Source organism: Gopherus evgoodei, chromosome 2 (assembly GCF_007399415.2).
Source record: "Gopherus evgoodei ecotype Sinaloan lineage chromosome 2, rGopEvg1_v1.p, whole genome shotgun sequence".
NCBI lineage: Eukaryota > Metazoa > Chordata > Testudines > Testudinidae > Gopherus > Gopherus evgoodei.
The window spans coordinates 8,932,079-8,993,026 of NC_044323.1; the positions used below are offsets into that span (position 1 = coordinate 8,932,079).

At 42.2% G+C, this 60,948-nt stretch overlaps 1 protein-coding gene across 6 annotated transcripts; it reads right to left on the reverse strand.

Annotated features, from left to right (window-relative positions):
• Positions 1 to 6,548: 6,548 nt before the first annotated feature.
• Positions 6,549 to 60,472, reverse strand: GHRHR (growth hormone releasing hormone receptor). Of its 6 annotated transcripts, none has more exons than XM_030549968.1 (14): positions 60,187 to 60,472; positions 45,320 to 45,389; positions 35,723 to 35,825; positions 35,019 to 35,126; positions 25,506 to 25,603; positions 21,796 to 21,893; positions 20,884 to 21,016; positions 20,568 to 20,721; positions 19,506 to 19,566; positions 17,689 to 17,758; positions 16,133 to 16,224; positions 15,540 to 15,669; positions 13,904 to 13,945; positions 6,549 to 7,501 (listed from the first exon to the last, which is right to left on the reverse strand). In XM_030549968.1, the coding sequence occupies exons 2-14, from the start codon at positions 45,344 to 45,346 to the stop codon at positions 7,376 to 7,378; spliced, it is 1,242 nt and encodes a 413-aa protein (XP_030405828.1). In that variant the 5' UTR covers positions 45,347 to 45,389; positions 60,187 to 60,472; the 3' UTR covers positions 6,549 to 7,375. The 6 variants fall into 6 exon arrangements, 5 of the variants coding, with proteins under 5 accessions (XP_030405828.1, XP_030405829.1, XP_030405826.1 ...); XM_030549969.1 differs by lacking the exon at positions 60,187 to 60,472 and adding an exon at positions 45,566 to 45,635; XR_003998720.1 differs by lacking the exons at positions 45,320 to 45,389; positions 60,187 to 60,472 and adding exons at positions 10,511 to 10,713; positions 43,094 to 43,277 and having other exon boundaries at positions 7,415 to 7,501.
• Between the last annotated feature and the right edge of the window lie 476 nt (positions 60,473 to 60,948).

Below are 60,948 nucleotides of genomic sequence, written 5' to 3' on the forward strand. Positions count from 1 at the left end.
AGGTACTGGGGGTTGCAGAGGGCAGCCCTGGGGTAGGCAAAGGCAGCAGGTCCAAACTTCTTTGCCTATGATGAGGGCTGGTACTGCAGTCTGCCCCAGTGAACGGGGGCTAGATAGATACTGGGCAGTAGCCATATACTGAGGCAAAGTGGGGATAGAGGGTGGGGGTCCCCCAGGAAGGGGAAACCCTCAGAGAAAGGGGTGACTGCTTGGGGGCAGCTCTCTACATAAAAGGTCACCGGGTCCAGGGAGGGACATGGAGCCAGAGGACAGGTGGGTCACTGGCCTTCAGAGGGTGCTCTGGGCTGGAACCAAGCTAATTCCCAGAAGTAACCAGCAGGAGGTGCCGCAGGGGTGAGTCTGCACGTCTAAAATACACTTTAAATAAAAATGAGAACAAGGCCCAATATTTCTGTCAAACAAATAACATTTCAAACATAGTGGAAGAGGAGGTAAATCAGTGTCACTTATAAAGGCAATGCGATAAGTAAAAGGAACAGAGATCCATTCTATATTATGTTATACATATACATACATACATTGACTATATATATTCTAATAATTGTTGACAATTTAGGAGACACTAATATACATACATATGGTTCTTAGCCATTAAGATATATAGCATTTAAAATGCTTGCCAAATCCTATTGCGCTTAAAATAAAAATCTCTCTTTCTACTTCCTTTTTTTCACATTAATCAATAACTATAATTTTTCAAAAAGCAAAGAATCCTGTGGCACCTTATAGACTAACAGACATTTTGGAGCATGAGCTTTCGTGGGTGAATACCCACTTCGTCGGTTGCATCCAAAACGTCTGTTAGTCTATGAAGTTCTGCTTTTAGAGATCCAGACTAACACGGCTACTCCTCTGATACTATAATTTTTCAGAAGCTTTTATGAGATCATATTCATCAAACAAACAGGACTGGGACTTTGGGGACAGCTCATTTATATTGGTTTATAGTTTTGATTAAAAGCATTATGCACGTGCAGTAATTATGCAGTCATTGATCTTGAGGACATCATATTAGCCTCTTAGTCTGACACGCTGTGAGCACAGCTCGGGATGGGTATGCCGTATGAAGATAAAATTGACTCAGTCAAAGCAGATGTAGATTCTGCTTGCCCGATCTCTTTCAGTTTCCATTTTCAGAAAACTCTCTGATAACCAGGGAACAGTGTCTTCAGAGTTAAATATCAGAGGGGAAGCCATGTTAGTCTGGATCTGTAAAAAGCAACAGAGAGTTCTGTGGCACCTTACAGACTAACAGATGTATTGGAGCATGAGCTTTCGTGGTTGAATACCCACTTCATCAGATGCATGTGTCTGGCTACTGTGTTTGGCTGAGGTGGTCCTTTGTTGTAATCTACCTAATTTAGAAACGCAGGAGTTTCTGGGTGTTGTTGTTGTTGTTTTTAAAATAGACATCGCTACAAACAACATCCAGTGACCCAGACACTCAAACACTGGGGGAGTCTAAAGTCTGAACCCAGTGTCACATCCAAATTTTACTAATGGACTCATAAGAGAATAAACCAAAAATTCCTTAAGTACTTGTGATGTGGGCCCATCTCTATTTTATTTGAAGGGGATGTAAAGAGTGGAATGCCTGTTCTTTTGCCTATTGTAGGGAGAGTGTCCAAACCAATATACTTCTCACCCCACAGAAGTATATCAGAGGAAACTCCGTGTATTTGTTGCACGATAGTCATGGAAGAGAGGTGGCTGTTAAGGGTAGAGGCAGAACCACTGAAAAGCTATACTCTGTGGCAACCATCCCCTACAAGCATATGGGGGTTTCACTAGGTAAGATAGTGCTGACCCTGTCTATATGTTGGATAAAACCATAGGAGGCTGCACCTTTACTCACATGATTATAATCAAATTCCATGCTTTAGAGTTTTAACCGGTCACCTGCAGGGATCAGGAAAGATTCCCCATTCTCCCCCCCCCGTCCCCCCAATGCTCAATTGATCAGATGTACTTTGAGCCCTCATATATTTTTCACCTTCCTCTGAAGCATCAGAGGTTAGCCACAGCTGGAGATGGGACACTGGATGGGGTGGACCAATGCATTGAGGTGGTATAAAGAATCCCCTTTCTTAGATGCCTGGCTGGTGTCTTGCTCACATGCTCAGGGTCAAACTGACTGCCAGATTTGGGGTTAGGAAGGGATTTTCCCCCAGCTGAGAGCAGCAGGGATTGGGGAGAGGGAGCAGGAGGCTCACATTGCTCTGCACCATGGAGTACCGTTCACCTGCTAGGATCATCTGGGCATATTTCACTAATTAGTTCCATGCCATTGCAGGGGCCTTGGCCATTGGTGGCACCTTAGTTTCTCCTGTTCCCTACCTCTGGCTCACAGCACTTTAGTGTCCTGAAGACAGCAACAGTTTAGTCTAACCCAAGTTATTGGCTCTATGTAGCAGGTAACAGAGTAAAATTTAATGGCCTGTGATAAGCAGAAGGTCAGACTAGATGATATAATGAAATTCTGGCCTTAAATTCTACAAAACAGTGTAATGCTGTTTTAACTCACCTACCTCCTGGGTGTGGTGCTCTGTCCCGTCTAGTGGCACCAAGACCACTTAGAGAGATTAATAAGTCTGCTACAGATTTAGTTAAGGGGCTTGTGGCTTTTAGCGAAAGCAGTAGTGGCTAATGCATTTAGCTCCAGAGGTTCCCCAGTTTGATCTCGCCTGCCAACGACTATCATCTGTCAGTGTTGCAAGTGGGGGCTCGTCTGGGATTTCAACTGGGAAGTCTCTGAAGCTCCAGACATGCTTCCTCAGCTAGGGGAAATATGTAACCCACACACCTCCTGGGTGTGGTGTTCTGTCCCTGCTAGTAGCATGGCGATCACAGAGAGAGAGATAAAGGAGTCGGCTCTACAGCCTTAGCTAACCGCCAGTTGGCTTTTAGCTCATGCGGTAGAGACTCATGCGCTAAGCTCCAAAGGCCCTGGTTCAATTCCGACAACCAGGGTCTGTCAGCGTTACACTGTAACCTCCCTTTTTTGTTGGTTTGAATTTGTTACCTTTGCCTCTCTGTGCTGGTTCTGCCACGTTCATAATAAAATAAATAAGCTCAGCACTAGGGACTTTGCAATTGCTCTGACAAGGAAGGTGCTCACATACTGTGGTGTTGGGCAGCAATAGAAACCCGAATACGGATAGATAGCAAAACCAGTGGTGCTGCCTAAATGACCAAAGAGGACACAAAAGTCTGAGGGCAGAATAATAGACAAGAGAACAAGAGAAAGTGCTGCCTGGATGAATAATTTAATGCATTGAACACAGATTCAACGTGCTACAATAGGACATTTAGTCTCAGCTATTAATTTGACGATGGGGTCTTCAGCTATGCAGTGCTCCCAAAGCTGCTATTTATTATTAATTATTCGTATTGTTATTTATCTATATAGCTAGGAACATGACAGAAAGCTATGACGATAAGAAAATAAAGTCTTTGACCCAAGAGCTTACAATTTCAATAGATCTCCCATAACCAGTGAGTGTCACGGAAAGTCGCTAGGTTGTTGATATTGTACTGACTGAGAGAGATGTGTGTAACCGACAGTATCACAACACCATTTCTTACAGAAGCCTTGAAAAGCAGAAAAAAGCTTGTGAGATTTCATTGGATCACAGCCCCAGGTGCTCTGGCTGTAGAAAGTTAGAATATGTCTTTTAAGAGGTCTCCCCCCCCCACCCATGAGAAACACAAATAAGAGTGTAAAAGGTTAGACTTACTGGGTCTGATTTGCCACTGCTCTACTCCAATTTTATATTGGTCTAGCTCCATTTTGAGCCACAATGAGTAAACAGTTGTGGTTGGTATAATTGCCTGAAGGAGTTCCAGCTCCTTTCACTTTTCATTCAATTTTTGACTGCATATCAAAGTCAAGAACCTGGAAGAACATAACTGGGTAGTGTAGTAAGCATACATATGTTGGAAAGCTCTTAATGTAAGGCCAGCTCAGGACTATCTGAATTCACTGTAAATCTCACTCCCTTTCCAAAAAAGTAAAAATGTAAAAAACTAGTTTAATTTCTTATTCTAGGTAACACCTTTTAATCAAGATTATATTGACTAACCTTGTGATATGTCATGATTGTCTGTGTTATAACAGATACTAAATTTACAATTAAAGCATATTGGATTAGTAGCACAGCTCTTTTGTTAAGCAAGTACAGACTCAGGGAATTTCTGCTAGTTTATTAACAAATTACCTCAAAGAGATGGAGAAAATTCATGCCACAAAATCCAAAGAAACAGTTCAATTACTGACATTTAAAGGAGGAAACTGCAGCAAGAAAATATCTGCTTCTCTTGAGCAAGTTCATTCTCTTTTGTGCCTGCTAACAGTTGTGTGCCAAAATGAGACTCACAGAGAAATTCTTGAAATGAGAGAAAAAAATGGCACTTTTATTTGCAGGTTTTTTTGTGGCGCAGATATATTACATTTCATTAGTTCTCATGAAATGGTTGGTGTTACATGCAAAGCATTGAACATTCAGTTTCTCACCTGTGAGTGTTTTTGTCTGAAAATAAAGCCATTTGGAGAGAAAACACAAACACAGGAACTCCCACACCAGATCAACCTAGTGATCAATCCAGTCCAGTACTGTAGCTTCAACAGTGGTCAGCGCTAGATGCTTCAGAGGAAAATACAAGAAGCTCTGCAGAAGTCGGTGATAAGATAAACTGACCTGAGGGAAAGTTTCTTCCTACCCACCCACAGAGGTTGGCCTGTGGTCTGAAGCTTTTCCACGTTTACTCAAAAAAAGTGAATTTGGACGTTTATCCTGGTACCACAGTCATGCACTGCATCACAGAGAAAATACAGTGGACTGAAAAGTGAGGGCAGTCTAGAATATGGAAGAGCCTTGCTCAAACCAAAGAACCATCATTGGGGCAGAGGTGAGGAGAATGATACCCTCCTTTTCTGAAAATAATGATTCCTTCACCACCTGCTTGTGTTAGCCTTCATTATGTTGATTCTTATCAGGCTGCTTTAGCACAGCCAAACCTTAGTGGCATAAGGCTTGAGCCAAAGGCCATTGAAGTCATTTGGAAAAGTGCCATTGACGTCACTTGCCTTTGGATTCAGGCCACAATGCAGGCTGGTACACAAACACAAATACTTGGACTCATTAAGACCATGTATTAATGTGCCGTGTCATAAATCTGCCATGTCCTTTTCAGATAAGGTCCAATAGCTCTGTATAAGAAATATTGCAGAGCACCAACGTGTTATATTTTCCTAGGAGTCACATTGCAGCTGGGAATTGTGCATCTCCATTCTCCATCCCCATCCCTAGTGCAGAAGGCCGGCCTGTGGGTTACAGGAAGGGTTGTGGGGACCAGTGGCAAAGAGGCTGACCCCTACTTCCACAAGGGAAGGGGAAGATCTGTGCATGGATGATCAACCCATCCCATTTAATTACCTGTATCGGGCTACCACACAAGAAAAGGGGAGGCCACTCCATAATTTTTGTTGTTTAAACTGCTGAGGCTAAAGCCCAGCGGAATGCCCAAAGGTACTGGCTGGATGCTGAATGACCTCTCGGACCTCATTTTTCTCTAAAATGTATCCGCCCCACTTTCTGGAACTCGCTGTTCCTATTAGAAAAGTTCACTGATAACAATCTCTCTCTCCCCAGACTCCAGCACCCATATGGGAAAGCTCAATGAAAAGGACAAAGATAGGGAATGCACTTTGATTCCCAAGTCCTAAATGAGCATGACGACAATGGCGAGCAAAACCAGCCAAAGCTCTTTAAGAGAGCACTTGAGTCACCTGGCCCTTTTATAGTTGATACTGAGCCCCACAATTCCTATGTCCCTGCTGTTTTGAGGGCTCAAGGACACTAGAACAGACACATAGCCCAGATCCTGAAAGGTATTTAAGCTCCTAGCTTCCACTGGGAGCCTAAGTACCTTTGAGGATCTGGCCCACAGTCTTTAAGGCAATATGGTCCTCTCAGAGCAGACACTATTGTGGAGAAATCTGCATTCATGCTATTATTTGCATGTACTAATTGGGGAGAGCCAACTCTTGTGTCATGCATTACTCTACTCTCTTCTAGAAGTAGGTGAACATTTTCCATTGAAATCTTTTTTGTTTTTGCTTTTGATGGAGAATGGTTTTCCCAAAAAATCAGAAATATTTGCAAAAGAGATTCACATTTTTGTTTGACAGCCTGAAAAATCAAGAATAAAATTTTTGGCAAGTGAACATTTATTTTATTTTTGTCAAAAATTTTCACACGGAAAAACAATAATTTCCTGACCTTCTCTAGTCTCTTCCCATTCATTTCCTCCTTTTCTCTGTCTCAAACATCTCCCACTTTCTTACTCCCTGTTTTTTTCTATTATTCTCATTGCCTTTCCTTCTCAAGTTAAAATTTATTAATACATTGCCGATCCTATTCTCATTCTTCATTGGTTTCCCGGCTTGTTTCAGAGGGGTAGCTGTGTTGGTCTGTATCAGCAAAAACAAAGAGACCTTGTGGCACATTGGAGACTAACACATTTATTTGGGCATAAGTTTTAGCCCATGAAAGCTCATGCCCAAATTAATATGTTAGTCTCTAAGGTGCCACAAGGACTTCTCGATATTTCTGCTCATTTTAGTTACTTAGCCCAATTTTTCATAAAACACCACCCTCTGGAATCATCTTCCTCCAACCACTCAGTTTCTTACTCCTTAATTCTCAGAAAGTTTCACCTATAGGCTACCAAGATATACTCTCTACATTACTGGTGGTCCAGGGACCATAATTTGAGAAGCAGCTTTTGCACAATATCAAGAGTTCAGGCTATAGCTGGGTTTTGCCTTAACTTTGAATCTCCTTGCTTAGGAGGGGATTGATAACATTGTGCTGTAGGTTCAAAAGGTATTCTGTTACTTGTTTGCTAATCTAGTGATTCAAAACCAGCAGTCTGAATCCAGTTCCCACAATTTGAAGAGGGTGGTAGTGCATTCCAGATCTGACACTTCCATAGCGTTACTTTAGGATACTTTTGGTGACCTCTCAGTTGATGTGCTTTAATGTGTAGTCCATGAAAAATAGTCCAGAAACTGGATAAAAGAAGAGGAAGTTGTTGCTGTTATGTGTTGCTGTGCTGCATATGATATACATGAAAAGGATTATATAAGCCAATCGGTGTTTGATCTGATGCTGTAATGCTTGTAACTTCTGTAGAGGTCTGGTGGGAGGAATTTCTATGGAACTAGACAGAACTGGATTAGTCTTCTATAATTCACTCAGGCATTTTAAGTTACAGTCAGATGATTTAAATTCAGTTTCCTCGATCACATTTGGGTTCTTAAACACCATTGCTCCCAATCCAGCAGCTGTCCCTAACACACAGAGGTAGTCATTTTTATCCCAGAACTAGATGGCATGGTCCACCTAGTCCTCTTCCTCCACACTGGCATAAGTCCATAGCTCTTCCCATGCCATCTTCGGCCAATTTCCGCTTGCACCTGAAAAGGGAAAGAAGATATTAGTGGACAGTTAGGTTGATTTCATCTCTGTGCCAAATAAGCCCGGCGAGAGGAGGCTTGGACAGGTACGTCATGGTACCCAATTCGAGTACATACATTATAGACCCACTAGGGAATGTTTGTCATGAGAACTAGTCAACATTTTTCAAATGTGACAAATTTTAATGACATTTCAAAATAAAAAATGGGAAAAACCTCAGTGTGATTTTTCTGCATATTTTCCAACCAACTACAGAGCTAGAAAACATTTTTTTAAATGTCGAAATGTCAACATTTCTAATTTTAAAAACTGAAGAATTTTTTTTAAATGTGTGACTTTTTTAACATTTTCTGATTTTAAGAAAAAAAGAAAATGTAATTTTTAAATGTTTGAAGCCGCTCTGAATTTTCGTAACTGCATTGCTAAAATAAATGTCTTCTCATAATGCAATTAAAGTATTACCGAAAATTTGGTCTTGCAGTTGGAACTATAAAAACAGATCATCGCAACCAGTAGTTATACAATAAGTGATAACCTAATTCATAATAATACCTTTTGCAGCATCAGACCTTTTGTAGCATGCATAATACCATCTAAGCATCATACAAAGTTAAAAAATTAACAGCATTCCTAGGAGGGAGAGAGTTAGATAAGTTAAATATTATTATCCCTTTGCTCCAAAGAGATAAAGGCCCAGGTCTTTAAAATATTTAGGTGACTAACTCTGATTTTTTATTTTAATGGTAGTTAGGTGCGTAAATACCTCTGAGAAGATGGCCAAAGTGACTTGCCCTAGGTCACACAGTAGATCAGTGTGAAAAATGTCAGCCACACATTTCAAAGCCTTTGTGACAGGGACCACATCTATAGTGTTTGTACAAGAGCTAGAAACCAGCTTTAGGGCTTGCAGGAACGGCTATGAAATAATACATAATAATAAACACCTAGATGGACAGAGATGAGATTAAAACTCAGGCATCATGGCTCCCAGTTCCATTTTTGGACCACTAGCTCATGTTGCTTCTAATAAATTGATAGCATACCCATTTGAGTGTGACAATTGCTTTTGATTCTGTGTACAGTATCTAACCAGTGAATAAAAGGCACATCTGTTCCATTTAAAATGAGCACCTAGTTCAAGCCTACTGCATGACCCGGGTCTGTTAACTCAAAGCTAGTATCAGACTTATAAAGGTCACCCACTAGAGGGCGACAGACAATCATACTATAATATGAATTGCACACAACACATATAGCTGTGTTTACACTAGACTGGCTAGATGTCCTGATTTTATAGGGAAAGGCTTGATTTTTGAGTCTTTTTCATATGTAGGCTCCTATTACGTCCTACCCCCTGTCCTGATTTTTCACACTTGCTATCTGGTCACCCTAGTCTACACTAATATTTTCCTTAAATTTTCCAGACCTACCTCCAGCTCTGATGCTAGGAACAGTAGAATGCTAATATAGATGGACTGCTGACATTTCAACCAGTGAGTCATGCAATAAAAATAATCTCTAGTACTTACATAGTGCTTTTTTATGAGTAGATCTTAAGAAACTTATTACGGGAAGTCAGTATCATTAATCCCATTCTACAGATAGGGAAACTGAGGCACCAAGCAGTGATGTGACTTGCCCAAGGTCACCTAGCAGGCCAAGCTGGGAACAGAACCCAGCTCTCCAATATCCCAGCCTAGGGTGCTATCTATTGGCTCTCATTGCCTCTCTCATAATACTAAGAACAGTGCTAGGGGAAACCCTGGTTAAAAATGACAGCAGTCTAAGGTGGTTTAACACAAACGCTCTCACCATTACTACCTCTTTTGGAGCTCAGTCGGTGGTAGAAATCTAGTATTAAAAATCTAATATCGACAAGGCTTATGTGAGAACTGATATCCGCTGGTACATAGTCACTGGCGTGCCATTCTTTTTTGACTTCTGACTCCTCTGTCATGTTTGCGGAACTAGTTGCTTTTACTGCCAGACCATTTTAATTAAAATATTTTAAAACTATCCGTGAAATAACTGCCTATGTCTCCCAACATGGTGTGTTCCTCTGAGCTTCTGATGACCAGGATAGTGGCTTAACACACAACTCTTTCCACGGGGGTGTGCCACTTAACAAGCTCCTACTGTGCAATTTTCAGAGCTTGTGCTGGGGATGAGGGGCACGTCTTGGTGTGCGTGTGTAAATTGCTCTTGCTTGTTTCTCTTTCTCATCTTCAGCTCCCACAGAGCAGGCACCCTTCTCTGCCTCATAGGAGCTAGGAAGATTCCATCATTGGAATCCTGTGTCCTGTTCTGGTGCCTACATTTCAAAAAGGATGTTGAAATATTGGAAAGGGTTCAGAAAAGAGCTACGAGAATGATCTGAGATCGGGGAAATATGGCTTACAGCAGTGGCGGGCAACCTGCGGCCTGTGGGCCGAATGAGGCTCATCAGGGTAATCTGATTGCGGGCTCTGAGACATTTTGCTGACATTGACCATTCACAGGCATTCACAGACCATCCCCTCACCGCCTGCAACTGCAGTTCACCATCCCTGGCCAATGGGAGCTGCAGAAAGCAGGGGCATGCACATCCCTGCAGCCCACGCTGTTTCCCGCAGCTTCCATTGGCCAGGAACAGCGAACCACAGCCACTGGGAGCTGCAAGAAGCCATGCCTGCGGACGGTCAACATCAGCAAAATGTCTCACGGCCCACAATCAGATTACCTTGATGGGCTGCATGCAACCTACAGGCTGCAGGTTGCCCACCGCTGGCTTAGAGTGAGAGATTTAAGGAGCTCAATCTATTTTGTTTATTCAAGATATGATTAAGAAGTGGCTTGATCACAGTCTCCATGTACCTACATGGGGAAGAGCTCTTTAATAGTGGAGTTTAATCTAGCAGAAAAAACAATGAGATGAAATAGCTGGAAGCTGAAGCTAGATAAATTAAGCCTAGAAGTGAGACACAATTTTTTTTTAACAATGAGGGTAATTAACCTTTGGAGCAACTTACCTAGAGATGTGCTGGATTCTCCATGTCGTAGCAGTATCAAAGCCACTAAGTTTAGACTCTGATCCAAACTTTCCCAGTGTTGTAAGGAATTCAAGGTCAGAGTTCTAGACTGGATCCACTACTGCTTTCTGGGCTTCTTGTCAGTCAGCCAGGAGCAGACATAGAAGCAGCCTTAGCAGATGCTGCAGCAGGGACTGGCAGACCTGGATGATGTCATCTGGCTGTTATCTGTCATTTTCTTCCCTATAGTGGTTATCTGTGTGCACTCACCTACCCATTCCCTAACAATCTCTTCACTCCTCCCATCCACCATTCTCTATGCCTTCCTTCTCTCCACCCCTCCCCTCCCATCTATTCCCCCATCCTTCCCTTTATTTTTCCATATTTAGCTTATCCCCCAATAGCTAAAGCCCCACACAAAGAATGTTTGGAAAACAATTTTGGCATTAATGTGCCATTTGCTGACCACCCACCCTGATCTTTTTGTTTGTACATTATACTCCAGGGTCCTGCCCTATGTCTGTCATGTCTATTTCAATTATGAGCTCTTTGGAGAGTGACTGTCTTTTACTCTATATTTATAGCACAATTGGGGTCTAATCTTTATTGGCACTAAATAACTATACAACTAATAACTAATAGTAGTAATCAGTAATGATCTGGAAAAAAACTGATATGATAGTGATCTATAAAATCACGAATGGTGTGGAGATGGTGAATGACGAAGTGTTATTTATCCCTTCAAATAACACATGAACCAGGAGTCACCCAATGAACTTATCAGGCAACAGGTTTAAACAAACAAAATGAAGTATTACTGCACACGCTGTATAGTCAGCCTGTGAAACTAGTTGCCATGAGATGTTGTGAAGGCCAAAACTATAGCTGGGTTTGAAAAAGAATTAGATACATTCATGGAGGATAGGGTCCATTAAAGGCTATTAGCCAAGGTGATCAGAGATGCAAGCACATGCCCTGGATGTCCTAAGCATCTAAGTGATAGAAGCTGAGACTGGACAACAGAGGCTGCATCACTCAATAATTGCCCTGTTCTGTTCATTCCCTCCGAAGCATCTGGCATTGGTCACTGTCGGAAGACAGGATACTGGGCTAGATGGACCATTGGTCTAACCCAGTATGGCCGTTCTTAGTAGATTCAGTTGGTTTTGACCCTTGTTATGTGACAGGGTATAATCTTTGTAACATTAACTCATGTCATGTGACTGAAGCCAGGACATAAATATCAGATTCTTTTAGCACCTGTATTACACTCCTATATTGGGGGAAGGGATAGCTCAGTGGTTTGAGCGCTGCTCTGCTAAATCCAGGGATGAGAGGTCTATTCTTGAGGAAGCCATTTAGGGATCTGGGGCAAAAATCTGTCTGGGGACTGGTCCTACTTTAAGTAGGGGTTGGACTAGATGGCCTTCTGAAGTTCCTTCCAACCCTGGTACTCTATGATTCAATTACACACTTGTATTACAATGCATGTCTGAGTAACAGTAAAATGTAGTGCTTCATATGAAGAATGGAAATAGATATATCACACTAAATAAATGTTGTCAAGGTTAGAGAACATAGTGAAAGCTACCTGTACCAGACATTATGTATATTTGACAATCATAGACTCATAGACTTTAAGGTCATAAGGGATCATCATTATCACTTAGTCTGACCTCCTGCACATGGCAGGCCACAGAACTTGTACCCACCTGCTCCTGCAATAGACCAATAGCCTCTGGCTGAGTTACTGAAGTCCTCAAAGATTTCAAGTTACAGACTCCACCATATACACTAGTTTAAATCTGCAAGTGACCCATATCCCACACTACAGAAGAATGCAACCCTCCCCCCAGGGTCTCTGTCAATCTGATCTGGGGGGAAATTCCTTCCTGACCCCAAATCTGGAAATCAGTTAGACCCTGGGCATGGAGGCAAGACCTGCCAGCCAGACACCTGGGAAAGAATTCTCTGCAATAACTCAGAGCCCTCTCCTCTTATGTCCGATCTCCAGCGGATGGACATATTGGCTAGTAGCAGTTGGGGATGGCTGTATGTCATTGTGGGCAACCTCATCTGACCACGTCTTCCATTAATGTATCAAGCTGAGTCTTGAAGCCAGTTAGGTCTTTTACCCCCACTGTTCCCCTTGGAAGGCTGTTCCAGAATTTCATGCCTCTGATTGTTAGGTTTGAAATTAGATGAAAATTTCTAACATTGTTGATGGCCAGTTTATATCCCATTTGTTCTTGTGCCAACATTAGCCCTTTCTTAAACATGAGAGACCAGAATTGTGCACAATATTCCAGATGGGATCTCACCATTGCCTTGTGCAATGGTAAGGACACTTCCCTAGCTCTATTGTAAATACTTCACCTGATGTATTTTAGGATTGCAATAGCCTTTTCCTGGGTTGCATCACACTGATGGCTCAGAGTCACCCTGTGATTAACCAATACACCCAGATCTCTCTCCTCTGTCACTTCCAATTGATGCATCCCCAGCTTACAGCAAAAATTCTTGTTAGTCCCTAATTGCATGATCTTGCACTTTGCACTATTAAATTTCATCCAATTCCTATTACTTTTCAAGGTTATCCAAAACTTCTTGTATGATAGTCTGGTCCTTCTCCATACTAGCCATAACTCCCAACTTTGTGTCACCTGCAAATTTTATTAGCACACTCCCACTTTTTTGTGCCAAGATCATTAATGAAAATGTTAAATAAGATTGGTCCCAAGACTGCTTCTCCACTCCAGCCTGACAGTTCACCTTTCTGCATGATACATTGTAGTCTCCCCTTTAATCAGTTCCTTATCCATATTTTGATTCTTGTATTAATTCCCATCTTGTCCAATTTAATGTATAATTTCCAATGTGGAAATGTATCAAATGCTTTACTGAAAACTGGGTAGATTAGATCTACTGTATTTCTTTGTCTTTGGTTGTCTTCTCAAAGAAAGACATCAAGTTAGTCTGGCATGATCTACCTTTTGTAAAACAATCGCTCTAAAGTTGACATTATTTCCAACTTAATAAAAATCTGTTGGCTCCTTGGGGTATGGACCTTTTTTTAATTCTATGTTTGTAGATCACCAGCACATCCATGTGTTGGTTCATTACTGAGCCTATAACAGTATAAATAATAATAAACAGAAATGGTAATAATTTTCCATTAAATTTATAACAAAATAGCCTCAATGTTTCTGCCAACTAGGTGGCTTCATTCTCATGAAGATAGTTTAAAGAGATATTCAGCAGCATTAACTCCCATGTTACTAGGCAACCGGGCTAAACTAGGACATTTGATCACCTGCCACTGTGAAATTAGGTATTAACTCCATATGGCTTTCATTTAAATCAATAATGAAGAGGAGAATGTAGTTCTCTTACCTCTTGATTAAGAAAACAGTACAGAACGGCTACAATAAACCCCTAAAGAAGCAAAACAGTTAAGTGATAGCACAGTTTTAAAAAGCTGCTTCAGCTACATCAGTCTGTGATGATACTCATAGATCCTATACATTGGAATGAGCGTAAAATATTCTAAACTGAATTAAGTAAAGTTAGACAGTTAATCAGCCATATCTTCAGCTGGTGTAAACACTCAATTGAAATCAGTGAAGCTATACCAGTTTACATTAGCTGATGATCTGGTCCACTGAAGCTCCACCAAGAATGAATTTGGCCTTATATCTGCAACATGGTGGTCAAAATTATGGCTCTTCTAAATATGTTGTGGGCCAGATCCTCAGCAAGTATAAATCAGACAAAGCAGCCCGGACTCCACTGGGAGACTGTGTTTGTTCTGGATCATATTGCTTCCAGTCACTGCTTAGCTTTACTTTTTATAATTTCTCTAAATACCAAATCACTAGCTTTATCTCCATAGCACACTGCATAGCGTTAATATTATACACAGCTGGCCTGATTCTGATCTTACACACAGTGGTTTTACACTAAACAAAAACTCCAGTGAAACCACTAGAGTTATGCCTGGTGTCCAACAGCTCAGAGCAGAATCAAGCCATAGGGTGTTTTAGGAAACATTTTGGGGTAAATCCTCCATTGGTGTAAATCTGCACAGTGCCACTGAAGTCAGTTGTTCTATGCCAGTTTACACCAACTGAGAATCTGACCCTTTTAATATCTTTTCTTACATTGCAAGATCATTTAATGATGACTGAAAGCCCCAAAGACTGAAATTCAGAGTAGGGACTGAAATCCCAGGCTGAGTTTAGACAGGAAGAATGAGAGTATTTGGACTGGAATTTGTAAACATCATGAGTCCAATCCTCAGCTGGTGTAAATCTGCACAGCTCATGGGTCTCTGCTGATTTCCAGCAGCTGAAGAGGCTGTGGGATTGTTAGTGACCAGTGGAACGCTGGATTTCAAGTGAGTATAGCCACTAGACATCTTGGTGCAGGGCTTGCGACATATGTCAGGGGAAGGGATGGGGCAAAGAGAGGTGCTTTCAGCCACCTTTGTGCTGCCCAGATCCTGGACTAATGCAGGGAGTCAAAACAGCCCTCAGCATAAACCAGAGCAGCCTGGAGGTTGCTGTAACTTATGGCAGCCTCCCCACTGCCCTGAATGTCCTAGCACTCAGTGCCACTGGCACACTTCCTATTCTGGGGTCTGCCACGGGTGCAGTATAGGTCTGATTCCTGCATTGGGGAATTCTGCCCTAGCCTGGTGTGGTTCATCTAAGGGCTTATACACTGCCAGAGCAGTGTATAGGGGTTGGGAAGTGAATTGACCCCTTAGTTTTTAGACGTGAGACACTGATAGCCACTGGATGTTCTTCTGCAGGATTTAACCAGGGAGGTTTAAGTCACCCCGCCACAGGTTGGCCACTACAACAAAGAGGGTAAAGTTCTGTGCAACTCCACCATCTTCAACAAAGTGGCATCCAGGACTGAGTTTGGATCACAGGCCTACTTGAATGTGCACAGAAGTGATCCTATCTGTTCAGGCTAGACAGGCTACCGGCACATGAGCACTGCGGCAATACTTCAATGGGTTTACCTGGAAAGATCCAATGCAGAGCTCTAAATATAGCCGGACTCCCAGGTTGCTGTATTCGGGCAGGAAGTTGAAGACAATGTAATGTGTCCCAAATAATGGAATGAGAAGCAGCGTCGATTTTGAGAGACGTCTAGGGCAGGAAATAAGAAGAGGTCAATATATTCATTCTTCTGAAGAGCATTAGGACAGGTGAACTAAAAATTCTCTGGTAATGAGCGATTCTCAACAGGTTAAAAAGGGACCCAGATATATATTTTCAAGTCTCCTGGGACAGGTTTTTATAAGAACGAAGGTGGGCACAGATTTCTAGTGCTTCTGGCTGGAGTGGAGGTACCACATAACCAACCTTTTTTTGCTGTGATTCAGTATTCTTAATGCTTGAATAAGAATGAATAAAAGTGCTGTTCAGAGAGATACCTGGTCTAGTGATCTTGAGAACAGAACTGGGGCCAGGCCCCTGAGTACCAACCCTGGCTCTGAAAATGACTCTATCTGTGATCTTGGGCATGCCCTTTAATTTCAGACTCAGCTGCTCCATTTGGAAAATATCATGGCCAGGAGCATTGCTCACAATGTGTGTGATGCTGGATTACCTGTACTGACATGAATTATTGAAGTTGATTTGTCGCGGGTCCAGCTTTTTCAGCAAGATTCTGATGATGTTGATAAAAAGGATAAAGTTGACCTGTTTCCATTTTTTTGGAAGAAAGAAGATTATGTTACTTTTTACTACCAAACATTCCTGTGAAAAGTATATTGTGACTTAAATAATTGCTAGCTGTTACTGCAGATACAGTGGGAGTTGTACAGGAAACCAACCTTACCAGGAAACTTCCTCTTAAAGAGACAGCAGCAAAGTATCCCTAAAGATATTGCATATAATTCTGCTGTCTTCTTTGGAAGACCATCTCTATTAAGCAACTGTATTTGTTAGTCCCTGGTGTAGAATCATAGAATCATAGACTATCGGGGTTGGAAGGGACCTCAGGAGGTCATCTAGTCCAACGCCCTGCTCAAAGCAGGACCAATCCCCAACTATCGATCATTTCTTTATAGTTTGCAGCACTCTTAATTTTTCTGGTTTGAGACAATTATAGTTGTTGCACAGAACAATGGCTGATACCTTTAGAGCTGACCAGTCAAATTGTCTGCTGGTGTAATTTGTCACAGCATCATTCAAACCAACATTGCTGGACCACTTTATACTAGCAGGGAATTTGTCCTTGCACGCCATGTATATTATGTGCATCCATCAGTCTTTCAGGTGATGGCGAATGGCTGTTTTGGTCTAATGATGCCCATCTCTCCCCAGACATTGCAATTTCATTTTAGCCACCTATAATGAGTTAATTAGACAATTTGCACACAAACACATTCCTTGCTTGCCTGTATGGCATTCACACCTAGTCAGGAATGTCAGTCAAATGCAATGAGGCAAAAACCATGGAGATGTAGAGCATTTTAAAACTGCCTCACGGCAGAATAAAGCAGATAACGATCTGTCATTTTTGGATTCCGCATTCGTACCACTCTGTCCTGCAACAACCCTTATTTAGACGCAGCTAATGCTGCCGTCCGATTAAGTCACACAAATGCAGTGGCTTTAATTGCAGTCTGGTGCACTATACACATTAACTGTTTATTTTATATATTTCCTAGGGATTAATGACCAGTTGTGAATAATTGTGCATTCTGACCCATTAACCCTAATCAATTATGAATCTCCAGTAAATGCACAGATCCAGGGCCATTATTTCTATTGTCAGCTTAGACTGGAAACAAAACTCAGTAGATCTATCCCTGTGCTTCTCTTAAATGTGTCCTTAAATGCTTTGCTAGATCTGGACTCCAAGTTCAAACCTTGCATTTTCAAAGTGCTTCAGGGAGTGTGAGCCACCGAGCTACTCCCAGTCACTTCAGTGGGAATGACAAGTCTTTGAAAACTTAGGGAGAAGTGTTTTCTCTGAGATTCAGCAGCACTCATTTTTAGCGCAATGGGATAATCTCTTTAGTGGATTAATGCTACAGTTTCTGCTTTTACTCAGAAGCAGTAGGTCAGGTATTAGTATTCAAGCTTTAAGCCATTTCCCACCCCCATAATCACTTTGTTGTCCATTCACGTTTCCAAAATGAGAAACATCACACATACCCCAACAGAAATGATGATAGGTCCTTTGATTAGCCACCAGTAAGGCGAGCCCTGGTTAATATCCCAGCATCTGGAAAAGTAGAACTTAAATTAACATAGATATACATGGTCATTGGAATATGGTTACATGGAGAAACCACACATTAGGGTCGACAGAATTATGAGTAGACCTATTACCTCATTTTAAGATGGAATGGAGCCATCCAAATCCCTGCAACTTGGCTTTGTAGAGTCTTGGTTCCATAAATATTATCCTACTCATACCAAAATGACAAAATTACCACTGACCCTTAAGTAGCAAGTGATAGCCAGAAATCTATTGCTTCATGGTTGAAAATAGGAATGACAGCAGGTTATAAGGGCTGTTGCTGAAAGCCAAATCAAAAACATCATTGCTGTTTGGAAAATCTCTTTTTGAACTATGGGACATTGTCTTTGTAGCAGGAAGAAAGTCTGAGACAGAAGCCCTTGTGTTAGAGGTCTGGTATGAGGCCTGAGGCCTGAACTAAAGTAGTGGTTAAACCTTTGCTGATATGAAGCAAAGTCAGCTTGTGAGTAAGAGGCAAACCCTACTCACAGAATTTGGCAAGAGCAGGGTTGATATTCCAGAAATACACATTTTAAAGAAGTGCTGGTTATGTGCACTTATGCAAACACATTTCAATATTAAACACCACCCCAACATTCTGATATTAAGGATGGTACAAAAACATTCCCCAAAAATAACAGGAACACACTAACCCCTCCTAAAAAATAAGGTCAAAATGACAGTACGTAATAAAAGTGTTTTAATTGAACCAACATGTACAAAAGGATGGGTAATAACTTACAACATTAGGGGGCAATAACTAACTTGTTTGTATTGGGGTATAAAAGGTGTATTTTAAAGGGACTATTTTTGGCCAGCCTACGGAGCACTGGAGAGTCCCGCTGCTAACTAAGCAGCATCCATTGTCGGGGCATACATGTCTTAGTATCCCTGTAAAGTCTGCTGGGTGCTAGTACTGTGCTTCATCTACAATAAACCTGGTTGGGCACCTTCGCTAAAAACCAAGTCTGTGGATTGATTGGGCAGTTTAATTAAGGTCTGCTAGCTCCGCTATCTGCTCAGAGCTGGGTCAGCACACTGAATGAACTCACACGCAGCCAACCTCTGATCACATTGGTGACCCTGATCGCTATAACTAATAGCTTCACTTTATAAGGCTATGTAAGTATCTCAGGCTTCTGATGATATCCAACACCACTGTAGCTCTGCTCCATAGTTATCATTACTTCATCTGAATCCCTTGATTTCCCTGAAGCATAGCACTTCAAGTTTCTGATTATAATGTTTGCAAAAGCAAGTGATATAGTGAAAGCTGTAACTCCACTCCCATTGCAAACATATTTTCAGTCACTTCTTAAAATATTCTTCCTTTAGCCTCAATGTTTTCATAGTCTCAATGCAAGAGGTACATTTGTTTTGGACCATTTGAAATAAATCCCTTAATCCTTTTACCAGACCGGGAAAAAAAATACAAAGTACAATGAACTCAGCAGCAAAACTCCCATGGACTTCAATGGGGGAAGGATTTCACCCACATATATTTTCCATTTAATTTATTTTTTTGTGCTCATCATTTTTTTAAAAGGAAGGGTTAAGGGCCAGATCCTCCACTGTCATGCACTTATGAAACCATTCACACTTATGCAAAATGGATGTAAAGATGCAAGACATTGATTTCAATAGGGCTTCACATTGGCACAGAGAAAATTGAAGGACTGGGACCAATCATAACACCAAAAATGCAACACTGTATGAAACTTCAACTTACGCGGTATCTTCAAAATATAGCTTTGCTAATATCCACACTACAGTGAAAAATGTTGGGAAACCTGTAGAAACAATTTAATACACATTGGGTTTTTTTTTCTGATTTCATTAATTATTCCAAATTCAGTTTCCATCCTGTCTATTGCAACCCAACCGGGATAGCATGAGACATATTTACTGACCACAGAAAATGCCCCATGCAATGACCATTATGTCTAACAGGAATTGCATTTTAACCTAATGAGTTTATGGTGAGCTGCATAAATATAATGGGAAATCTCCCAATGCACTACAGCATTGACCAGTTAAAGTTTGCGCAGGATGGATAAGTGAATATGAAAACAATACAATAACTCCAGGATGGACCTGTCTCTGTGAACTGGTATGAGAAATCTTTGATCAGGTGACTAGTTGTCTCAGCTGCAATCCCTAAAATCAGGTTGCAACTTCCACCTCCAGTTTTAGGTAAGGAGTGGTGGTTTTGGCATGGCAAAGTGATGAGGAGTGGTATTTAGCCATTTCAATAATCCCTCTAAACACTTTACAAATATCACTCAGTAAATTATCATACTGCTCCTGTAAGGTAATGCTGATGGGCCTGGTACAGATTAGACAGAGATTCGTTTTATTATCCATATTTCACTGATAGAGAAATCAATGCATGCAGATTAATGTGAAAAGAACGAGGAGTACTTGTGGCACCTTAGAGACTATCTTTTTGCTGATACAGACTAACATGGCTACCACTCTGAGATTAGTGTGACTTGCTCAAGGCCACACAGGTAGATACTGGCAGAGCCAGAATTAAATATCAGGGGTTCCTGGCTCCTAGTGCTGTATTCAGGCCAAGAGATGGTGCATCCCCAGTGTCCTCATACAGTCTCCAAATTCTACAGGTTTCATACAATCATCCAAACCATAGAACCCTTTGAGGTTCATCCATTTGATAGTATATGGGCATTTACTTTGGCATCAGGATGTTTCCATTGATCCCACTGGGTGACGGGATCAGGCCCTGAAACATAATCTGCTCTTTTCTAGTCCCATCTCAGCCCTCACTTACCCCATCCAAACAGAACAAGCCACCAAAAATAGCGTCTTCCATGAGGAAAGGATGATAAGAGCAGACAGTTCAGGTAAAGCGCCTCTACCAGCAGCCACATGAAATTAGTCATCATAAAATAGTGACAGAAAGCCACGGATATCTTGCATTCAGTCTAAGGAGCAGGGAAGGCAAAATTTCATTATTGCGTATTATACAGATAATATGGGTACCACAATATCACATACAAGCACAAGCAGTGGCAAGGTATTAACCAGTACATTAATGATATACAAAGATATCAAATGCCACCATAATCTCCTTTTCAAATGCTTACTGTAGAGAAGCTGCAATGGTCAATATCGTCCTTCTGGAAGAGGACCGCATCCTTAATGAAAATGGCAATAGTTTTCAAGATGAAGGTGAGAAAGAGCTGGATGTGGATATAATTTCTGGGACAGCGGAGTCTCCTGGAGGAAAAGAAGGAAGGCCAGCAAAATGAAGTGGTGGGAGATGGGTAACTCATCTTTCACATGTATGGGTTTCCTTAGGGTGGGGATGTTAAAAGTGCTCCGATGTGGCCTACCTCTGCTCACATTGAACTCAATGGCTGAATGGACTCTGAATTTGTGAAATAATCTACCTGATGTGACACTGATTGTGCTCGCACAGCTCCTAAGCAACAGGGAGTGGTGCACAGAGACCCATGAGTATCTAGATAGCTTTCTCAGCAAATGGGACAGTGATTATATTTAGAGACTGATTTGCAGAGGTAATATGCAGCTGCAGCTCAGTGTCTTCAGAAGGAGTTGGGAATGCTCAGCAACAGAACTGCCCAGAGGATTCAGGGGGCCTGAGGTAAAGCAATTTCGGGGGACCCTTCTATAAAAAAAAGTTGCAATACTATAGAATACTATATTCTCATGGGGGCCCCTGCGAGGCCCGGGGCCTGGGGCAAATTGCCCCACTTGCCCTCCACCAGGCAGCCCTGCTCAGCAACCATGAAAACCAGGCTGCATTAAAGTCTAATCCACACCAGATCACTCAGGTCTAATCATAATGTTCGCTTCTAGTGTGAAGAGTGTTGCAACTGAATGGAAATGCAAAATGCATTGTGAAATAGCAGATATTTCTGCCAGTTATCAGTCTGTAAATCTGTTGGCCCGTAGCTTCCAGCATGTTGCATTAACTCGATAGCTGTTTATTCTGTTTACTTTTGCGGGCCCAGGGTAAATGTTCAGAAACATACCTGAATGCAATAAGAACAGTCACAGCCAGGGCGAGGGAGGAGATGGAAATGCTGTAACCCACAGTGTAGATGATCTTTACAGTAGAAAAATAGGACTGCTATAGAGAAGAGAATGAACAAGTCACAAGTTTTAATGAAAATAGAAGGAAAAGAAGCTACACAGAATCTGGTGGGTTTGCTTTGTTGGGCATCAGAACCTTTTCTGTGGCCTCAGTTCACACCCTTGACTTTCACTTTTTGAGGGTTTGTGTGATCTCAAAGGAAAACTCCACTGGGATCCTTTATCCTTTCACTGGGCTTCATATCTAAACCTTGAAGATCAGTAAACTCTGCATGGTTTTGCTGGAAAGCCACCAGAGGGCCTAGAATGGCTTGAAATTGGGTCCAAGTTAACTCACAAGGTTCTGGGAATTTTGCAAGTCTTTCTACGAAACTGCGCTGGCTTTCAGGCTTATAATGATCTCTGAAACCAGGCAAGTTTGGCCCAGTTTGGGTTTCTTGACAAAATTTCACCCTGACTCTCTTTGTGAATATATTGTTATACCATGACTGGTCTACATTAAACCTTCCTATTAGTCACCACTCACTCATTTACTAAACCAAAATCTTCTTGCTTCGATAAAATGTTCTGATAATTATGGCAGAAGTTCAAGGTAATCAATGGTAGAAGGTCCAGGGAGATGGGTAACAAGGAGGGAAGGATGAATCTCATGATGTGCAAGGTTTTGTGAGCCTCTCAAACTATATTTTTAGGGGATTCCGAATGGCAGTAATTTGAGTTCACAAAGCTTTGTCTGCTACACTTTAAACCGACATTTGTTTTACAAGAACGATTCAATTTTTAACCCCCCTGGATGACATCCTGGCCCCACTGAAGTAGTTGGAAGAAGTCCCATTGACTTCAATGGGATGTGGATTTAACATCAGATTTTCCTAAATTGCAGGAAGACTAGAGCCTTGTATTAGAGATAGAGGTAATTCATCAAAAGCTAGGCTGGCACTAATGGCTGCCTAATGTATGATATACACAGCACAGTGTATCATTTTGTCCTATGACTGGAGAACTGTAAATGGGCCAGTTCACCTGGACTGATCCCTTAGATTAGAATATGTGTAAACTACTTATGCTAAACAATCTCTTCCACATTGTATTTAGCTATGACACTCTGAGTACCTTTACACCTAAGTATCTGAAGAAGAGTTCTGTATAGCTCAAAAGCTTGTCTCTCTGACCAACAGAAGGTGATTCAATACCTTATCTTCCTCATATCCTGGGACTGACGTGTCTACAACACTGCAAACATCAATTTTTTCATGATTATTCTCTCTCTCTCTTTACTTCTTTTTTTCAACCTTGCCCTATCTGTATTTCACTGTTCGTGCTTTGTTCCTGTTTCCACTCTGTTTGTCTACTGGATATTTTCTTCCTCTATCCCCAAACTAAACTTTTCCCATATACAAGAAAAAGCTAATAGTGCTTGAGTTAAAATCCAGCTTTTTTCAGACATCGTATTTGAGTGACTAGGAATTTGGACAAACTAACTTCATCCATCTCTAGAGGAAGCAGCAAATAAAAGTAGATGTGGACCCAAGCTGCAGAGTTTGTATCTGAATCCAAACTTTTCCTAAGTCTGGAAGTATCTGTCTTGGTCCCATTTTAATTTTATTGTATAGATGTTGTCACCCTGGCCAGTCTTTGCAGGAGCACAGCTCCATGTTGGAAAGGAAAGCTGGTTAGAATCTCTAGTGTCTCTCTCCCAATAAAATTTAAGAAATAATTATAGTTCAACATTCAGAAATGCTGAGCAGTATTGAAGCAATAGGGAGCGGCAGCTCCTTTGCTCATAGTAGGGTACATATTGTGTCTGCCACCTTGTGGTGAAACACTAGATTGCACTTAACCAGTTAGCAAAGCCCTGGCAGCAGTTCTTACAGAGTGTGTTTATCCAGCTAAAACTCAAACATGGGATCCTCAGCAGCAAGTCCACCTGGTGAATCAATGAGAACCCATCTCATGAGCAAGTGTTTCAAAGCTGAGGTAGGGTCATCCCAACTGGCAGCCATTCCTTGCAAATCGGATAGTAATGAAAGTCCATATAAGGCAATAATCCAATTCCCAAGTGGATAAACAAGCAGGCCAAAGAGTGAACCTAGGTGAAAAAACTGGGCAATTGCCAACGAAAACAGCAGGCTCATGTTTTGTTTGTTTTTGCACTAGAAGTGCAAGAAATAAATACAAGAAAGGAAAAGAACATTTCAAGAGTTGCATTTCTGCATTACAGATCAGTCAGCTGGAAAGCAAGTTCCAAGTTAAAAAGCATGCTGACAAACAGCGAAGAAATAAAGTGAAGATGACAACAAAAATCCATCCAACCCATATGAAATGGATTATTGACTAAGCTCTCTCTGACAGGTGAAATTAACTACAATAAGTAAAACAGAATCTTGTTTTCATTCGTTCAAACAGCAAGGGTCTGATTCTCTCCTGTTTTCTACCAGTTTTACCCGAATGGAGAGACTTCTGATTGAATTTACACCTGAGTAACAGAGAAGAATCAGCAACAAAGCCAGGGCGACCCACAGGTTTTGAACCAGTACACTTATATCAGGCAGGGTTCTGATTTTTTTCCTGATATGGAGATACCAGTACAACCCTAGCGTATGTCTATTCCATGAGAGCTTTACCAGTCTGGGAATACTGGCAGGCTGTATCAGCAAAGCACTTCTAGTTTGGATGCAGCTTATATCAGCAAAAATGTGATTTATGCTGGAGTTGAAAAACCACCTCCCCTGAGTGAAACAAGCTATACTAGTCAGAGTGTAGCTTTCCTGGTGTAACTATCTACACTACGGGACTTCTGCCAGACCCGCCCTAGGATGGATGCAATGATACTGTTATTAAGGTGCCTTATACCAATATCACTTATTCCCCTTCCTGTACAAAAATAGCTATACCAGCAGAAGCACATTTATATGTAAGCACAAGGTGTAGTTAAAATGGGAAAAAACTGTTGTGCAGACAAGATTAAAATGACAATGGTTTTGGGAATCAAACTGACAAAATGTGCCAAATACTAATCTAAATTAAATCCAGAATAACTCTGTTGAAGTCAGTGGATTTACATCTATGTAATAGAGACCAGAATCTGGGCATGGTATTTTTCTTAAGCCCAGATTTCCTTTTGCTTTGTTATGGCTGCTTATTTTTTCTTTAAATGATTTGTGTTCTTTAAACTAGAAGAGGAGCAAAACCGCAGCATCTTCTGTTAAACTGATTCAATTTGTCTTGAGTCTGAAATTCTGGTGAAAAAAGGACGTTTGCCTTATTATTGCAGCAATGCTACCGACAGCTCTGACTGATTGAGTATAACTGAAGTATTAATCCCATTTTTGGACCAGATCTTCAGCTGGTGTATGTCCATATCGTTCAACAGAGTTACACGAATTCACAACACCAGGAGATCTGGCCCTATATTTTTCTGACACAGCTCTCTAGATCTATTAGGTGTCTAAATGGCTGCTTTCTTAATCTGTATAATAAATGGCATTAATTTCACAGAGCAAGTGGAAAGAGTAAAAATACAATGGCATTTTATACTGAGTGAGAATGTCGCTGCTTCAACCAAGTTTCCATCTCCAACTTCTAAAATAGAAAGGTTTATGACTAGTGTCAGCATATTTCTGAATGGTATTGGTTCAGATATACTTACTTCCTCAACTGGAATCTCATCGTTCACCGGACAGGCAATGTGATAGGAGGGATACGGATCAGACCAGCCATTCACTGTACAGTTTCTTCTTACCAAGCCTGCAAGAAATGCTTGTTTTTATTGCTAATCAAGGCCATACATTAGATCGTAAGCCCACAAGGGCAGAGATTATCATTTTGTTCTGTATTTGTACACAGGGGCGGCTCTGTGTTTTTTGTTGCCCCAAGCACCGCAGTCAGGCGGCATTCGGTGGCATGCCTGCGGGTGGTCCGCTGGTCACATGGATTTGGTGGTGGTTCTGCCGGTGATCTGCCGGTCCTGCCACCAAATTGCCACCAAAGCCACGGGCAGAGCCGGCACTACCATTTAGGCAACCTAGGCAATGGCCTAGGGCACCAGAATTTTGAGAGGGGAGCTATTTTGCCGGGGAGACGGCACACGGGTCAGGTGGACCTACCGCAGTCATGCCGGCAGACAGTTCGCCCAAGCCTTTAGACCAGCACACCGTCCACCGAAATGACTGCGGCAGCTCCACCGGAGCCTTTCCAGCAGCAGACCGTCCACCAGCATGACTGCGGTAGGTCCACCGGACCCGCAGGGGGCGGCGAAATGGCTGTCCACCTAGGGCGTCAGAAACCCTGGCGCCGCTCCTGGCCGCGAGACCGGCAGACCTCCCACAGGCGTTCTGCCAAAGGCTGCCTGACTGCTGCCCTCACAGTGACCGGCAGGCCACCCCCTGCAGCTTGTCTCCCCAGGCACATGCTTGCTGCGCTAGTGCCTGGAGCCGCCCCTGTTTGTACAGCACCTAGCGCAAAGGGGTCCTGGTCCATGACTAGGGCTCCTAGGCACTACAGTAATTCAGATAAATAATAATATGAATGCATTAATTCCATGACAAAACAGAAAGGAGCAGTAGTAGGTAGCTTGCTAATGAGGAGCTTCAGAATGGGCAGGGGCAACATTCCTGGTGGGTAGGAAGGACTTACATTCCTGCTGCAGAAGAATACATGAGAGCAGTTCTAGGAAGAGATACAGCTTGTGAGGTTCCCTGGACCTTCTTCATCCTAATCCTAAAGTATGTACTGACCTGACTGGTCCAGAGAGAGGGACTCCGAATACACCACCACCTCCATCAGCTCTGGCTGAATCCCAAACACCACCTGGGATGGGAGACTTTGTCTGTCTCCTCCCATCCCTCTCCCCAGTGTATGTTTTTCCTTCTCCATTTCTCCTATCCCTCTTCATTTTCCTTCTGGCTAATCAGAGTCTGGCTTAGCTGGTCAAGTCAAGATTGTATCTTTTGCAACACTGCCGTAAGTCTGTGACCAGAAAGAGGTGAGTAAAGCAATGCCCCAACCAGCCCATGCTGGTACAAGTTTGCTCGATCTTGGAATGGCTGATCAGACCAGGTGCTCTGCCCATGTTTCTCCATCAGGGAGGTTGCAAGGGAAAAGCAACACCAGACACAGAAGCGGCATTTTCTGTTTTGCTGTTCTTTCCTCTCCCCCTCTTGTGTGTGTTTGTCTTGTTTTGTCTTTTAGGAAAGGTGGTCGGACATGAAGAACAGCAATGACAGCTTCAGCCCATCTCAACCAGAGATGACCCATACCTGCCCATAGCAGAGAGGCAGAGTGAGGACAGTGGCTTCAGCAGATGTTACTAAGCATGCTCAGTTCATGGGAGCATGCTCAGTAGAAGCCAAGCAGAAAATCGTGCCCTCCTCATGCACATGATGCCTCTGATATCAACTAACTTTTTCTCTTTTCCCCCAAAAATACAGTTATTACCATCTTTAAGGCCATGTAAAAGACTGTCAAACAAGGGCTTTTTCCTTCTAAAAGCTCTCTCCAGCTAAAGGGAAAGAGAACAGGGGATGTTGTTAAAATGAAAATATTATTCACTATTTTATATGTCAAATGCTTTAACTGTTTTCCTTTATTTTCTGTATCTTTAATAAAAAGCTTAAAGGATGTTTACTAGTGTGTCTGCTATGGTACAAAGCATGCTGGGGCCTCTATACCAAACCCCAACTTTTGTTTAAAACTGTTTAATGTTGGACACCGACAGGGTTATATTAACACCAGATTCCATCTAAATTAATAAAATGCTACTTAATTTAACTCCTTTTAACATCAGTTTGTGGGATATCATTTCTAAAGTGTGAAGATTTGGAGGGTTAAGATAATATTCTCCTACTTTATAAAGGAGTTTTACCATAAAGAAAGTTATGGCTTTGTAACTGCATGAAAGAGAGAAATAAAGAACTCTGTCACTGTCATACCCTATCCTCCTTTTATTCTAAGAGAGATGTCTTGTGCAGTATCTTCAGGGAAAAAATTTTTTAATCATAGGATTAAAATTAAATAATATGAAATTTGAAATAAAGTTATTTAAAGCAATATTATGCCAGTCTTTTAACAATAATGTAAGCATGTTTTTACATTGAATCTATACATTGCACCCTAGAGAGGCCAAGAATAGGAAAATGGCTGAATTATTTCTTTTCCATAATTAAATAACTATCATTCTGCAGTGGAGAGTAAGGCCTCTGTTACACCTCAAGTCTGGCAAAGTTTTGCCTCATTGAATTACCCAGCATGGAAAAACACCCTCAACCAAACAAAAATTTGTAAATACATTTCTCACATATATCATTTGTAAAGGGTAAACAAAATTTTATATTCCAGGGGACAATACAAAATTTCCATCATTTACAAACAGGCTTTACAATAACAAATAAAAATTTAAAAGTATACGCTTTCCTGATGAACATTAAAAATCTGAAACTAGGTTAGAAACTGTACACAGACACTTGAGTGTTAAAAAGTAATATCATAAGTCCCCAGAGGCAAGGAGACAGAACTCCCAAGCCTACATATACAAGTTGTGAAATAAGTCATATCCTGGGAGATGATGCATATGTAGCCAGAGGTGCACAGGGTACTAAAGGCATTAAATATGGACATTTTGGAGCTGTTTGCTGAACCAAATCAGTCAGGGAGTTCACTCATATTACAGATAATCAAGAGGGCATTGTTTCTGGAATCTATCACTTTTGATGATAAAAAGCCTGCCTGGAGAATGAAATTGTATATCCATGGCAAGACTATTAGCTTTAAAATTGCTTTAGGAGCTAGCATCACAGTTATCTCAGAAGGGACTTACAATCACCTTCAACACTGACCAAAGCTGATGTCACCTGACAGACCACCCGGAGGGATTTTGAATTGCATAAGCTAGTTCACCACAAAAACAACTCTGAAAGAAAAAAGCTATGCATGCAGAGTGTGTGTGATCAAAGGACCGCAGAACAAAAGCCTTCTCAGCTGCAGCGTGGCAGCCCTGATGGGCCTAGTGAGAAAGGTGGAGGAACTCAATGTAATATTTATTGATATTGGACTTTTGAAAGGAGATCTAGTACAAATAACATTAAGAGACTATGCTAAGACATAAACATACACCTCACAGGAATCTTAACCCATTATTTCAAAATGTGGAAACTGAGTTAAAGAGAATAGAGTATATTGGCATAATCAAGAAAATCTCTGAGACAGCAGTACGGTGTGCCTCAATGGTACTACTTATAAAGAAAAATGGAAAAATATGAATCTGTGTGGATCTTAGAAGATTTAATGAAGCAGTTGTGAGAGAAAAATATATCCTTCCAACATTGGATGACTTTCTCCCCAAAGTGAAAGGATATACAGTATTCTCTAAGCTGGATGCCTCGAGTGGATTCTGCCAAATTCCTTTAGCCAAAGAAAGTGCTAAACTAACTACATTTATCACACCTTTTGGGAGATTCTACTTATGAAGACCACCTTTTTGGATTAATAGTGCACCTGAAATTTTCCAAAGACAGAGGGCAGAACTGTGAATGAACACAAATTGAGCTGTAGTTTTCATGGCCAATATTCTGATAGATGGATCTTTGGTGAAAGAATACTACAAAACCCTCAAAAAAGTCTTAAATCTAATCAGTCAGTCTGAACTGAAGCTAAACAAGGAAAAGTGCATTTTTTCTATGTACCCCAAATCCAGTTTTGGGGACAGACAATAAAGAAAGATGGAATCAGTCCTAGACCTGAGAAAGTAAAAGCAATTTGAGAATGGCATGCACCAAGATGTATACTGGGAATGGTAAATTACCTTGGTCGATACCTACAAGGCTTTTCATCGCAACAAACCACTGTCTGAACTGTTAATGTCCAACACATCTTGCCTATGAGGGCCAAACCAAGAAATTGCCTTTGATAAGGTAAAAGAAATTATCTCAAAGACTCCAGTTCTCAAGTATGAGGATGTGAACCAACCCACAATGGTCAGTGCAGATACAAGCAGTTATGGCGTAGGTGGTGCATTGTTGCTACAACCTGGCTCTGAGTGGAAGCCCGCTGCATTTTGCTCTCACAGGCTTACAGAAGCGGAAAATCGATATGCACAGATTGAAAAGGAGGGCCTGGTAAGTGTATGGGCATGTGAGAACTTTTACAGATATCTGTGTGGACTGGATTCATTTACCTGGATAACAAACCATAAACCGCTTATAACCCTCATCAACTGAAAAGACCTGGACCAAGCACCACTGAAATGCCAACATCTATTGCTAACGTTTATGGGATTTAGCTCAATTGCTAGATATGTTCCTTGGACAACCTAGTAGTAGCAGGCACTCTGTCATGGAGCTCAGCATTGTACTCAGCTACCCATGAGCGCAAGGGTAGCTGATGTGAATGCTGTGGACACATACAGGGCAGGGCATCAGAAAGCACATAAACAATGAAGTTGCTGCATGTGAACATTGCAGAACTAGCAGCCCAACACAACAGAAAGAACCTTTAATAACAACATCTCTAAAAGAGAGCCTTTGGAAGAAACTAGCTGGAGATTTATGTGCATTCAGAGGATATCATTGCCTGGTCATTGTGGACTATTTTTCCAGTTATTAGAAATAATGTTCTTGAAAGACATGTTGCAATGTTATGGAGAAAAATGAAGTGCACTTTTGCTCACTTCAGTATTCCAGAACAACTAGGAACGGGCAATGGACCATAATTCACTGCAGCAGAATTTAAGCCATTTTGAACTAAATATGGTTTTAACCATATTATTAGCAGCCCACATTACCCACAAATGAATGGAGCAGCTGAGAGAGCTGTACAGCCAGCCAAGAAAATCCCAAAGCTCTTCTGACTTACATTGCCTGCATATATATACCTGCCCCTGGAAATTTCCCCTACATGCATCTGACGAAGTGGGTATTCACCCACAAAAACTCATGCTCCAAAACGTCTGTTAGTCTATAAGGTGCCACAGGATTCTTTGCTGCTTTTACAGATCCAGACTAACACGGCTACCCCTCTGATACTTGACTTACAGATCAACATCAGTAGCAGCTACTGGATATAGTCAAGCACAGGGGTCAGCAACCTTTGAGAAGTGTGTGCCAAGTCTTCATTTATTTACTGTAATTTAAGGTTTTGTGTGTCAGTAATACATTTTACATTTACTGGGGCCAGTGGACGGAACCCCAGATTGGCAGCGGGCTGAGCGGGGCCGGCAGCCAGGACCCCGGCTGGTAGGGGCCGGCGGACGGAACCCCAGACCGGCTGTTCTAACTTGGGAGAGGAATCTGTCTCCAAAGTGGCCAGACAGGAAGAGAATAGCCAAGTTGGATTAAAAGGTTAAAAGAGCTTATGAACGCTTTTACAAACAACGTCACTCAGTTGGACAACTGCTGTGTCTAGAACCTCGTGACCACTTTTGTGTCAAACTGGATGGAGGAAAAGGAGAGACAACTCCAGCTGCCATAAAGAAAAAGAATTCAGCACCCAGATCATATGCAATCGACACCAACAGTGGAGAGTTCAACAGAAACTGTTGACAGCTACAGTTTGTTCCTCAGAAAGAACAATCAACAAAGCAAACTCTACAGATGGCGGAAGCAGCTCACAAAGAAGACTTAGAGATTCCAAACCAACCACGGCTAGTCATTGCAAGGAGTGGATGGCCAGAATACCAAGTTGACACACATTTGGTTCATGTAATTAGAAAAAGAGTCTGTTTCAGAGACGTGCAACAGGCTGATAAGTACTGAACTTCAAAGTGTGAAAGTGTAAATATTGTAAATGGTAGGAATGTAGAACTTAAAGGGGGAGATGAAATGGAATGTTAACTGTATTATCTGTTCAACCACTATGTGGTGTAAAATATCTTATTTTAACTAACCTCAACCATGCCTGGCAGAGCATTAAAGGATCTTACGATGGACACAGCTGGCGTATATAAGTGAGCTCTGTAGCCGGAAGTACATGACAGTTTGTTTTGAAAGATTTGCCTACCTGAACTGCTTCGCACACAAAAAAACCTTGATCAAACAAAAACTTCTCTAAAGCCAGTTTACAAAGATGGGACATAGGCCCTTTCATAGGCTCAATGCTTGTAAACAGCAAAGGAAGTTTTTGATTCCAGTGTACAGTAAAAAAAAAAAAAAAGAAAGAAGACAAAAGCCATAACTTTGTGCCTGTCTGAGGGACAGAGATAAAGGCTGTAGCCTGTGGCACTGGTATCTGAAGAAACATCCCCCGCCCCAAACTCCTTCCTCCTCCTTTCCTGACTTCTTTTTTTATCTAAAACTGCCATCCTCGCTGCATGCTTCTGCTAAACATACTGTTTTAATCACATCAAATAAAGCTTTAAAAAGAAGCTATCAGAAACTTTTAAAAGTCTCCTCTCTCCCCACTTTCTTCAAATCTCCTCTTTAAATAATACCCTCTTCCTGCTCAACTATCCCTTTTAACTTCTTCCCTAGTCCCGTTACATTAGGGCTTGAGTCCATCATAAGGCCTCTGTTTTCAGCACTGTCTCAGGTTGTTCATCTGTCTTGTATTATTCAGTATCCAGGTTACACCTTGTGTAAAAGTAAAATGTAAAGTGTTAACTAAGAACAGAAAAAAACAGTTCTCTAGGACCCTGTCAATGTTATGATCAACAAACCCCCAAAATGTAATTGTTGCTTTGCAGGTGTTGCTATGCAGTATCTCCAAGCATGTCACCCGCCAATGATTTTGAGAATCTGATTTATTTACTATTTCTGATAGTTTGGGGGAAAGGGATTGGAAAAATTGGCACAATTATGGGAGAAATAATGCCTCATGAAGTTGGGACAATCTTTTGTATGACAAATGTTTGTTCATGGTAAAGCATGATAACCAGCAAAGAGTGGCTACAAAATTATTTTACTAAAAAATATTTCAGTCATGTATCAATGCTCCTCTAAAAGGCAGGCCTAGCTCTTGTCTCCCCATGCTCTGTTTTTCATGTTAAACTTTTAAAAGTTTATGAGTATTTATTTTTAAAGCTTTAGTTGATGTGATTAGAAACAGCATGTTTAGCAGACGCATATGGCAGTTTTAGATACAAAACATGTCAGGAAAGAAGGAGGAGGAGGTGTGGGATGGGGCTGTTTCTTCAGATAAGGATGTTAGAGGCTACAGTCTGTACCTCTGTCTTTCATGCAGTTACAAAGCTATGTCTTTTGCCTTTTAAAATTTTATTTTTTCATTGTACACTGGAATCAAAAACTTTCTTTGCAATTTACAGGTGTGGAGTCTATGAAGTGGCCTATGTCCCATCTTTGTAAACTGGCTTTTGAGAAGTTTTTGTTTTGTTGGGGGTTTTCTGTATGCGAGGCAATCCCTTTAGGCAGTGTTTCAAAGGAAGCTATCACTATTGTTTAAAGGTTGGACTAGTGTAGCTTTTAAACACTGGGCTATGATTTGTATTCCACTCAACCTCTTCCTCTGGTTTAGACAAAAGCAAAATGTTTATGAGTGGTGGGGTGGGGGCAGGAGCATATGCAAGACGTTACAGTTTTCAGGGCCCCATACATTGTAGATTTGTATCCTGGATCCATCTCATAAAGCCTTTGGCTGAAAGCCCCTTAAAAACCAGTCACACAAAAAAACCCAGCTACTAACAGCCAGAAAAATGTTAACACCAAGCAGGGAATGGGTGCAAGAGGTAGGGGTGTGTGTGTGGGTGTGTGCGTGTGTGTGTGAGAGAGGGGTGGGATTTAAAATAATTAGAAACATTAATTCTTTAAGGCCATTTTAATGTGATAATCAAATGGGAAAAAAATAATTGTTTTGCAGGTGGCTCTATAAAATATTGCTATAAAAGTGATGAGATTGATGCATTTCAATTATACCTCAGGGCTCTTTTATCAGTACAAAATCATTTTGTTTGGGCTTGATGTTTTGCATCGTTGTAGCTGCACAGTATAGTCAATGGCTTTGCCCCCATTATTCTCTTAGGTTTCATGTTGAGTCACTACTTTAATTTTAGGGTCCAGGGTGTGTCCACAAATACTGGCAAACAAAAATTCTTGTTGCTTTTGAGGCAATTCTATAAAATATCACGAAGGCTGTACAGACAAGGATTTTAGCTGTGTTCGGGTTTTTCCTCTCAGTCAGAAACGACCAATCTTCTTGTTGTGTCTGAGTATGAATACTCCTTCTTCCTGAAGCTTTTGTGTTATATATTTGCTGTTTCTGACCTCCTAATTTTTTTCAATCCACTCCCCTCTCACACACACCCGTTATACCCCTTTGCACCCAGTCCATCCTTGGTGTTAACATCTTTTGGATATTAGTAGCTGGTTTCTCTGGTGCAATTGGCTTGTCCTGCTGGTTATTAAGGGGCTTTCAGCAGAACGCATTATGAGATGGATCAAGGCTAAACATAAGAATCCCAGAGCAGGAAATGAAACTGCAGATGAAAGGGATTTGCCTTTTCCCTCGTTTATAACTAACGTGTCAGGCACTGCCAGGAAGGCAGGAGGTTGAGCTTTGCAGATTACTTTTTTCCTTTTTGAAAATGCCAGATCTAGATCTTTCCTGGAAGATCATTTCCCTCTCGTCTCCCACATATTTGTTTGTAGTGAGTTATTGGGCCAAAGTCACCTCTGGAGTCAGTGTCTTTGACTTCCACTGGATTGTGCCTATTGTCTTTGGTGTTGTGTTTGGCCCAATGCATATGCCACTTTAATGGCACAGTTCTGCTTCTCATCTCAATCCTTGGCCCTAAGGAACAACCACATCACTGATTCCTTATCCTTTCATCTCATCCCACGCTTCATCACAGCTTGAAGCTCCTACGATCCTGTGCTGAAGTCCTGACTCAGCCAGCACTGTGAATGAACTCAACAGAAGTGTTTACCCAATGGGCTGATCCCAAAGCCTGTTAAACCCAGTGGGGATCTTTCCACTGACATCTGCGTTCTTCAACTCAGCCCTAAGTAGGGACTTCAGGACCAGGCCCCATCATGGGACCTCTGCAAGGCCACATATGAGCTGCAGAGCACCCTCAGCTCCTGTTGAAATCAACGGAGTGGCAACTCTGTGTAACATAGCATGGCTCAGTCCTGTGTTAGCTGCTTTCTCGGTCCCTCACTTTCATGAGCACAATGGTTGCGTGCACAGTTAAAATAAATAGGTAAAGCGGTTCCCTCACCTGGCTCCTTGAGGAAGTGAAAGAGAACCTGCGGGCAGGGCAATGTGAGAGTCTCACCAACTTCTGCATTCGGCCAGCACAGTAGCCTGTCCCATGTTTTCCTGCAACCTGCCAGGAAAAGGAAAACACATTTTAAAGCATTTTTATATTTTCATATAAAAAGTCAAATTTTAGACATGATGCAATACATGAGAGTATGTTCGCATGAGGAGGAGCATTACAGCAGCAAGCTCACATGATGGTATCTGTCCAACTTGCTGGTCTCCTTCATTTATTTTTTTCTAGTTCTCTTCTTGCAGGCAGCACAGAAAGCATAGGAGGGAACGGAATGAGAAAAGGTAGGTGGCACAGTGCACTCAGGCTGCGAAACAATTCCATGCCTACAGAGCAGCATGGCAAAGGGCACAGAATCAGGAGTGGGAGAACGAAATGAAAGGACCAGTGAGTGGCAGAATGTGGTCAAAGAACTGAACAGTGGGGATAGACCAGGGGAAAGGGAGGTGGGCCACTGAATGAAAGACCAAATCATTTGAACTTGATGTACTGGCTGATGGGGAACCAGTGGAAGGAATCCAAGGATCTGAGTTCAGGTCTAGAACCGAGTGGGGAGGAATCACTCATTACTCTGAATCGGTTCTCACAACCCTGGCAATTTTTCACTTCACTGTCCAACCACACCCCTTTTGAGCTGCCATAGGCTGTACCTGCAGTTTCATTTCCATGATCTTCAGCATCCCTCAGACATTCATTCTCATTTCTCTTCAGCTCAGCTAAAAAGTCACATTCTGGATGGATGTGCCCAACCACCTGCAACAAGAAAGGCACCATGAGGGTGCTTAGCCCCGACTTGGGGGTTAGGGCACCACTCCATCATGTAAGCCCAACTATACAGGCCCAGATCCTTCGCTGGCATAAATACGTAGAGCTCCATTGAAGTCAGTAGTGTTATGCTGATTTATACCAAACAGCAAATCCCCCGCTGGTGTAAAATCGCATATCTCCATAAACTTCATAGCTGAGAATCTGTCCCCAGGTAAAAATTGACTCGGAAGGTTTTTCATCGCTGAAGCATCAACCATAAGATTTGCCCTCTGCAAAATTTGTGTCTAACAAGCATCTCCTGCCACTGACTCCTAAGGGAGCTGCTCTGTTTCCTTCTCATGCTGTTTGTCCTTCTCCAGCTTGAATGATGTTATGGGCAGGATATAATCCTCCATGCTTTGAGGCTTTCGCAACCATACGTTCTGATGGCCAGGTCCTACCCTTTACTGCTCGTGTGTTCTGGTGTGGGGGGGAGCTGTGCACAGAGACATTGAACAGAGAGGACCTCTTCCCCACTTCTCCCCCTTGCTACAACAAAGCAGGATTCCAACCTAGACCTGCAAAGAGCGCCAGTGAGTTGGGTAGGACCAGAGCACAATGGCTACCAGCAAACATAAGCTACTGGATTTTCCAAGGCACCCAGCCAGCTGGCAAGTACATTGTGCTAGAAACAAATGGGATTATTCAACAATTTTATATATTTATTTGGAGGGGGGGTGAGGAAATGCCAAATTGTCAAAACCAAAACTTTTTGTAGGAAAGAGTCAGTTTCAACTAAGCTTTGGGCAGGCACGGGTGCTGGAATTAGGGGTGTGGGGGGAGCTGCAGCACATTCTCGCTTGAAATGGTTTAAATATAGAAGATTTACAGTTTGGTTCAGTGGCTCTCAGCATCCTCACTATAGAATTTGTTCCAGCAGCCCTGTGGCCAGCAGAGGTTTCTGACATCCTGGACAGAATTTGTAGCCAGAGAGAGCTCCTCTGTAGAATAGCCATTAGCCTAGTACACTGACCTGGGGGACGAGGAGTAAAATCCCTGCTCCAAATAAAGCAGAGCAGAGATGTGAACCTACCTCTCATATACCAGACAAGTGCCGTAACCACTGAGCTATTCTAGGCTATAACACCCCTTTTTCTCCCTCTCTGGTTTTTCTCAAAAATACAAATGTCAAAAGGTCTTGGATTCCTCCCACTGCTGAATAGAAACTATTCTGACATCTCCATTTTCTTCACAGGAAGGGAAAACCATTTCCCACCCAGCTTTATTGTGTGCTGCGGGTGATAGCCAGCAGTGCACACGGTGCCTCTTCGAAGGGGCAGCATGGTATGCCTTGGTCACCTGGCACCATCTTTCTCTGCACCAGCTGGATGACTCTTGAATATCCACACATGGCCCTGACTGCTCCACACTGCCTCCACCCTGTCCTTACTAGTCAGGGAAGAAGTGTTACCTATCAAAGCATTCATTTTTAAAAAAAGAATCAAAACAGGATGAAATCTATCCACTGAGCAGGTGGCTGACTAAATTCGACCCGGCTCATTTTCACACAGGAAGGATAAATATTCAGCAAGTTTTGGAAATAAATATCTTGCTTTCAGGTCATCCAGAGGGCAGAATGTAATGGTTTTAATAAGCCAATGTTCTCCATTCATATTAACATCCCTATACTAAGCTGATATACCGACCTTTTGAACCGATTGCTTATTAGTTTACCATCTGAGGCTCTGTTCCTGCTCCTAATGAAGACACTGAATATTTTGCCATTGATTTTAATGGGAGCAGGATTAGGTCGCATGTGTAAGGGGAAAAAAGAGATTAGATCCAGGATTCCATGCCATGGAATTCCATACACAGCCATGGCTATTTTGACTTCAGGACTTGGAAATTTACCAGTGAAACTGGGGTGTATGTGAATATACAAATGTAGTGGCGATGTTGTGATACTGTTTTCTGTGTCAGGCACCTTTAAATGTATGAAGCCTTCCTTGTTGTGTGCTAGAGACCAGCTCCTTTGGGTCAATTCAAGGTGTCTGGGAAAGAGTCGGTCCCACATTACACACAGTCTCTTTTTAATTTCTCATGCAGGCTTATATTTGTCCTTCCTTTGTTGTGTTCCTTAATCACTATGAAAGTCAGCTATGCTGAAAGGCCATGATTTGGTCCTTGTGTATTGAAACCTCAAAAGAAAATAGGTTCCAGCATGACAACCAGGCATATCTTTCAATTAACGGATAGTTTATAGAACTCTATTGGTTTAATGAACTGTGTCCAGAAAGATCTCAGCAGGGTGGAAATTTACCTGCTTGCACAGTGAAAAGAACTTCTCCTGGAAAAAATAACCGGTGTCTGCATGTTGAAAATGGCCTTGGAAGTCCACTAAAATATTCAAGGTGAGAACAAATAAATGTTTGATTTTTTCATAGACTCAGGAAAATACAGGTTTTTTTGGGGGGCGGTGGATTGTTTAGTCTTCAAAGTTGTGAGAACTTTTATCATGTGCCCCCGAGTTAAATGTGTATGTTTCATTTACAGCAGGTGATTTAAAAATTCTGGCTCCTCCTTGATTATGAGCACTTGCAACGTCCTCTGACCTTAATAAGAGTTGTAGGTTCTCTGCCCTAACATTTGTGAATTACTAGAATCTAGTGATTAGAGAACCAGATTCTCCACTGCCTTGTGCAGTCATTTGAACCAGTCCAAAGTGTGGGTGTAAGATTCGTCTGTTCCCTCAGTTTCAACAAGCCAAGACAGAGAATGCTGAGCGAGAGACACATACAATATTGTATAGCCAGCCAGAAAGTGATGTTGGAATTCAACACGGCTGCACCTTCCAAGTAAATGTTCCAAATTCCTGATTTTTATGCATGCACGTTCCTGCGTGGAAAAGCTACCTGTTCCCTCTCCAAAGTGTTTGTTAGCCTTTCCCTTATCCCTATTAGGGGAGGTAGAGCTCAGTGGTTTGAGCATTAGCCTGCTAAACCCAGAGTTGTGAGTTCAATCTTTTAGGGATCTGGGGCAAAAATCTGTCAGGGATAGTACTTGAGCCTGCTGTGAAGGTAGAGGGCTGGCCTCAATGATCTTTCAAAGTCCCTCCTAATTCTATGAGATAGGTTTAAAAATATATATTCATGGTATGTCATAGGCCTTGCTTTGGTAGAAAGCAAGTGATATTATGGTAGGTTCATTTGCTGGTGTTTTTACACTGCTAGCTGTGCTAATGTAACTCCCCCCCTCCCCGGGTGTGGTGTTCTGGCCCATCCAGACCACTTCAAGAGAGGGACTGAGTCTTCTCTATGTCCTTACTTAACAGTCAGGTGGCTTTTAGCTCACATTGTAGAGGCTCCTGCCCTAAGCTCTAGAGGTCCCAGGTTCAATCCTACCCACTGACAACCAGAGTCTACCAGCATTACATTAACACAAGCTGACTTCGGGTTATGGAAGGCACTGAATATTCAGCTTTTGTTGCCTTCTGCCAAGGCAGTGGATGATTGGACGAATAGGTGAGACATTATACCAACTTGGCACAACACTGAGAGAGAGAGCCATACTCATAGCCACCTTCTATTACTACAATGCTCCAATCAAAATCCACAGTCAGAACACTCCTAAACTTTGAAAGCGTTTGGACCCTGATTTGGACTTTAAGTCTTGGGCCCATATCTAGCAAGGATCTCTCATCTCACCTTGCATCCTACTTTGTGATCATGCAGTGTGATCCTGCAATGATTGCTCATGTGGCACAGAACAAATAGTCCTACTAAACTCTGTGGAATTACTGACGGGGTGAGATTGCCTGCACAACTAAGGTACCATTTCATGAACTTACTATTTCGGGAAGCAGGGAGCACTTGACACCTCACAGGAGGCTCTCAGCACCTCGCAGGGTCAAGCCCACAGTCTTTTCTCACATGGCTGCATTAGCCCAGTGTATATAATACGAGCTAAGAAGATGCATTAGCACAATGCAGCAGATCCTTAGTCCCCATTCTGTCTTGCACACAGTTTTTGTCCACTCAGGGCTAGAAATCTTGAAGTTGCCCCAGCTGCTCAGATTTTAGAGTTGGGTCAGAAAATATGGCACCCAAACCAATTCTGATTACAGCTCCCTGGCCTAATGATTTTAAAGTGACTTAGTAATTCCAGGGACTCCGTTTCTGTGGGCCCATCTTGAGCCATCATAATGGGGCCAGATTTTCAGAAACCACTGCACAGCTGTTACCTGTAAAATGACCCATTAAAGTATTTCAGATTGGCCATCCAAAATCACTGAGTACTTATGAAAATGTTGGCCAAGGACTTTAGCATATTAAAATGGTTATTAAATATATCTACGTGATGCCTTCACTGTGACATTGGAGCTCTAATGGTCTTTCACTCATGTAAAATGCAACAAAGGCCACTGGTTAATCACCGTCAAAGAATAAAGACAGTTTGGAATCCACAGAGAATAAAAATACCCTGGTCGTGCCAGGTCATTTTCCAATTAAAAAGCAAAAGAACTATTTCTCCTTGTTACAAATGAATATTGATTTAACCAGAACCTGTCCCAGGCCGAGCCTTCTCTCCCATGTTGGAAAGGACATACTGTTTGTATGATTGTACTGACTGTACAAAGACTTGAGCTTCTGATCAGGAAATCTCATGATGTTTATGCACAGCTGCTTTGGGGTGCTGGAGGATAGGAGCCAATATTGCTGGTGCATTTGAGGGAGCTTTTAGCATCAAAGGACCAAATTCTGATGCCATTTTCACATAGCGGACAGGACATTACCCCATGGTTGGTTCTACTGAAATCAATGGGTCTGTTCATGAGGAATAGCACTACTGAACCTGAAGAAAGGTATCAGAATCTATCCCAGAGGAAAAAGAAGGATTTATTGATTAGTCGGAAAGAGAAAGAGCAAATATGGCAGGAGTGGGGATAGAAAATAAACACAGCCATGGCAGGTACATAGTGATCAGGTCTAAAATTGCTTCTCTTTTGTTATTGGTGTATTTAAGGAAGCTGGAAGCCTCGCTTACAATGGAGAGGAGAAAAGCTTTTCCAATATTTTTTTCTATGAGATCAGTCATATTTTTCCCCCAGGGCCCAAAACAGTGAGAATGAAACAAAACAATCAGACGTGGGAAATGGTTGTACAGAGATCATGATTAATATTTCTGATTATTTCTGTCAAGAAGAAGTAAATGAACCATTAATCTTGTCGATGTTGTAAAATTAAACTGTCTGAAATAAAAAAGTAAATTAAGTTATATTCTAAACTTAGAGCTTGTTTCCTGGGCTGTTGAGTAACCAAGTCAACTGGAAGTGTGGGCTCCACAGCCCCTCTGAAAATCAGGCTGCTCTTGCAACCTCTGGTCATGTGAAATCAATGCTCAGGTGAATAATGAACACAGGATCTGGCAAGCAATAACACTCTGGGATTAGAATGTGTCTTATTCGGATTATTTTATGCAGATTTATTGTATCTTGTGCTCCATTGATTTGAATTTTGGTTTTCTTGTGATCTCTCATTGTTTTCTCTCATGGATTTCAGCATTGCACAGTCTCTGCATTCTTTCTTACACCTACTACAACAAATAGCATACAAGCAACAAACACAAAGCATAAAAACATCTTAAGTTTACAAAATGTAGAGACATTTTAAATATTGTAAGTATTTAAGACCACGCTGAAAAGTTACCCCAAAACAATACAGGTACTGATGGCTGAGAATGGATGGTTGTTTTTCCAGATAAGTTAAAACAATGTTTTCTTAGCTAATGTCAGTTATAATAATAAGGATATCCTAATGTTCCATAAAAGCCTGATTCTGCCATCCTTACACACACTGAGTAGCATCTTATTCTGTGAGTTGGTTCTTTGTGACTCTTTGTGAAGTACAGTGCTACTCAATATGAGTAACAGGGGCAGAATAAAGCTCAGAAGAAAGCACTGTAACACCTAGATCTTTCTGATATCCTTTAACGCTGAGTATAGTTAACCACTAAGGACTAGATTCAGATATCCTGTTCATGAGGAATGGTTCTTCACTCCACATAGTGCCACTGCAGAGCAGAGTTTGTTACATGGTACAAGCAGAGAGAACGACAGGTGCAGACAGATAAAGTATATGGTCCCAATTATTCCACATCACAGTGTTGTTTCTCTTTCCACACAAAAAGAAGATCCTGTGCCGCCCACACAAAACAATACTGTAATACTGTGTTTCTGAAAGCATGGGTTGGAACCCCCACTCAGGGTCATGAAAGGCATTGAAAATTTTATTACAATCTAAAGCAAAGAAAATCTCACTCCTAATTTCTTGAACACATTTGATCCTCAAGATCAAGTTTTCCTTTCAACTTCTCATAACACACACACACACACACACACACACACACACACACACACACACACACACACACACACACACACACTATAGGCTGATGGTTATAAATGATATATTTTTAATTCTTACTTGTATCGGAAATGTGAGGAAGTCACAATTTTTTTGGACTTGAAATAAGGGGTCACCAACCTTAAAAGACTGAGAAACACAGCTCGAAAGAAATGAAAGGATTCAACTGTAAAATGAATTAATCTGCAACATAATTTAAGTAAACAATCGCACAGATCTTCTCATGTACAATCAGGCAACCTCACTCATAAGCAATTGGCTGAAGCAAAATGTCAGCATGACAGGTAGTTTCTTTTTTCAGAGATGAACTTATGGAGCCAAATCGAAGCCTGGCATATGCAGATGCAGCCACAGTTGATTCAATTAAATTTGTTATTGTCTACACAGTCCACATTCTAAGTTATCCTAAACGTTACCAAAGAAGCAGGTGAAATACCAACTTCTACTAATGTTGTATATGCCAAAGGCTAAGCAACAATATCTAAATTCATAGCTTTTACAGTATCTTCTCGATTCCCGTCCCCTTTGCATTTGTCATCCTCTCTTTAAGCACTTCTGTACAAAGTAACATGCACAATTAAGGATGCTGTTTCTCTTTCATGGAAGTGCAGTAATAATGAATGTGCAGTGACAACACAGTGCAGTGCAAGGGCACACAGCTCCTACAGTTTAGGAGTGTGTTCCTTCTGCTACAGTTTGCGCCTTTCATAGCCTCTTCCACAGTTTCACACGCAGCTAAGTCCAAAAAAGAAAAAGATGCTCATGCAATGAAACGAGTCGTATCTGTTCCAATGTTAAACTGACTGCTTAGGGAAAACAATTACGGAAAACCTGTTTAAAATGGTTACTTACAAAAGCTGCAAGACTCAGGGAGTAAAAGGCACAACGGTACAAAGCACAGGAGTTCATGTTCCGAAGCAAGTGATGTCATACTCCACCTCCTCAGCCTCCATGAGCACGTTTTACCTTCCTTTCCTCGTCCCCCTCGCCTATCAGTTGCTGATCTGAAGCATTTATCTTTTTGCCCAGGAGTGACGTAACAGTAAAATGAGGAGGAAACTAAATATTAACAGCTCTCTCGGCTGTGATTGACGAGGCTGTGAATGACATGCTTTCCACCTTTCTTGACCTTGCAGTATGTGCTGAGATTGCAAAGGATAGACTATGTGAGCATCCCTGAGATTATGGTAACTTGCACTCCCTTCTGGAGAGAGACCCCTCTTTCTGCCTCTGTAATACACTAGGATTTTAGTAGGCATTAATAGATTTGTTACCATTGACCATATTGCATTTAACGCAACAAAATATGTATGAGACAAACCCTTTAAACATGGTGATGGTTAATATTCATTCATTCTAACAAATGTGCATCTTATTCCTGTTTCAAACAGTGTGTGTGGCGGGGGGGTAGATAAACACATAATATTACATTTTTTAAATGTGTGGCCAAATTTTGCACATATACACAACTCCTGGGGTTTGAATGCACATTGTGCATGCATCTGAAGGCCAGCTTCAGTCCCAGACGTGTGTGTTTACATGAAAACTTGCATGTGAGTGTAATACATCCCAACAATCTGTATGAAAAGAACATTAAGGTTGCAAAGTCAAGCACTCACAAGATAGGAAATGCCTGAATTAACTTGACCTCTGCTGTTGTCCCCACAGCTTCTGCCTGTCCCCTTCTCCCCATCCAATTTCTGCCCCCTCCCTGCTCATCCTGTGCTTTTCCTGCTCCCCCAGCTCCTGCCACTGTCCTTCCCACTCCCCATCCCCTCTCCCCCTGCCCTGAATATCTTCCCCCTTCCTGCTCCCATCTGCCACTCCTCTTCTCCTCCAGCTTCCTAGATGGAGAGCATTGAAAGCACAGGTCAGCTATTCTCCCTGTCCTCAGATCTGGTGCCTGATGCTACAACAGCCACCAGAAGCCCAGAAAAGCAATTGCAGGGAAAGCCCTGTTCAGTCCCTGCAGCTTGGGCTGGAGCATGCTTAGTTGCTCTGTGCGGGTGGCACATATACATTCCAGTTGGCATTTTGGTACCTCTGAGGGGATGGAGCATGCTCAGTCCAGATGGAATCTTTGGAGAATTTAGCTGCCAAACTCCAACTCTCTTGCTGTAATTTGTGCAAATCTTCGTGGAGACAACAAAGGCACATCCCTGAAAGCAAATCAATCTTCCGGCCAAATGTTAAGTCCCTGCGCCAAACCATGGAGGCACTAGAGCTTCTCAACAAAATATGTGTACCTTTTTAAACATAGGCAAAACAACATATTTTTTCTAACCTTATTATCAGAAATTACTGAACCGTTTTAGATGGAATTTTCCAAAACTACTCAGTCTGAGGCGGACAGAGAGCATAGAAAATTTCAGGCCAAATGGTTAAAGTTTGGCAAAGTTGAATGAAACTAAAAACAAGGTCTTATAATGGAAAGTGTCAGGGAACCTGAAATACAGGTATTGCTGCCTATATATATAGCACTTATCAGGCATAGACCTCACAGTACTTTACAAGGGAAGTAAATAGTATCTTCATTTTACAGAAGGGGAAACTGAAGCACAGGGCAGCAATGTGAGTTGGCCAAAGTCACCCAGCAGGCCAATAGTAGAACCAGGAATAGATATTTGGGTCTCCTGAGTCTGAGTCCAGCACTCAAGCCACTAGGCCATACTGCTGTTATAAGATGCACAGCTAACCTATAAGCAGCCATTAACATTTGCTGATTACCTCAAATAACTACATAAATATGTGGAACTAAATAAACACAGTATTTGCACTAAACAGAGCATTTCCAATAGTAAATTAGAACAGGGAGCTTTACCAGCTTTCTGATATTTTACATAGCTTCCTTATAGTCCTTGTAATTCCTGTAAATACCACTCATGACTAGTGCAGTCATCCCAATCTCTTGCCAAATAAATCCTTTATGTCACAGTGTACCATCATATATGGTCTTTCATCCTCCCTCTACAGAAAGATACGATATTAATTAAGTGCATTTTGCCAAGCATCCATTTGAGAGGTCTATAATACGCCAGTACTTTTCAGGGTTAATTCACATAGTACATTAGGATGTACCTCATTTGATCCAGGGGTCATAGCCATGTCGATTCAATCCAGGGCCCACTGCACCATTTCATTGATCATCCTGGAAGCAGGTAAGCATATATTCATATACCCACTGTGAGTATTTATGCACCTATATGGTGTGAGTATTCATCTGTCTGCAGATTTAATGCATACTTTACCAAAAATTGGTCAAGGTTTTCAAAAGTGGCTAGTGATTTTGGTTGCCCCAATATTTGAGTGCCCGTCTTGACATACCTTAAAGGGTCCTGATTTCCAGCGGATGGGAGCTGAGCACTTGCTGAAGATCAGCCCCTTTGAAGGTGTCTCAGGCTGGAAACTCCAAAACTGAAGCATCCATTGTCATTAGTCACTTTTGAAAGTCCTGGTCCATCTTCCCCTGTTTAGCTTAACTGGCCTTTTTTGTGATTCTCTGCAGCACGGACATTTTATTCAAAAGAAGTCTAGTCTATTGTCAACGTTTTATGTGACGTTTCAGCTGTTTGTAATTCAGTACAGGTGGATTGGTTCAAATAAAATCAGAGCCAGACTGATTAATTTTTGTCCAAAATACTATTTTGCAGTTCTTGAGAAACCCCCACATCCTGTGCCTCTGACTACTTACTGGTTTTATCTGAGATGAACGGTAGAAGAATCAAAATACCCCAGGCATGAACAGTTTACCATTTCACCCCACAGCTCTACTACTGCAACTTGGTTTTGAATTGCACCATCCTGGCTCTCCCTTTCCTGACCCTCCCCTGATTAGGCTGCCCACTGTGCCAAATCAGTAACTAGTACATTTTCTTTCCAATCGTTGTTACACAACCAGTGATCAACAGCTTACTATTGCTTTTGCACGTGCATTCGATCTGCCAAGTTACGTCTAGACCTGGCAGAGATGAAGAAGGAGAAAGCAGATTTCTAGTGGAAGAAATCTGCATATTGCTCAGACTTTCTCCGAAGGTGGAAATCGTCCACTTCAGTTCTGTAAAGATTTCAGTTGCGGCTTGTTGTGAGAGCTGCTTCAGCAAGCCCTAGCCACTCACACCATCAGTTTGTGAGATATTGGCTGCTAAAGTGAGGTCAGGCCTGACGTCGGACAAAGCAAGCTGACTGTAAAGATTGTGATGGTAAAGATCTCATTATGTGCCAGAGGTGAAAATGAACAACTGTCAGTGCCCTTCACAGTTCTGTCTCTCCTACCTGTCTGCTCTTGTCTGTTACCACCATTCCTCCACTCCAGCAGACTCGCCTGCTTCTCCTAGAGTCATGTCTGTGTGCTCCCTTCTGCCAACAAAGTAGGACGGGTTCTAATATTGAGGGGTTCCTTTCTAAATTTACAAAACCCACTGGCTCAAGCCCCTCTCTCGCCCCGAAACCTGAGAAAAACCTAAATGCCCTCCCTGCCCTAAGAACAATACTTCCCTGCTCGCAAGCCCTGAGTCTGGATAGAACTGGAAACTTTACTGGGGCTGGAGAAGGGAAGGAAACACAGCATTCATTTAGGAAAATACAGCAACAAGGAATCAACAATACGAACACCCCAGTAACTCTGGCTGTCGTCCTTTGCCTCAGTCTCCCACCAGCAGTGTGAATGTCCAGTGGATAAATGTCCTCCTCCCTGCCCCCTGCTCATGGTTCATTGCCATTGCTCAGCAAAGTTCCAACATCCAGGAATTGTCAGTCGCTTGGGGAAGTACTGCCAGCTACTCTCCTTGTACCACCTTCCACTGTACCATCACCTCTCCACCATCTCTCCCTGTGCTACCGCTGCTCCCTCTCCTCTTGCCACGCCTGCACTATTTCTCACTGTCCCCCCCTGCACCTTATGGCTAGCCAGACTGCGATCCGCCCTAAGGACTAGTGCATAGTTGCACTGTGCCCGGAGCAGCCTAGGAAGCCGACTTCGACCTGGCGAATCACAGTCTGCCTCCTGGTTCCTCTGCTGCTTCAGGGACTGGCGTAAAGAGTGCTGGGCCTGTCCCTGATTCAGCATGCGCTCCTCAACAGGCTGAACGGCCATGCTGCTGGGCATGGAGGAGACCTTTGCTCAATGTTCTCTCCATGCCCTTCCATCCCTTCCTGCCCACATGCACAAGGGGGGACATAATGGCTCTGTGGATCCTGCTACTGCCTGTGTGCTGAAGCAGTGGTATGGTGCATTGGCACAAGGGCGTGTTGGGCACTTGTGTCCCCCTGCCTCCATGTGCAGGGCAGGACACCATCTGACACTTAGGGTATAAGCTGTTTGGGGCAAAGGCCACATCTTCCTATGAGACTGTACACTGACTAGTACAATGGGGCCCCAATCTGCATTAAAACAGTGACTGTAATGGAATCTTATGCTTCAGGGCTTCAGCCATCATTTGCAGGCGTCAGGAAGGAACTTTTCCCACAATGCACAATTGGTTGCATTCTATGGTGGGGGGGGGGTTTCCCCTTTGCTCTGAGCATCTGAGTTTGGCCATGGGTGGACATGAGACGTTGATCAGGGTAGAGTGGTGTTCTGAGGTGGTGAGGAAAAGCCTCTTTCTTAGATGTTTGTCTGGTGTGTCTTGCTCACATTGGCAGGGTGGAACTGATCAGCAGATTTGGGGATGGGAAGGCATTTTCCCCAAAATTAGATCATCAGGGAACTTGGGGTTGTTTTTGTTTGTTTGTTTTGTTTTGTGTTTTGCCTTCCTCTGCAGCATGGACTGTGGATCACCTGTGAGGATCATCTGGGCATATCTCAGCTAATCAATTCCCCATCTTTGCAGGGGTGTCAGGCCCTGGTGGCACTTCTCGAGTTCTCTGCCTGTATTTTAAAGGAGGTCAGGTTAGATAATCTAATGGTCCCTTCTAGCCTTAAAATTGATGAAATTGAGCATCTTGTTTGTAGTCTTTGGGCATTATCTATATAGAAATAATAATAATAATTAATTGTCTCATAACACCGGAAAGCTGGCAGAATCCTAATTTTCCTATGGCCTAAAACAGGTGTTTCTACCCTTGACATTTCATCATCAAAACAACCAAGATCCTCACCCCCCATCCTGGCTGATGCCCCAGGATTGAATTGGGGACCCTCATCACTAAAAGCATGAATGGCGATAGCCTGAGCTAAAGCTGTCTACCTGGTGCTATAACAGACTCATATCTTCTGTGGATTGGGTTCAGAAGGGGACCTGTACCACCCCAGACCAGGTACTAGCACTGTCTCTTGGTCCTTGATAGTCTGATCAGAGAGACCAAGAGTTGAGTGGGAATGTAATCTGGAGTGACTTCTTGTGTGATCCATCTAGATCAGGGTTGAGAACCATGAACAAGACAGCACAGAGAAGCTTCTGTTATCAAGGATATTCATGTTGGGGGATCAGCTGAAGATTTCAGCCTCAGAGCTGCTAATTCGGAGCCTTCCACCAGCAGAACAGTTATTTGAAACACTGGTTCTCAACCAGGGATACACATACCCCTGGGGTTACGCAGAGGTCTTCCAGGGTGTACATCAACTCATCCAGAGATTTGCCTAATTTTACAACAGGCTACATAAAAAGCACTAGCCAAGTCAGTACAAACTAAAATTTCATACAGACAATGACTTGTTTATATTGTTCTATATATTATACACTGAAATGTAAGTACAATATTTACATCCCAATTGATTTATTTTATAATTATATGGCAAAAGTGAGACAGTCAGCAATTTTTTCAGTACTAGGGAGCTGTGACACTTCTGTGTTTTTATGTCTGATTTTGCAAGCAAGTAGTTTTTAAGTGAGATGAAACTTGGGGTACTCAAGACAAATCAGACTCCTGCAACGGGTACAGTAGTCTGGAAAGCCACTGATTTAAAAGATACAATTTTGGAGTGATGGTCTGGGAGGAAGTTTAAGGGTCGCATCTAACTTTTTGAGACTACAAGAGCTAATCAAATGTCCAGTTTATAAGACAAGCAGGAGTGTTTAAAATATGAATTTACATCAGTACAGAAGAGTCATACATTGTGATATTTATGGTGCTATGATAACAGAATGGCAATTACAGAATTGTACTAACCGTTTGGCCGTTTTGACTTAACACTTGCTGACTGAAAAGCACAGCACAGTCAAATTGTATTTTGGTAGATATTTTTGCCTAGCAACATACAGAAAGTGTAATTGTTGGAAATGATTTTAATTACATTGTATATGAAATGGGCAGATGGATTTTAATGAGCAGCCATGAGAATTGCTTCAGGGAAACACTTAGTGAAAAGCATTCAATCATGTTTAAACCTATTAAACTAAATCTGTGTAAGTGCATTCATATTGGGAATTTGTACCAGCGTACCAAGAACAATTCTGTTTGGGGGAGGTTTTCTAATATAGAGAAGGCCTGATTTTGCAAAGGCTGATGGGACTTCCAGGTGAAGTTTTCAGAAAGCACACTGGTGTCTCAGTACTTTCCTTCAAAGAAATCATAAAGGAACGATGTGCATGCAGTAACAGGACTGCATGAATTGGTGTGTGTTGTATATATGAATAATTCTAATAACCTAGTTAGCTTTCTAAATGGTAGCTTGTGTACGTTTAACTGGGTGTAGCATGTGCATTTATTTCATTTATGTTTAACATGGCCAAAGGATAAATCAATAACATTTGACTTGATTTGCTTATATATATGTAAAAATGTTCCCCTTCCGTACATATTATAAATAGCCCAAGCTGGAATTCAATGACAGGGTTGTTAATTTTCATATTAATGGGGTAATGAGAAGCTTTTCCTACTGAAGGGTATCTGACAGAGTCTCTCATGAGCATATCAGCATTGGCACACTCCCCACGCTAAGTATAACATCACACATTTACATAGGTATAGGTCAAAAAGTTTCCATCAAATATGTTTTTTAATGGAAAATGGCGTTTCGAAGTAATGGCAATTTTTGTGAGGTAAAAAAATCTTTCCATTGAAAAATGTCAGGTTCCCGTCAAATGCAAAAAACTGTTTCCAGAACAGAAAACCAAAATGTTTTTGTTTCAAATTGAACATTTTGGATTTCGGCTCCTGAAAACAGTTTTGGTTTCCAGATGCTGAAAATAATACCAAACAAAAAATCAGCTTTCAGGGTTTTTATTTTACAACTGCTAGAAAAACATTGACGAAAAAAATTGATGAAACTTATTTTTTTCCTTTTTGTTGAAATATTAAATGACGCAGAAAAAAATAATTCCTTGATCAGTTCTAATAGGTTCATTATAGCGGTGGAGAAAGGGGAAAGCGACTGTCATCCTCTGAAGCATTCGTTATGATCATTGGATTGAACAACGGACCAATTTGCTATGAGGACTAACATCAGCCAGAAAGATTTTCATTTAAACAATTTTCAAGTGAACTAGAAAAATAAATAAATAAAAATGCTCTCAAAAACACCAAGTCTCATATGGATCCTATTGGAAATTCTACTGTGCTCTACTGGAATTCTTCAACTAGTCTTTGCAATCATCAGTTGATCTCTCTTGATTATTCATGGAGGACTCAGTAGCTCAATAGTATGATTGCTCTGTTCCAGAAGCTAGTTGTCATCGATGATGCTCGTGGCACATGCACAGAGAAGTTAGATAAAAACATAAAAGACTCTTGCTGGAAGGCTTCAGCATAACACTACTTTGTTTTTTTGAACTCAGAATAACACACAAGGACCCCAAAACAGAGAGACAAAGCAGGCTGCCCCCTAAAACACAGAGCCACAACTCAACTCGCTGTACTCTAGGCTGGTTCTCTGCAAACTGAAGGCACAGATATTCATGTTACCTTATAGAGCCCCTCAGCCTGCAAGTAGGACCAGGGGACCCCACTGACAAGTGAAAGTGATAGCTTACAATTTTCACACCATTTTCAGTACACCACATGGCCTGGAACCAGTAAAAAAACAACGGAGAGAGTTTTTAACCAGGGAAATCTTCTGTCCCTATTTTTTTAATTGGCCAAACAAGAAGTAAAATAGTTTCTAATAAAATAATTGAGATTACACTTCCCTGCTGCACAATATACCAGAAAATCACAGGGGTTTTAATATTGCAGGCCCCAGAAAGTCTACTTTTTCAATCCTGATTTAATCAACTGCTTGTAATCACCTTGCAACTGCCAGATACAACCCTTTGATAGAACTAAGTATGTGATCGTGCCACATATCTGCAGGTTATACTCAGTCTGGGTCCTGTGGCAGAGCAGGAGAAAGAGACACTCCATTCCTGCTTGGGGTTCAGGAAGGGGTGTCCCAGCCCCCTAAAGATGGTGAAGTCCCTTCTTCAGAAGTCTTTGACTCACCCCCCACAACCCTTCGGACCAATGGGCCTTGGATTTGTAATGGCTGGTGCCTCCATCCATTGGCCAGATGAAGTGATAGCTACGACTTCTAGGATAAATTAACTAATATATTAAACCAAAACCACATGAGATATCAACCATTTACTTCCTGGCACAGGACATATGGATAACGATGGAAGGAGAGGGGAACAGGAGAGGAGACTTAAGGATGGTGACTAAATGGCGCCCCATCCTGCACTATAACACCACACTAAAACCCCACAACAGCAATATAACAGGAAAACACCCCGCCCCACAGCCCTTCCCAAAGTCCCCACAGTTGAGCCGCTGGGGTTCAATGGATAGGCCAGTGTCGCTGTCTGTGCTGTGGGCTAGTCAATGGGTTGGTATCCCAGGCATATCAAGCTATGGCCGATCTCAGGCTTACAGTGCAGTAGGGGCCTCTCAAAAGGCTCTCAGGCTTTCTGGAGCAGAGCAGGGGGCTCCAGGTCAGCTTCAGGCTCTCTGACCTGGAGAGTCAGAAAATGGTTTCCCCTCCATGTGGCTGAGAACAAGCACTCCTTCCCCTACGTCTCTCTCTTTTCCTCTCTGTCTGATCACACAGAGCCTCTCCTGAGCCTCACTTGGGGCCACTCTGGCAGGTCAATCAAGATTCTGGGTGTGCCCTCCAGCGTAACCCAGCAAGCATGCAGTGTCAATCTGCAGCTTCAGACTGCCAGGAGCTACCCAGTTTGGGAGGCTGATATTAGGATGTGCTCTGCAAAACCAGCAAGGAAAGAGAATGAGGAGCCTAGAAGCCATTTGTGAGAATCTGAGGCCTAGAGTCCAAACCCTGTGGAAGACATAGACATTGTGACTCGTTTGGTGAAAAATCAACAATGGTTAGACCTCTGGTGTACCAAGACCACTGCCTACCATGCTGACCAGTACTGTCTCATTGTTTCCTTGTACTCTCCCATCTGTCTGTTTGTATCCATCTTGTCTTATACTTAGGGTATGTCTATACTAGCCGATGGATCAGCGGGCAGCGACTGATCCAGTGGGGGTCGATTTATTGTGTCTAGTCTAGACACGATAAATCAACCTTTGAGTGCTCTTCCATCAGCTCCTGTACTCCACTGTCGCTAGGGTGACCAGATGAGAGGAAGAAAATATCGGGACACATGGGAGGGTGGTTGCCGGCGGAGAAAAAAAAAAGGGAATACTGCAAAATAGCGGGACAAATGCCTAAATATCTGGATGTCTGGTCACCGTACAAGAGGCACAGGCAGAGTCGACGGGGGAGCAGCAGCAGTCGACTCACCGTAGTGTCTTCACATTATTCACATAGCTGAAGTTGCATAATTTAGATCAATTCCCTCCCTCCCCACAAGTGTAGACCAGGGCTTAGACTGTAGCTTCTTTGGGGCAAGGACTGTCATTTTGTTTTGTGTTTGTACAGCACCTAGCACTATGAGGTCCTAGGGGTTATGGTAATATAAATAGTAAATAATAATAAACAATGAGATACAAGCATAACATAGGCCCACTCTATGAAATTAATAGGGCTATTTACAGAGTAAGATACTAATCAGCATGAATTACAATGACAGAATTAATAAGAAACAGATCTTTGTGTGCTCATCCCAGAATAGTCTTTAGATACCAGTTTCATGCTCTTATTTGTTCCTTCTCTCTTGTTCTGCTATCAACCCCTGTTCATTCTGTGTGGTCCACAATGGGATTCACACTGCACAAGAATTTTGTAATGAGTATTACGCTAGGGAAAATTCTACTCCTGGAGTCTCTGCCTTGCAATATTTTAAGAAAGGAGGAGAAACATAGTTTTCGGTCATGATAATGCTATCTTTCATGTTCCTGTGCTTGTTTATTATAAGAGGTGTGGTCCAGGCACAGGATTGGAAGCCAGGATCTCCCAACGTCTTAACACAACTGTGACATTGACTCTAACTGTGGCACTGAGCAGATTCATATACTGTCTCTGTGCCTCAACCTCCTCATACACAATGGGAATAATAAAGGCTTTCCTATCATTTTGGAGATGAAAAGTCTATTAGACATATGTCACCGGCTGGCTGGCCCTTTAAGACCAGATGGGCTCAGCCTTACCTGTGACCAGACAGCTACCCCCCAACTGACTATGATGGAGACTGACCTCAGCTATGGGGAATCAGAGAGATGATTATTTAAACAGCGCTGAACACCGAGTGGGGAGGAGACCCAGAAGAGAGATGCAAAAGTGGGGAACTCAGGCTGGGAACAACACAGGGAGCAGAGTAGGTTCTGTGGGGGAGCCCGGATATAGAGTCTGCAAAGAGCAGGGAAATCCCTGAGGGAAGCTGCCTGAGTACCCAGGGAGGGGCAGCAATGGGAGAAACCCTGCTGGGAGAAAGCAGCATAAGATCTCTGAGAAGGGGACAAGCAGCAGAGAACTTCAGAGGAGCCTGTGAGGGACAGAAGAATTAGTAATTTGGGTTTGTTTGGACTTACAGTCAGACCTTTTGTTACCCTGGAATGGGGCTAAACTTATGAGGTGATCTGGGCAGAGGGTGCGGACATGGAAGACTTGGACAGACACAGCCCATCGCAGAGCCATGGCAGTGGCCAGAAGCGGGTGGAATAGGCAAAGTTCCCCACAACGCTATGACTTGATGCCAGGGGGGCACTACGGTAGGAAAAGCATCCTATTACAACATAGTAAATATTGTTTTCCAGATAATGATACCTCTGTCTGCTTATTCACATCAAGCTATTCATTCCCATCCTTATTTCTTCCTCTGATTATCTTACATGGATCAAAGTTTCTTCTTTATGTGTCCTGTGGCACCTTATAGACTAACAGACGTTTTGGAGCATGAGCTTTCGTGGGTGAATACTGAAGAAGTGGGTATTCACCCACGAAAGCTCATGCTCCAAAACGTCTGTTAGTCTATAAGGTGCCACAGGATTCTTTGCTGCTTTTACAGATCCAGACTAACACGGCTAGCCCTCTGATTCTTTATGTGTGTTATTAATATATGAATAAATACAGTAAATTAACAGGTAATAGGAGAACTTTCTCATGATAGATTTTTTTTTAATTCTCTCAGCTTAGGGGATTGGTCTAATGTTGGTACCAAAGCACTGGAGTAAAGATGGTAACTATGGGTCTATTGAATGCTTAATTGTAGTATTCAACTCAGCACAGAAAATTGGTCAGTGGTATTTGGCTAAAGCTGAAAAACAAATAGCCCAATAAATAATACAATCACATATAATATGTATAATCACTTATTTCAGCAGGATGTTCCTAATAAAAAACAGTTGTTAGTCATCTTCATATCCTCACCACATAGGCCATTAGTAAGATATTATTTTCCCTACTATATTTTAATAAATTGTTACTGTCCTCATTGCACTGTATGTGGAAAGCACTACAGAAAGAACATTTGCTTTTAATTAAGCAGGCGGACGGGAATTTCATTACCAAACCCCTAATAACCGCTAATGGTTGTTATTTCTATTTTCTAGGAAGACAGTTTAGCAACTGAACCTAGTCTGAAAAGAATGACTCGCTCTTTTATAAAATGTTTGTTATTTCTTTCTAAATGCTAAGTGGCCTATTTTTCTCTTGAAAGACCAGAGACCTCGCTCAGGATTAGAACGAGGCAACATTTTTCAGATGAATAGTTTATTTGCTGAAAAAATGCAGTTTTCAAGCTGGCTGAAAGTGTTCAGGAATTCATGGCAAATTCAGCAAATAGCTTTTGGGAGGAGGAGCCTAAATGTTTAATTTTCTAAATGAAATATTTTGACCTTTCATTTGGAAATGATGTTTCATCTGAAATTTAGCTAGATGTAAATAAAAAACAAGTATACAAGCAAAATCCACAACCAAAGAGAAACTAAAAAAATAATAATTTCAAGTCGAACAAAACATCTTGTAAAATCTAAAACATTTTTTTTCCAATTTTTCATTTTAATGAAAAAAAAAATTCCATTCTGGGTCAACTCAAAACTAACTTTTTAAATTTTGTTTTTCAGTTTGGTCATTGAACTCAAGAATGATTTATCTACTCAGCTCTCCTCAGAAAGTTCACTTGCTTATATCATTGCCCTTGGGTTATGATAATATGCGAGGCCCAGATCCACAAAGGTATTTAGGCTCCTAACTTCCACTGGTACTTTTGTAAATCTAAGCCTGATCACCTCCTGTTATTGCAGAGGGTATCACTAAGTTATGGTCTGGAGTAAACAGTCATGGAATGGACTGCTGACCATAAGAGCTGGTCAAAACATTTCCATGGAAGCCCTTATTCATGAGAAAATGGCCTTTTTATTAAACAGAAATTTTGGAAGACAATTTCTGCTTATATAAAAAAAGTTGGGATTTTGTAAAAAAACAACACTTTTTCTCTATTTTTGACAACTGAAAATTGAGTTTTTAATTAATATCTTTAGTTCAAAACCAACAATATTAAGTTTTACAGTGAAAATGTTCACTTTTCAAATTGCTGAAGACTGAAACAATGTCAATTCAGATTCTTGGGGTTTTTTTCTTTCAAAAATATTGACAAAAGAGGGGGAAAATTGTTCTCATTGAAAATTTTCATAGGAAAATGTCTTTTTCCCTCTCTCTCTGCTGACTACATTAAGAGCTGGTCTACACTTGAAAGTTACATTGCTATATCCCTCAGGGATGTGAAAAATCCACACCTCTGAGATGTAGCTATGCCAACCTAACCCCAGTGTACATAGGACTAGGTCAATGGAAGAATTCTTCCATATACCTAGTTACCACCTCTTGGGAAGGTGGATTAACTATAGCAATGGGAGGACCCCTCCCATCACTGTAGTCAGTGTCTACACAGAAGCACTGCAGCTGTGCTGGTGTGGAGCTTTAAGTATAGACATAGGCCAGGTCTACACTAACAAGTTAGGTCGACCTGACTAAGTTGCTCAGGGGTGTGAGTAATCCATACCCATGACTGACATAGTTAAACCGACCTAACCCTTAGCGTAGACAGTGCTAGGGGTATATCTACACTCCGAAATTACATTGAATTTATAGAAGTCTTTTTTTAGAAATTGTTTTTATACAGTCGATTGTGTGTGTCCCCACACAAAATGCGCTAAGTGCATTAAGTCGGAGGACTGCGTCCACAGTACTGAGGTTAGTGTCGACTTCTGGAGCATTGCACTGTGGGTAGCTGTGGGTAGCTATCCCACAGTTCCCACAGTCTCCGCTGCCCATTGGGATTCTGGGTTGAGATCCCAATGCCTGATGGGGCAAAAACAATGTCGCGGGTGGTTCTGGTTACATGTCGTCAGGCCCCTCTCTCCTTCCCTCCCTCCCTCTGTGACAGCAACGGCAGACAATTGTTTTGCGCCTTTTTTCCTGGGTTACCAGAGCAGATGCCATACCACGGCAAGCATGGAGCCCACTCAGCTCACCGTCACCATACGTCTCCTGGGCGGTGGCAGACGTTGGACTGCATTGCTGCAGAGCAGCAGCAGCAGCTCATTGCCTTTTGTCAGCAGGCAGTGCATTACGATTGGTAGCCATCGTTGTCATATTCATGGGTGTTCTTTTAGCTGACCTCGGTGAGATCTGTCGGGGTGCCTGGGCAGACAAGGGAGTGACTTAGCCAGGTCATTTCCATCTTCTGCAAAGCACCCAGGAGATGATGATGGCTAGCAGTCCTACTGCACCTTCTGCTGCCAGCCTAAGATGTAAAAGATAGATGGATCAAAACAAGAAATTGACTCGATTTGTTTTGTGAAATCAACGACCTGCTAAACCCAGGGTTTTGAGTTCAATCCTTGAGGGGGCCATTCTGTGTGACAGTTTTTCGTGTTTCTTTTTGATGCAAAGCCACCCCTTTTGTTGATTTTAATTCCCTGTAAGCCAAGTCATCAGTTGCCCTTCCCTCCATCAGAGCAATGGCAGATAATTGTTTCGCACAAAACCAGGTGAGGAGGTGACGGCAGCGTGGTGACAAGAGGGACAGGGTCATAAACTTCTCACAAAGTATGGGCTGGGCAGTGTTCCCCGGCAATGTGCACATCATGCTGATGAGCTCTGCAAACACGCTGGCCAAACAGGAAATGAAATTCAAAAGTTCGTGGGTCTTTTCCTTTCTACTTGGCCAGTGCATCTGAGTTGAGAGCGCTGTCCAGAGTGGTCACAATGGAGCACTTTTGGATAGCTCCCGGAGGCCAATACCGTCTAATTGTGTCCACACTACCCCAAATTCAACCCAATTTCAGCGCTAAACCCCTCATTGAAGGTGGTGTAAAGAAGTCGATTTAAAGAGCCCTTTACATCAAAATAAAGGGCTTCATTGTGTGGACAGGTCCAGGGTTAAATCGAGATAATGCTGCTAAATTCGACCTAAAGACCAGGCCTAGGTCGACAGAATAATTCTCTCATTGACCTAGCTACCGCCTCTCGGGGTGGTGGATTAACTACAGTGATGGGCAAACCCTTCCCATTGGCATAGGTAGTGTCTACATTGAAGCACTATAGCAGTGCAGTTGCAACTGTGCCATTGCAGCAGTTTAAGTGTCTACACAGCCTGAGCCTAAAAGGCTCATTCTGCAGAGTTACAACTGTACTTACTGTGACTCGCAAGTGGAACCCCTGGGAAAGCAGTGGGAGGAGTGATCGTAAACCTGTACAGGACTGGGCCCTATGTCTAGACCATGGGGTCAGATTCTGTGCTTTCCCTTTAGGAAATACAGCCCTGGGTAGTGGAGTGGACATGATAGCTTTAAACTACCTGTGTGCTCTCCGAGTTGCTCCAAGCACCAAACAGGCCCCATTGTAATCTAGATGTTCCAGAGCTGCTCTGAGTTATGGTAGCCTGTCATTGGTGATGATGTTGGCTTATGGTACAGTCCTGATCCCCTCCTGCCCACTCTTGTCTGAGCACACCCCTATGCCAGGGCCATTATAGCCAGTGCCAGCGCCAGGGTAAAAAGGTATTATCTCTCAACCCATACATGTCACCACAGTGTAATACAGACAAAAAATGGCAGGTAGGAAAATCTCCTTGGCGAGAAATGGTTGCACATCTAAAGTAGTATTTGTGAAAGCTTTTCTTTGGAGGAGTCATACAGTTCACACATCAGCCTTTCGGCCTGGGTGCTTTCCCATTTCACAGATCTTTCCTATATATGGCCACATGTCGTGATTCAGACACCCACTGAGTGGTAACTGTTGGCAAGTGCTATAATGGTGACCACTGCATATCATTTAACCCTGTTATTCAGTGTTACTAGCAGCATCACCAAACTGTGTGGGATGCAATCAAGAAGAGGTAATGAACCCATAATGAGCTATGTTTGCCATCCACTACCCAATGTCAGCCAGCACTGCAGATCCCTACTACATGCTTCCAGTGGTGAAGAAGCAGGTTGAAGGAACAATGAACCTCTAATGGTGCTAGCTGCTGAACCTGGGTAGCTCATCAGCAGCTACTGGTTTATTAGATGGTCCCCCAGAGGCACAGGGCATACTCCAGTAATTATCAAGTTAAGTTACCAATCATTCTGGCTACCATTTCCTCAGGCCTCACACTAGCCAAAATACTAAGAAACATAAACTAGGTCATTTAACCCATTTCTTGGCATTGTGGCAGGCCTGATCTCATTATTCTTTAACAGATGGCTGTCTAGCCTTGAATATCTGCTCCGATGCTGATTCACATCCTCCCTTGGCAGCTAGCTTCATTGCCTATTTTTTCTTACAAAGTTTTTCCTTAATATTTAATGTAATTTCTCCCTGCTGTCTTGGAAACCTGCTTCTTATTCTGTCCCTAACAACGAGAGGGAATAATTGATTCCTGTCTTCTTTATAACATCTTTAACCATTCCCAGATAACTGCCGTCTCAGTTTTTCTCCAGATGCACACACGCAGTTCTTTTAGGATTCACCTCATAGAGCTCATTTTCCAAGGCTTTTATGCTAGTCACTCTCTACGGAACTCTCTCCATTCTGTCTGTCTCATTTGAAGGAAGAATGCAATGTTGTTTTTTTAAAAGAGCACCCCACAGATAACAGTCTGTAAGGTCCCCAAAGAAGAATAAAATATAAAGCTATTTTAAAAGGAATTAGTTTGGAGGTGTGTGTTAAAATCTGACAAGTCCCTTCATAAGACCTTAAAGAATCTGAGCAGACCAAAAAAAAAGCACCCAGCTTTACAAAGAAGTTTTCAGAGCAGCTTTATAGGGTTCCTTGAAATATGGGGCCCAAAATTAAATGCTGTTCTCTTCCAGAGACTTAAGCCAGTATCAGGAGGCACTGTGTACTTCCACCATTAATATACCTGATAGATTTAGATGCGATGTAAATGAGATCATATACCTTACAATGCAACTCTTAAATGCAGCTCTGCCCAAGAGATGCAGGAGCTGTACGAGGAGTGTGTCTGTCCTGAACTACAGCGGCTTTGAGTAGCATGGAAAAATACACTAGATACGTCTCACGTGAGGTTGTACTTCCTAGGTGTAGCTGAGGTGTAACGAAACCTACAAATGAGAGGCATCTCAGCTGGGCTGTGTGCTTCAGAAAGAGCAAGGAAATGTGGGATAATGGCCTTGCTTACCTTTGATGCTTTGTCCTCCTCTGATCGGGGTAAAGATTCTAACATTGCCTCTGTGACACTAGCAGTCTGCCTGGGGGTTGGTACTCGTATTCTTGAGTCACTTGAGCCAGCTTGACAGACTCAAAGTGAAAGGCCCTTCTTCCATGCAAAGCCTGGGTACGCAGGCCACATGTGGAGGAGCAATACAGGGGCTGGAGGGAAGAATGGAGCACTTTGGGACTTCCAGAGTAATGGGGTGGCTGGGAGGATGAAACCCTCCGTCTTGAAGGAGGGGAAGTGAGACTTGTGACTCCTGGGACTGACTAATACAATGTTTCTCTCACTGACCCAGACTCAGCAGAGAATGAGGTTGCGGGCGTTATCTTGGCTTTGTGGTTCCCCCTGTAGGGCTTGCTGTGCTCTTCCTTACAAAGACTAGAGGAGAGGCATGAGCAGTGCTGATGAGGACTTCACTAAGAAATGTAGTACAGGGAAAGGAAGCAGGTGACAAACTGACAGGAGAAGCAGAGAAGCAGTGAAACTGCTAATTCATTCTCTTATCAGAGAAAGGCAGTGGAAAGGGGCAAAGCCCCTTGTCCCACTCACCACTTAGCACATTAGCATGCAAGTGTATTACAGAACAGCAATTCCAATCCAGGGTGGAGACAGAAACTAGTAGAGGGGGAAATAACGTACAAACAAAGCAGCCTTCTAACCTTATCAGTCAAGCCCTATCAGAGCCAGGAAAGCTGTCAGAAATCCTGCCCGTTGCTGGGAAGTTGG

Bases quoted from the DNA above. Each gene is read 5' to 3' on its own strand.
- GHRHR (XM_030549965.1), bottom strand. From the start codon at position 43,150: ATGAACTCCTGTGCTTTGTACCGTTGTGCCTTTTACTCCCTGAGTCTT. The intron at 20,722-20,883 runs GTAAGCATTTGA...CCTGCTCCTTAG, and splicing joins ACCATTGCAGCTTCTCTACA to ACTGAATGCAAGATATCCGT. The intron at 19,567-20,567 runs GTAAGTGAGGGC...TTGTTTCTACAG, and splicing joins GCTTGTTCTGTTTGGATGGG to GTTTCCCAACATTTTTCACT.